The sequence below is a fragment of the Psammomys obesus genome, unplaced genomic scaffold (genome assembly GCF_907164565.1).
Source record: "Psammomys obesus unplaced genomic scaffold, mPsaObe1.curated_primary_1811, whole genome shotgun sequence".
Classification (NCBI taxonomy): domain Eukaryota; kingdom Metazoa; phylum Chordata; class Mammalia; order Rodentia; family Muridae; genus Psammomys; species Psammomys obesus.
Window position 1 is genome coordinate 12,531,751 of NW_026586383.1, and position 72,089 is coordinate 12,603,839.

Here is a 72,089-nt window from a genome sequence, read left to right on the forward strand (position 1 = left end):
ATGTTTTGTAGCAGCTTTATTTGTAATAGCCAGAAGCTGGTTTTAATTTTTAAAATTGCTTTCTAAAGAAATCTCTACTATAGGTGCTTTCTGATGACAACCTTAAATTATAGGGTGGTGGTAGCTAGTGATCTGTTAATAAAGTCCAAAACTTTCTCTGATAGTGACAAAAATGTTAAGTCGGACAAAGAGATTAGCAATTAATTATTATTAAAGGGACTAAAGATAGTCCAAGGTGATTTGGTTCTGGATCTAACACATTCTAACTCTGCAATTATGGAATTCAAACAGCCTTATAGATAGAATCTTTAACATGGGTGTAGCTTTTTTTCTGGGAACATCAGTTTACAGCAGTAAGAGCTCACACTTTACCACTGGATGACTGGACTCAGAATTCATCAATTTAAACTCTGTGTGTGTGTATGTGTGTGTGTGTGTGTGTGTGTGTGTGTGTGTGTGTGTGTGTGTGATACTACATGCTTAAATTCTAGTATAATGTAATATGTTCTAAATGAATGTGTGGAACACCAAATGAAAGGGCTGAGGAATTCAGAAAACATGTCCATGTGGGCCAATGGAACTAGAAAGTTTTCACAGCAAAGCAAAGGTCTATAACACACATAGAATTTCATGTTATAATGGGAGAGAATGTTTCCAGAAAAGAGTAAATGGACTTTCCACAGCCAGGAGCTAAGAGGATGTGTCCTTATATAAAGTAGGCATGCAAAAGACATTCGGGAACAGATATACAGGGGTCCTGATACAGGGATTCAAATGTCAGTGAATTATACAAATGTATCTATCTGCCTTCCTATCTATATATTCATTAATCCATCCATCCATTAGGAAGATGCAGATTCAGAAGCTCCATCTCTCAGCGAATGCAGAATCACTAGAAGATCTGTTCCATTTAGAAGATGAAATTCTGCTTGTATACTCTTGGTATTTTATTAGATCTTGGTCCCCAAGTTATGGTTTGAATCTGAAATGCCACCCCCAGTAGGCCCATTTGTTTGAACATTTGATCTTAAACTGGTGGTGCTGTTTTGGGGAAACTGTGGAACCCTTTAGGACTAGGTAGCACCCATGGGTTGCTGGGGGGTGGATCCGGAAGTCCATATCTTCCTCTAGCTCCAGTCAAACTCTGTCCTGATTGGAGATGTGAATTCTGCTATGCCTTCTCCACTATGAGATAAAAGAAATCCTTCCTCTTTTAAGGAGTTTCTGTCAGGTATTTTATCACAGAGATAAAACACCTAACAACTCAATAGAACCTTTATGGTAAGACTAAAGCTCTTCTCTATTCTTTTTCTTCTTTTCTATTCATTTTCTTTCCCCTCCCCTTCTAAAGATCTAATAAGTGCTTGGTGAAGTCATTGACCTGTCCAGTTAGTCAGTGTATCAGAGATTATACCATATAGTTGGCACTATTACCATCAACATTAGGTGAATGGGTCTAGTGTCCAGCATCGTACTAGGTCTTTGGGGATGTCAGCACATAAATAAAGTATGTTTCCAGCCCCGGGAAGCTATGTCACAGTGAAATTCAACCTATACTTTACATTGGTTGAGCTCTTCACTTAACATAGAAACTTTTCAGGTTTATCTGAATTGATTTCATGGCAGCTTTAGGAAATAAATATCTGTTACAATCATAGAGGAGAAAAATAGGGTCCAGCAAGGCTGGCTTAGTGATTACCTTAAGGTCATGCAGCTATGGAACCACAGCTGTAACACAAATGCATGTCTTCATGAATTGCCAAAACCTTTACTGATGTGCTTGCCTTCATCATTTTCAGTTGCTCCCAGCAATTTTTCTGTTCTCATCCTTTTTAAGGGGAATTTCCCATGTTCTTCCACTAGCCTGCCCATGAGTTAAAGCAATGATTACTGGGAAGCTGTCATGCCACCTAATATCAAAAATGAACAGAGCCAAGGGCAAAGAGCCTGCAAAATAGCTGTTAAATGTCAACTGAGAACTAAATATGTGCAGTAAATAACAAAAAAGAAGAACTGTAACAGTTGCTATCTTTCCGAAAACTTGCAAAACCTGAGAAGCTAGACTGTTTAAAGCAGGAAGCTGTGTTGTTTACTACCTGACTGGTGTATGTAATAGAATGTTATCTCCATTTCATTGGCAGTGAGACCTGAGCTACTTCTGGACTCATAAAGGGCTTAGAAAAAAATCACCAGGTATTGTTTCTTCTTTTTGTTCTCCTTTGGACAAGGACATATTGAAATTCAAACAGTTGTTTTTTAGAAGATATTTCCAAATAGGCTGTCAGAGCTCTAGGAAAGGAAAAATGGATATATTAGTTCAGGTAGTGCTTCCAAGAGGGTGGTGGTGTGTAGTGATTTAAAGGTAATGTGAGGTAGAGTGATAAAATATTTTTCAATGTATTTCTATTTAATTCTTGCTTTCTTCATTCCCGTCCTTCCATTTTCATTTGTACTATGACACACTTACTAATTGTACTATTCTGAATATAAACTTTATAACCACTCAAGCTACATTATCTGCTACCAGCCTGTACATCTTATAAATCATAAACCATGAAGAATAGCATCATTCCAAAAGTGTTATACTTAGTAGTTAGTGTTTATTGATACTGACTTCTAAGATCATCATAAAATATAATATATTGTGTGTATGTATGTATATTGGCACATAAATATATTCATGTGTTTGTGTATATACTATATAATGATGTGTTTAAATGCATAACTAAAGTTTTGTTGGAAATTAACTGTAAGTGAGGCTACTAGACAAGTTGATTGATGATTGCCTTGGTGTCTTCTTGTCTGTGTGGATTAGGTTGGCTGGCTGCTTCTGGTAGATCTTTTGTTAGAGGGTAAAGACAGAAAATTTCATTCATCCTTTTGAAAAAGGATAGTTTGGCTTGAGTTAGAAGTTAACTGGGTTTGGTGAGTGCTTTGAGAGAGGGTGGTAGACTTCAAGGAGGACCCTAGGGAAGATGCTTAAATCTCATTCAGATGGGCAAACAGGATAGACCCCAAAAGCTGTTGAAGAAAGGAAACAGGACAGGAGCCTACCACAGATGGCCTCTGAAATACCCCTCTCAGCAAGGGACTAAAGCAGATGCAGAAACCCATAGCCAAACTTTGGGCAAATTACAGGGAGTCTTATGGAAAAAGAGGGGGCTAGAAGAACTCAGAGGGGATAGGGCCTCTACAAAAAAATCTGGGCCCATGGGGAACTGCAGAAACTGATGCATCAACCAGGGACCATGCAAGGAGAGGACCTAGACCCCTTGTTCAGATGAAGCTGATAGGGAGTTCCTTCTCCAAGTGAGTTCCCTAATAAGGGGAGCAGGAGCAGTCTCTGACATAAACTCAGTTGCCTTTTCTTTGATCAGTTCCCCCTTAGCAGGCCACAGAGCAAGAGGATCCAAGTAGTCCTGATGAGACTTGACAAGCTAGGGTCAGACAGGAGGGGAGGAGGACTCCCACTTTTCAGTGTAGTAGGGGAAAGGGAGGGAGAGTGGGACCAGGAAGAGATGAGGGAGGAAGCTACAATTGGGATACAAAGTGAATAAATTGTAAATAATATAGTAATAATAATTTAAAAATAAAAATTAAACATAGATTGGGGCTAAAGGAGTGGTTCTCAGCCTGTGGGTTACAACTCCTTTGATGGTGACTTATCATATATCATGCATATTAGATATTTCCATTACAATTCATAACAGTGGTACAATACAGTTATGAAGTAGCAGTGAAATAATTTTATGGTTGGGGTCATCACAACATGAGGAACCATATTAAATGGTTGCAGCATTAGGAAGGATGAGAATCATTGGGCTAGAAGATCCTCTTACCTCTTTCAGAAGATGGTAATGCTTACACTACAGCCTGTCACTGAGTAATTTCTCATTTCTCCTGGAATAAGAAATGTGAAGAAGGAGGAGACAGAAAGACCTGGAGGAGACGGGATCCCCTCTGTTGATCCAAAAGGAGATCAACAGAGAAAAAAAAAGAAAGAAAGAAAAAAAGAAAAAAAGCAACAACAACAACAAAATCCCTGAGCCTTGGGGGCCCTGAAGAGAATGATACCCGAACCAAGGACTATGCTTGGAGAGGACTTAAAACCCTCAGATGTAGCCCATAGACTCAGACTCCAAGTGGGTTCCCTAGTAAGGGGAGCAGGGGTTGTCTCTGGCGTGAACTCAATGGCTGGCTCTCTGATCACCTCTCCCTGGAGGGTGCAGCCTTGCCAGGCCACAAAGGAAGACAATGCAATCAGTCCTGATATGACCTGATAGGCTAGGGTCAAACAGAAGAGGAGGAAGACCTCCCCTATCAATGGACTAGGGGATGGGCATAGGGGGAGAAGAGGGAGGGTGGGATTGGTAGGAGATGAGGGAGGGGGCCACAGCCAGGACACAAATTGAATAAATTGCAATAAATGATAATAATAAAATAAAATAAAAAAGAAAAACAACAAAAAAGAAATGTGAGTGCTCTATGACTCAACAAGAAAAGAGCAAATATGCTCAGCAGAATAAATTAAATAAAGAGCACAGCAAATGCACAGAAAAGGAAATTTTGTGACTAATAATTATGATGTAAAAATATCCCTCAGTAATCAATGCAATAATAATAACAACAAGACAACTTTATGTCTACCTGATTGGCCTAGTAAATTTTTTCATTTTAGTTTTTTTTTCCATATTGATGGATGCTTTCCAAAACTGGCACCATCATCACCTACAGTGGTAATGATTTATTGTTGTTATACATTTTCTGGAAGGAATTTGACAAAATGCATCAAAAGTTTTGAAAATGTTATTAAAGTTTGAAAATGTTATTAGAGTGCTTTGGGGTATATAGTTTAGGAAAATAAGTTTTAAAACACAGATGTGTGTTGCTGTATTACTTATAAAAGGATAAATTGGGAACAACTTCACTCAGCAATAAGATGATGATTAAATAATCATGAAGATTTACCCCATTACAAATTATACTTCAAATCATTTTATACATGAGTCAGGGGGTCTAATCTAAATAACAGAATGTAGTAATATGTGTGTTGTCAATTATAATGTGCATAGCACATAGGAGAGGCACATAGTGTTCCTTCATATGCTTACTAGAAATACTTGGGCTTAGCAAGCAGGACATACTAAGAGTGTTTAGTCATGCTGATTATATTACTTTGGCAGCACAAATATTTTTCCCTATGAAAATATATTCTTTTTCTATAATTTTTATTTTTTTAATATTAATCACAGGTTATTTACTTTGTATCCCAGCTGTAGCCCCCTCCCTCATTCCCTTCCAATCCCACCCTCCCTCCCTCATCTCTTCCCTACCCCTTTTCAAGTCCACTGATAGGGGAGGTCCTCCTCCCCTTCCATCTGACCCTAGCTTATCAGGTATCTTCAGGACTGGCTGCAATGTCCTCCTCTGTGGCCTAGCAAAGCTGTTCCTCCCTCTGGGAAGTGGGGGGGGGGTGTCAAAGAGACAGCCATTAAAAATCATGAAATTTGCAGGCAAATGGTGGGATCTAAGAAAGATCATCCTGAGTGAGGTATCCCAGAAGCAGAAAGACACACACACAGTATATACTCACTTATAAGTGGGTACTAGACCTATAAGATAGGATAAACATACTAAAATCTGTATATCTAAAGAAGATAAACAAGAAAGAGGAGCCGGGGTAAGATGATCAATCCTCACTTAGAAAGACAAATGGGATGGACATTGGAAGTAGGAGAAAACAAGTAACAGAACAGGAGCCTACTGCAGAGGGCCTCTGAAAGACTCTACCTAGCAATGTATCAAAGCAGATGCTGAGACTCATAACCAAACCTTCAGCAGAGTGCAGGGAATCATATGAAAGAAGGGGGAGTTAGTATGAACTAGAGAGAACAGGAGCTCCACAAGGACCAAATATATCAGGGCACAGGGGTCTCTCCTGAGACTGTTTCTCCAACCAAGGACCATGTATGAATATAACCTAGAACCCCTGCTTGGATGTAGCCCATGGTAGCTCAGTATCCAAGTGGGTATCCTGACTATTTCTGACATGAAAATATATTCTTAATGACCATCCTGTTCAACTAAAAAAAAAAAATCATTCTGTATTCAAAGGTATTTACTACACTTGAAACACCTGCTATTAAAAGAGAATGACCCACTTCAATTTTCAGGAAAGGAGGTTTGTAAACAGCCCTTGGCAGGTGCATGAAGCCACGTCACTCAAGATGACCTGACCACACTTTGAGATTTAGAACATTTGACCCAACAGGGTCCAGGCCACCATTTAGAACATTTGACCCAACAGGGTCCAGGCCACCATTTAGAACATTTGACCCAACAGGGTCCAGGCCACCAAAGCAACATGTAGTTGTCCGACTCAAATGACCGTTTGAGCTTCTAAACAAGCCTACAAAGTTATGTAGGTGAAAACTTGTCCTTTAGAGCAGAGATGGTTTGAATTTTTAAATAATCAAAGACTTTGAGAAAATCAATATGGGACAAAAAATTAATTTGATGAGACATAAAATCTTTGTTCTTTAAAAGAAGAAGAAACTCAGAGTTGCTGTTCTAACTACATAGGAAGTGATTGAGATGGATAGACTGTAGACCTGGATAATTTTGGTGTATATTTTTTGCAAGGTTTTTATAATAAAGTTTATAAAACAAATCAGATATAAAAACCTTTTAAAAATACTTTTTGTAATCACATATAGATGGTTAAATAGATATATAGACATAGTTTTAAAGGGCAGGAAGGAAGAAAAAAAGACCAAAATCTAGTTTTGCATTTGTATGACTTTGATATTAAGGCATAGTTTCCTAAAATCAATCCAACTTTAGGAAACTTAGCCATGAGTCTCTGTCTTCTCTTGTCTCTGTGCCACTTTCTCATTCCCTCTCCAGCTCTACTTAGGTCTGTATAGTTTTTGTCCTCTTTACTCCTCATTTTGAAATAATCTTCAAATAAACTCTGAGACAGAACAAGGTGATTTGTTTCATATATCCTCAGTCTGCACCATTTACCTTACCCCCAGTGTACCTTATTTTCCTGACACATGTGCAAACCTGTTTCCATTATTATTTCTTGGTATTTTAGCTAAAATATTAATTATAATTATTCATTTTGGCTAAGAATGTAGCTCAGAGGTAGAGTGCTTGCTTATCATATTCTAGGCCCTGAATTACATTCCTAACACTGAACAAAAATTCTTAACCTTTACTTTAATTTCCACAGAAATGAGGGAGCTCACCATTGTATATACTTCTTCCTGTTTTAATTTTTAATACGACACAGAGCGTGTTTGTAGACTGACCCAAACATCTGTGTGGGAACAAAATTTATCTCTAACTGTTCACAGTTTTCAAATATTCACAGGACTCAATTATTTGTGCAGAGTTCCTTAATTTCCCATTCTTTAGAATAAAAATAGCAAAATCTTTAAGTCCATAATATTTTATTTACATAGAAGATTAAGATTTTTTTTTAAGAAATAAGAGGAGAGGCAGAGTTATTATTTTCTTGAAGGAAGACCATTTTGTTTGGATTGAATTTTTTTCAAGAGTCTTTAACATTATGTAGTCATGCCTGGTATATTGACATTTTAGTCAGTAATAACAGCATCTGCAACTTTGGTCCCACAGGATGGTGAGGGACATGGAAATTCCTATTACTTAGTGATGCCACAACCTTTATAATTCCATCTGTGTCACAGTATTTGTTTAATACTAAATCTTGAGTTCGGTCTCCAGAACTACATAAGTAAAGAAACAAATTAATAATTTACTTTTTTTCTTTTTTGTTGCTTTTTTTTAATTTACTTTTTGAAAGTACAGCACATACAAGCATCTACTAAATATACAATATTTGATATAAATGACTAGGTAATTGGTTTGTATAGTTTCTATACTACATTTTAATTGTTATTTTAGAGTATTTATTTAAATATTATGCCTAGGTTGTGTACTGAAATTGTGAGATACATTTTATATCTTGTTTCAGCTGAAAATCAGACCTTTAAAAGAACACATTTAAAATTAGAAAGTTCTTAGAGATACTAAGAAAATAATCAGATCAACAGTCAAAAGAACTGACAGATGATAAATCCATCAAACACTATAAATCTTTGGGTTTCTTAAAAACATCTTGTATGGGGACAGTGATATGGCTCAGCATTTAATAGTGCTTCCTGCTCTTTTATAAGAACTGGATTTGGTTCCCAGCACCCATGTGGCAGGTCACAAATACCTGTAAATATAGTTTCAGGGGACCTGATGTCTCCTTTTGGACTCCTCAGGTTTTGCACACATATGGTATCCATAAACTCATGAAGGCACACACACATATAAAATAATAACATGTAAATGCATGTAAAAAGAAAAAAAACATATCTTGTTTAGTTTCATGTGTATGTGTATATATAATGTTACATATACATTATGCTTATATTTTGGGTTGGTATGGCAGATGCAGATGAGTGTTGTGCACATAAATTAAAACTGGTAAATGAGCTCAAATACTTTTAATTCACATGACTTAAATAAATAAATACATTTGATAGATAAATTTTTATATAAGTTAAAGTAAAGATATATTAAAATTATTAGCATGTATGTTGCCTAGGCTGTGTAAGCCAGTCTGAACTGAACTTAACCTGTTAGATGTTTAACATATAATATGTATTATTTTTGCATATATCAATTATATAACTTTCAGAGTTCTATGGCAAAGAAATAAGCTAATGTACTCACTATGTTTTATACTCTGTTTAAATGCAAAGTCTAAAATGGTTGTTAAAAGAAAATATTCTAATAAATTTAAATTTTAAATGTTTTAAGAATATAATTCATATAATTTAAAATAAAGAGTTATAAAACATTTGAGTTATTTTAAGTAAGTTAAAATACAAGATCATTAATTCCTGAATATGAATTATAAATTTTACCAAAAGAACATATATTTGGGTCTGTTAATAAATATGAGTAATTGTAGTACTAAATTGTTGATATAGGGCACACAATTAAAATTAAAAATATTTTCTTTCTGCATTATTATTACAAATTGAAATTACTAAAAGTTTAAAATTTACCTTTAAATAAGTACTTACACATCAAAAAATTTAAAAAAGATTTAAATAGAAAAGCAAATTTTAAAGGTTATGAAATATGTTTTTAGTAGTTCGAGTTTATTATTGAAAATATTTTATCATAACAAGGAAAAATTGACAAATATATTGACATTCAATAACATATGTAAATCTGACCCGTCCCAAAGGTCAGTCGAATGAGACCCTAAGAGAGGGGGTGAGAATGAGGTGGAACAAGAGATGGGAAGAATGGAGACCAGACAGTATTCTGATCAAGTCTCGGTTTAATGATCTTTTAGGTTACAGCTTATAAGGGGTAAGAATGGGCAATTCGGGGGAGGAACAGGTTTCAGTGAAAATTGCAAAGCAGGACATTCTCAAGGAAATTCTCAAAGCAGGAGGACAGTTCTCAGGTAAGCAGGAGGCGAGTTCTCATACTTCTCATATTATACCTTGCCAAATCTAAATGGTTGAACAAACCTCTACAAAGCTCAAAGCAGCACCTGTGCTCCAGGAATGGAAAATCACTGTACCATGCAAGACACAATGTACATCATAAATTCCAAGCAGGCAAGAGTCAAACAGCCATTCTATGGCTCCACACATAAATCCAGTCTTTGGTTTTCCCTTTATAGACCTCAGGCACAGTAGAATTGATCTAGCCTGTAAAAGCCTCAGGATGTTTGGAATGATAACTGAATATTGTTTTTTTATTGAAAAACAATTTTGTCTACTTGGGAGATTTCTTTATATATATTATTAATTATTATTTATTACAGTTTATTCACTTTGTGTCCCTGCTGTGGCCCCCTTCTTTGTTTTCTCCCAATCTCATCCTCCCTCCCTCCTCTTCCCCTATGCCCCTCCCCTAGTCCACTAATAGGGAGGATCTCCTCCACTTCTCTCTGACCTTAGCCTATCAGGTCTCATCAGGGCTGGCTGCATTGTTTTCTTCTGTGGCCTGGCAAAGTTGCACCCTCCAGGGGGAAGTGATCAGAGAGCCAGCCACTGAGTTCATGCCAGAGACATCACCTGCTCCCCTTACTAGGGTACCCACATGGAGACTAAGTCTATGGGCTACATCTGAGCAAGGGTTTTAGGTCCTCTCCATGCATGGTCCTTGGTTGGGGTATCAGTCTCTGCAGGGCCCCCAGGGCTCAGTGTTTTTTGGCTCTGTTGGTCTCCTTTTTGAACTCCTGTCCCCTCCAGATCTTTCTATCTCCCCCTTCTTTCATAAAATTCTTTGTACTCTGCCCAAAGTTTGGCTATGAGTCTCAGTCTCTGCTTCGATTCTTTGATCAGTGGAGTCTTTCAGAGGCAGTCTGTGGTAGGTTCCTGTCCTGTTCCCTGTCTTCTCTTGCTTCCAATGTCTATTTGCCATTCTGAATGAGGATTGAGCATCTTCCCTAGTGTCCTCCTTGTTGTTTAGTTTCTTTAAGACTATAGATTTTAGTATGTTTATCCTATAGTATATGTCTAATAAGCACTTATGAGCGAGTATATGCCATGTGTGTTTTTCTGCATCTAGGTTACCTCACTCAAGATGATCTTTTCTAGTTCCCACCATTTGCCTGCAAACTTCATGATTTCCTTGTTTTTAATAGCTGAGTAGTATTCCATTGTGTAAATGTACCACAATTTCTGTATCCATTTTTCAGTTGAGGGACATCTGGGTTGTTTCCAGCTTCTGGCTATTACGAATAAAGCTGCTATGTACATGGTTGAGCAAATGTCCTTGTTGTATAGGTCAGCATATTTTGGATATATGCCTAGGAGTAGTATAGCTGGATTTTGAGGTAGCACTATTCCTAGTTTTCTGAGGACTTTTGATATTTCTTAAAGCATTATTTCAAAACTCAAATTTAGGGAAAGAAAACAATTCAGAAAAGAATCAATAAATGAAGAAAATACAAAAATTAATTCACATAAGAATGTATTTTAGATAAGCACAATTATTTGCAAAGTAAAAATTTACATAAAATAAATTTGTAAGATAATACTTTGCTCTAAAACAAGATAATTAAAAAGAATATGACAAAGCTATGGGTTTAAGCAACTCAAGTAGCATCTTCAAAAGACTGTAAATTGTTAGCCTTGGAATTTCTTATTGTGTTTCTGATGTCTGGAGAAAGGACAAAACTTGACTAGTTCAGATACTATTCTTTCTCAGTTGAAAGAACCTGTCTTTGAGGCTTCCAACACAGAAATGACTGGACAGGGAAAAAAAATGAGAAAGCAAGGTGCTTTTGTGGCAGTTTTCTTCTGACTCCAAAGAAGGAAAAGGTCTTTTCTAGTGAGTGTCATTGTCTCCCAATGTGATGATCATTAAATCTGGGACCAAATAATTATGCACCTAGCAAGCAGGAGGGACATTGGAAGAGAGTCAGGGCAAACCATCCTCAAAGAAGTATGTTAGGTGACCAACCCAACTTATTCATATCTTCAAATGTGTCCCTCTTAGCCAGCATAAAGTTCGTAAGCAGAGGTTGGATTTACTGTCCTTCGCAGGATTTCTGCCTTGTCTGCTTGCCTTCCTTCCTTCCTTTCTTTTTTCTTTCTTTCTTTCTCTCTTCTTTCTGATAGAGTCAACAATCCATAGGAAAGCAGCTAGTTGGCCCTCCAGCTCCTGGTCTAAATAATGTTATATTAGAAAACCCCCTTTCTCAGGGCTGTCGAGATGGTTCAGCAGTTAAAAGAATTGGCTACATTTCCAGAAGACAGAGATTCAATTACCAGCACTCACATGACAGCTCACAATTGTTTGTAACTCCTGTTCCAGGGGATTTGACATTCTCATGTATACATATGGAGTCAAAACAGCAATATAAATAAAATAAAAATGAAACAAAGTTTTAAAAAAAAAAAGAAAAAATCCCCTTCTCATACTCTCCAGATCATCATTTCTTTTGTGAAAGAGAAGATTTTGGAATATCATTGCTAACCTTAGCACTACCAAAGCCAAAGAAAAGAAAGTCATAAAGGAAAATGCTGTTTAAATTGTACCTATTTCAAAGCTTAATAATAATAATAATAATAATAATAATAATAATAATAGCTAAATTGTCAATAGTTAAATTTAAAATGATTATATTTAAATTACTGACAAAAGAATTGTGCATAGATAAAAACTAAAACTCTACCTAACTTAAACCTACTTATTAGAGAACTTTAGATAATTTTCTGTTTCAGTAAGCTTTATTTTTCCCATTAAGTATTTTGGGCATGCTCATCAAAGAGGTGGTTATCATTACTAGTACCATAAATATTTTGCAACTTATATGAAGATAATGATTTTGAAAGTCATCATATATAAAATAGAAATTCCAAAATGCCTTAAGATATGCAGTGGTAGTAATTACATTTTATACATGGATCATATCATTATTATTATCATTCTTTTCACTCCTCAGTTTAAAACTTGGAATTTCCTCCTTCAAATACTTTCAGAAATTAATATTCCCATTCTACAATTCTGTTTATTTTTTTTAAATTTTTGCCTGTAAGTTTGAAACACTTATCTCAACTTCCTCTTCTTCTTCTCCTCCTCACATCCTTCTTCTCTTTATTATTATTATTTGCAATTTATTCACTTTGTATCCCAGTTATAGCCCCCTCCCTTCTCTCTTCCTGTCCCACCCTCCCTCTTCTTCCTCCCCTATCTCTCTTCCCTAGTCCATTGATAGAAGTCCTCCTCCCTTATTGTCTCACCCTAGCCTATCAGGTCCCATCAGCACTGCCTAGATCCTCTTTCTCTGTGGGCTGGCCAGGTCATCCCACCAGGGAAAGTGATCAAGTAGCAGGCAACTGAGTTCATGTCAGAGACTGTCTCTTTTCCATAGGGAACCCACATGGAGACCGAGCTATCTATGAGCTACATCTGAGCAGGGGGTCTAGGTCCTCTCCATGTATGGTCTTTGGTTGATGCATTAGCCTCTGCAGTCCCCACTGGGCCCTACTTTTTGGGGACTTTGTTGGTCTCATTGTGTGGTTCCTGTCACTTCCCAGTCCTTTTATATCCCCCTTCTTCCATAAGACTCCTTCAGAACACAGGGAGTTTTATGAAAGAAGGGGCATTTTTGTTTTTTCTATCATGAATCATGATGACTTTAAGAACTGCAGAGTTTTGTTTTCTGACCCCTACTCATAGCATTTCAGGTATATCTTTTGAAATATGTACTAAACAAATGCTAACTTGAGTTTCTTTTTTAATGAATTAATTTTTTTTATAAATTACAGTTTATTCACTTTGTATCCCCCCTGTAGCCTCCTCCCTCATCCCCTGCCAATTCCACCTTCCCTACCTCATCTCCTCTTATGCCCCTCTCCAAATCCACTGATAGGGAAAGTCCTTCTCCCCTTCTCTCTGACCCTAGCCTATCATATCTCATTAGGAGTTGTTGCATTGTCTTCCTTTGTGACCTGGTAAGGCTGTTCCCCCATCAGGTGGAGGTGATCAAAGAGCCAGGCCCTGAGTTCATGTCAGAAACAGTCCCTGTTCCCATAACTAGGGAACCCACTTGGAGACTGAGCTGTCATGGGCTACATTTATGCAGGGGTTCTAGGTTACCTCCATGCATGGTTCTTGGTTGGAGTATCAGTCTCAGAAAAGACCCCTTTGCCCAGAGTTTTTGGTTCTGTTGTTCTCCTTGTGGCTCTCCTGTTCTCTCCAGGTCTTTCTATCTCTCCCTTCTTTCATAAGATTCCCTGCACTTTGCCCAAAATTTGGCTATGAATCTCAGCATCTGTTTTGATACCTTGCTGGGTAGTCTTTCAAAGGCCCTCTGTGGTAGGCTGCTGTCCTGTTGCCTGTTTTCTCTCTCTTCCAATTTCTGTCCCATTTGCCTTTCTGAGTGAGGACTGATCATCTTACCCAGGATCCTCCTTCTTGCTTAGTTTCTTTAGGTGTACAGATTTTAGTATGTTTATCCTATAGTATATGTCTAATATCCACTTATAAGTGAGTATATATCATGTGCATCTTTCTGCTTCTGAGATACCTCACTCAGGATGATCTTTTCTAGTTCCCACCATTTGCCTGCAAATTTCATGATTTCCTTGTTTTTAATTGCTGAGTAGTATTCCATTGTGTAAATGTACCACAATTTTTGTATCCATTTTTCAGTTGAGGGACATCTGGGTTGTTTCCAGCTTCTGGCTATTACGAATAAAGCTGCTATGAACATGGTTGAGCAAATGTCCTTGTTGTGTACTTGAGCATCTTTTGGATATATGCCTAGGAGTAGCATAGCTGGATCTTGAGGAAGCACTATTCCTAATTGTCTGAGAAAGCCTCATATTGATTTCCAAATACGAAAAACAAAAGGGTTGAGAAAGAAATTAGGGAAACAACACCCTTTACAATAGCCAGTAATAATTTGAGTTTCTTTAATGAATATCAAATGGTAGGTTTCACACAGTTAATTGTTTTGTTATTGTTGTTATTTCTATCACAGACACAAGTGGAATGGCTTTCCTCATAAATGAAACCAAGACTGTGGTTGAAAGCTTTGGGACCACACCTTATGACTATGAGTGGGCACCACCCTGTGAAAAAATCAGCATCAAAGAACTGGGGTCATGGCTCCTGCCTCCACTATACTCACTGGTGTTCATCATTGGCCTCCTGGGCAACGTGGTGGTTGTGTTGATCCTCATAAAGTATAGGAAGCTACAAATTATGACTAATATCTACCTGCTCAACTTGGCAATTTCTGACCTGCTTTTTCTCTTCACCATCCCGTTCTGGATTCACTATGTTATATGGAATGAGTGGTGTTTTGGCCATCACATGTGTAAACTGCTCTCTGGGTTTTATTACCTGGCCTTATACAGCGAGATCTTTTTCATCATTCTGCTGACAATTGACAGGTACCTGGCTATTGTCCATGCTGTGTTTGCCCTTCGAGCTCGGACAGTCACTTTTGCTACTATCACCAGCATCATCACCTGGTGCCTGGCAGGACTGGCAGCATTTCCTGAATTTATCTTTTATGAGTTTCAAGACAACTTTGGAGAATCCTTCTGCAGCCCTCGTTACCCAGAAGGTGAAGAAGACAGCTGGAAGCGTTTCCATGCTCTAAGAATGAATATCTTTGGTTTGGCTCTCCCTCTCCTCATTATGGTTATCTGCTACTCAGGAATCATTAAAACTCTCCTGAGATGCCCCAATAAAAAAAAACACAAGGCTATCCGCCTTATTTTTGTTGTCATGATAGTCTTTTTTATTTTTTGGACCCCATACAACTTGGTTCTCCTTCTCTCTGCTTTTCACAGCACATTTTTGGAGAACAGCTGTCAGCAGAGCAAACACCTGGACCTGGCCATGCAGGTGACTGAGGTGATTGCCTACACCCACTGCTGCATCAATCCAATCATCTATGCCTTTGTTGGAGAGAGGTTCCGGAAACATCTTCGGCTCTTTTTCCACAGGCATGTGGCAATCTACCTGGGGAAATATATTCCATTCCTTCCTGGTGAGAAAATGGAAAGAACCAGCTCTGTCTCCCCATCAACTGGAGATCAAGAAATCTCTGTGGTGTTTTAATTGCTCAGAGAAAACTTGCCCACATTACATGGACTGGAAGATGAAGCAAACACATTAAGTCAATCAATCACAGCAACCTGTAGGTCAGTCATTTGTATGTTCCATGCAGCATCGATGCTCTCAAAGACCTGAGAACATTTAGACTGATTGCAGCAATCTTCATGTACACAAGGTCATTACCAGAGGTCATGTACTGGCCAGTTGGCAATTCATCAAACATGAAAATGACAGCTTTTCTTGAGTCTCTGAAGTGTTAAAAATGTTCCAAGTCACTTAAATGTTAAATACTCAGGAAAAGTAAGAAATTTTTAAAAAATATATTAAACTTTTACTTGAGCCATCTTTTGACATCAGTGGAATTTTTCACAAAATGCATTTGCTTAATTTCCTAACATAAGTAGTTTTTTCTCTTAAGGAATGGCTTAATTTTTACTCTTTTTTAAAATTTTTTATTAATTACACTTTATTCATTTTGTATCCCCCCATAAGCCTCTCCCTCCTCCCCTCCCGATCCCACCCTCCCTCCCCTTTCTGCATGCATGCCCCTCCCCAAGTCCACTGATAGGGGAGGTTCTCCTCTCCTTTCTTATCTTAGTCTATCAGTTCTCATCAAAAGTGGCTGCATTGTAATTTTTACTCTTAATTATTATTTTTTTTATATGGACAATTACTCTTATAGGAGACTGGATGTCTTATCTTGTTTAACTATTCTTAAAAGTCAAATGAATTCCTGTTCATGTCAAGTTGCCATATTTCCCATTAGTGACTGGAAGAAACACTTTGTCCTCCTAAATGCCAGTTTCACATTGAAAAGTAAGCTGGGGCATCTGTACTGAGGATTCCAGTGTGGTGCTCTAGTTGATTTCCTTTTAGACTTGGCATCATAAGTACCTGGAGGGTGTTTTGACACATGCATAAATGACTCCTATTGTAGAAGAATAAAAATTTGGAGATAGTCATTAAGATTAACAGATAACTTAAATAAGACTGGAAACCCCTTTCCACCTGGTCTCACATAGAGAATGTATAAGAAAAGTCCATGGTATTGCACAGGAGAAAGTTGGCACTACACAAATAACTCATGAATGATAAGAATTAATATGTTACATGGCTTTGGGTGCCTTTTATAGATAATTAACCCTCTTCTACTCTCAGGAATATCTTTTTATCTTTCTTAATAAGCTGCCTCTATTTCAATCATTATTTGTATGTTCCTGGTAATATTTATCATTCTGGCATAAAAGACTCTAAAAATCTTGGGTGGTGCTCTTTGGATCCAAATGTGCACTTACAACCCCATCCCAGAGCTTTTGATTCATGTTTGAAGTGAGGCTGAGCATCAACAACAGGTTTCCAGGTGATGACCATGATACTTGTTCCAAGACTACACTTTTATGACTGTTGTAACAATAATGCCTTCAGAGACTAGACAATTGAAGCTGTGGATTTCACAAATGTTATGGGAGGGATAGATGGGCCTGTTAGATTTTTATAGGAAGGTTATCTACTATTATGGTCAGCCTATAAGATATGCTAGTCCATTTGAAATCAATTACTGTAGTAGGAACTTATAAGCAATCAGGTTAATTCAGTTGAGCTTTTCTTGAGTGTCTGTATTTAGTGCCCTGAACTAGAAGCTGTGAGAAATACAAAAATTAATAAGGAAAAATGGAGTAGATATGGCTTAAGTCCTTTTCTCTCATTCCTTTTCTTCCCTCTGTTTATAGATTCTTGTGGATGTATGTTCTAAGCTTTTACTTAACATGTGTTTGTAATATGACACTTTTCTTCTGGGTATAACCTGATAAACCCATGGTTATTTTAAAGCAGGGATTACCTTGGTCTAGTAGCCATGACAACTATTTAGGCAGAACAATGTAGAGCTAAATTGTCCAATAGTGATGCTATTAAAGCTACTGATACTCCACAGTAGATGGAAATCTAGGGTCACAGGACCCTCATCTTGGATTCCAACCATTACTCTCCCCTGTTCCAATTTGCACATGATCTTGGGAGCTATAAGAATGGAAGAGTTGCTTGAAAATGTGACTCCATGATTGAAGTCATCATCCATGTTGGGATGAAACTTTGTGATGGCATAGCTGTTTGGAGATAACTCTCACTCTTTTAAGTATCTCTTTAATAATGCTCTGTAAATAAGCTCAATAAACTCATTTATTTGCTAAGTTGAACTTTTGTGGAATCATTGCTTTGGTTTATCATTTGTTCCCTATATGGAGTAAGTACATGTCTGTTTAAGAAAAGTTAGTGCAACAATTTCTCTTTTTTAGAGAGGATGTAGACAATGTGACATAAACCTGCCAGCTGCTTAGCTAACACCTGCCTGTTAAGATTCAAGAATGGGATGTTAAAACACTGCTTTGGGTTAAGTGAGGAATTCAATGTGTAAGTGTGTAAGAAAAAACATAAATCTTGTCCTCATAAGACCTCAGTCAAGTAGGACAAATAAGAAAAGAACAAAGGAAGCCAGTGCCACGGGGTAGACACTTTGTGCATTGTCTAGGTCAGAAAGAGACAGATCATTTTTGGCTATAAGTTGAATAAAGAATGTCTTTATGAAAGAAGGAGCTTCTGAACTGATCTATGCATAGCAGCAAGGATTTGGAAAGATTTAAGCAAGGATTTATAGAATTCTCAATTCAATGGGAAGAGAATGAGGGTACCTCATGAATAGAAAGAAATATGGGATAGACAGATCAGGATGGGTCATGAATTTCAGTCAAAGGACCTAAAGCTTTGTTAAGATAAAAAAGGCTATTGAAGAATATGTGTAGTTCAGGGAGATGAAACACTCAACCCTATGCGTTAAGAATATATGGCAGAGAGCTGTGTGGGAGAGGGGGTGGGGCTAACAAAGGTGGGGATCAGGTGTGGAGAAAGTGGGGGCTGCCATGAGGTGGAGTGGAAGGAAGAGGACTGGAGAGAGAATGAAAATCAGTTGGGGAGCATCTCTGGGACAGGGGAGGCTCCTGGTAGTCTATAAGGGTACATGGAGCCTGAAGTCGCCACCTCCTATAGTCGCTGGAAGGTTGTACTTCCAGTGGAGGGAGGGCGACACCAACCCATCCATAAAACCTTTGACTCAAAAATTGGCTTGCCTGCAAGAAGTGTAGGGATTAAGATGGAGCAGAGATTGAGGGAATGACAAATCCCAACTTGAGACCCACCCCATGGGAGAGAGCCAACCCTTGACACTATTAATAATACTCTGCTATGCTTGCAGACAGGAGCCTAGCATAATTGCCTTCTGAGAGGTTTCATCCAGCAGCTGATGGAAACACATGCAGAGACCCACAGCCAAACAATAGGCAGAACTCGGGGATTCTTATGGAACTGGGGAGGAAAGACTAAATGAGCCAGAGGGGTCAAGGATACCATAAGAAGACCTACAGAGTAAACGAACCTGGGACCATGGAGGCTCACAGACACTGAACCAATAGCCAAAGAGCTTGCATGGGCAGGACCTAGACCCCCTACAAATATGTAGTAAATGTGCAGCTTGGTCATCATGTGGGTCCCATAACAATGGGAGTAGGGTCTGTCTCTGACTCTGTTGCTTGCCTTTGGATCCCTTTCCCCTAGCTGGGCTGTCTTGTCTGGTCTCTGTGAGAGAAGATGCACTTAGTCCTGCTGTGGCTTGAGGTGCCAGGTGGATTGGCAGGTATCCCATAGGAACTTCCCCTTCTCTGAGAAGGAGAGGGAGGAATGAGGGGAAGGGGCATAAGGGTGGGACTGGGAGGAGAGGAGGAAGGTGGCTTGGATCAGTTTTAAAGTGATTAAATAAATATTTTTTTTAAAAAAGAAGAAGATATGGCAATACATAGAAGGTAGGCCAGAAGCCCCAAAACTATCCAAGGAAAGTAAGTTAGAAAGTGAGTCAAGTATGGAGGAAAGGTAAAGTTAGCAGATGGTAACCAAGGGAAAGCATGAAGGAAAAGTCAAAGCACTAAAAGAAATCTATGTCTGAAAAAAAATGTACATCGGTCACCTTTGCATTGCTACAGTGAAATGTCTGCAGTAATTCATAAACAGAAGAGGTAAACTGAGCTCGTACACCGGGAGATTCCAGGTCATGACCCAGCAGCTCTAAAACTTGGGCCTCTGGTAACAGTGTTGGAGAAAACCACTTATACTATAATCCAGGAAGGTGACTGGATCCCACAGTTGTTTTTGGAAGGGCATTTTCAATGACTAAAAGACATCTCACTACACCCAACTTGCTAAAGGCCTGCCTTTCAATAGTGCCATTCTGGGACCAAGCTGTCAACATATGGACTCACACACACACACACACACACACACACACACACAAACACACACACTGTTACTTTTAAACATACATTCCATCTCCTCTAGGAAACATAGACTATTTCCAGTGGCTCTCTTTAAGAGAAATACAGTTGGCTAAAGAACAGGAAAAGTGGGGTGACCTTTTGTATCTTTGGGATTTTGAGTCACTGGAACACTTTTCTTATTAAAAAAATAAATAAAGTCCTAGAATTACACTAAGAGATAAAAGTTATGTTTCTATTTTGATGTTAAGACCCAAACATCTATCCCAGCAGCCCTAAGGACATTGGAAGTTTCCTGCCATAAATTCACCCTCTGACCTGAAAGAATGTATTTCACTTCTTTTAGTCCAATGTCCTCTCTCTGCTGGATAATGAAGAAATTGGGGAAGAACATCTTTAGGCTCCTTATATCCCAAGTAGGCTCAGACTTTGTTAAATAAGCAGAAAGAAGGAAGAACTGACAGCTCAAGTTCTGTAAAGTAGATTGTAGAGAGAAAGTGAGATGGAAATGGTGGAGGTGTCTCACCCTTATCAGCAGAGGGACCAGACATGCTCCCCATTGTTCAGAACGGTGAATTGAGAGTGTCATTGACCTTACATTCATTTGTTCACTTACCATGTATTTATTTATTCAGTAGATATTTACTTAATGTTTACAATGATCTCAGCCAAGTTTCAAGGAAACAAAATTGCACACCCTGGACTCTTTCTCAGAGGCTGAAATTCTTTTGTGACTTCAGATAATAATGATGGAACTTTTGTAACTCTCTCTCTCTCTCTCTATATATATATATATATATATATATATATATGTCTATCTCTCACAGATAGACAGACATGTGTATGGGCATAGAAAAGCTGGAGTCAAGTAGTGGGCTGGGGTCTCAGATGGAGAAGTTTAATTAGAGGTGTTGACAAATTGACTCCAACCTTTCTCAGATCAAGTTCTTTTCTTGTCAGCATCCCCTTTCACTACAGTTACAGTATAAGAAAACACTAGAGGGCACTAACCAATGACAGCGCCTTGGCCACAGCCAGCCCTACACAGAGTGTGCTCATAGGTCAGAAAGGTGGGCTTTTGATGATATTACAACATGAAACTCTAGAATGCCTACATTTGTCTTGTCCACCTGAGTTGCAAAACACTAGGAGGTGCTATTTGTATCCACTGTGATACAGTGACATCAGGAAAAAATGACAGAAGACAGGAAATTCTTGGGTTTTTTGTTTTGTTTTTTTTTTAATCTGGGTCAATTTCTACTTTTCCCTGAGTTAGGGCTTTGGTAAGTTTGGCTATAGCTTGACCTATGTAATGCTCTGCTTAAACCAAAATTCAGATTTTTCTTCCAAGAAGTCTTACAGGAGGGTAAAATAATGAATATGTTGAGAATATGTGTGAATAGAGGCTAGCAGAAAAAAAGACAAGCATCTGTGAAGTCCATCCTCATTCTATCTTCCGCTGCTTGAGGATGGTGGAGCCTAGACTTGACAATATATGCATGGGACATTTTACTTTCTTCCCTCCCTCCTCTCCTCCCAGTTCCTCCCTCTCACCTGACCTCCCCATATCACTCCCTCCCTTTCTCCTCAGAAAAAGGGAGAGCTCCTGTGGATATCAACCTGCCTTGGCATATCACATTCTGGTAGGACTGGGCGCATCTTCTCCTATTGAGACTAGACAAGGCCATCCAGTTAAGGGAAAGGGATCCAGAGGCAGGCAACAGACTCAAAGACAGTCCCTGCTCCTGCTGTTAGAAATCCCACATGAGGACCAACCTGTACATCTGTTACACACATGTAGGAGGCCTAGGTCTGTCCCAGTGAATGCTCTCTCTAGTTGGTGACTCAGTCTCAATAGGCCTTCTGTTCAGCTTTTATGAATCCAGGCTAGTTGATTCTGGAGGTTTTCTTGTGGTGTCCTTGACCTCTCTGGCTCTTTCAAATCCTTCCTCCCCCTCTTCCATAAGATTCCCTGAGCTCCACCTAATGTTTGGTTGTGGGTCTCTGCATCTGTTTTCATCAGCTGCTGGGTAAAGCCACTCAGATGAGAGTTATTTTAGCCTACTGTCTGCAAGTATAGCAGAATATTATTAATAGTGTTGGGGGTGGGCTCTCATGGCATAGGACTCAAGTTGGACTAGTAATTGGTTGACCATTCCCTCACTTTCTGCTCCCTCTTTATCCCTGACTCTCTTAAAGGCAGAAAAAATTGTAGGTTTTGTGGCTGGGTTGATATCCACATCCCTCCACTGGAAGTCTTGCTGGATACAGGAGGTGACCATTTCCTGTTTCATATCCCCTATTGCTAGAAGTCTTAGCTAGAGTCACCCTCATAGATTTCTGGGAGTTTCTATTATTCTAGATTTCTAGCTTGTCCCAGAAATACCCCCTACCAATTCCAGTTCTCTATTCTACTATCCTCTCCCCACTTGATACCTTCCTACCCCATTTACCACTCAGTTCCCTCCTTCTCATCCACCCCAGGTGTCTATTTTATTTCTCTTTCTCTGTGAGATTCAGGAGTCCTCCCTTGAACCCTACATGTAACTTAGCTTTTTTCTTGGGTCTGTGGGTTGTAGCATGGTTATACTGTACTTTATGGCTAAAATTCACTTAGGAGTGAGTTCATATCATGTTTATCTTTCTGAGTCTGGGTTACCTCACTCAGGATGATCATTTCTAGTTCCATCCATTTGCCTGAAATTTTTATGATGTAATATTTTTTAATAACTGAGTAGTATTCCATTGTGTAAATGTACCATATTTCCTTTATCCATTCTTCAGCTGAGGGACATCTAGGTTGTTTCCAGTTTCTAGCTATTATAAATAAAGCTGCAATGAACATAGTTGAGCAAGAGTCCTTGTTGTATGGTGGCACATATTTTAGGTATATGCTCAGGAGTGGTATAGCTGGGACTTGAGGTAGGACTATTCCCAATTTTCTGAAAAACCACCAAATTGATTTCTAAAGTGGTTGTACAAGTTTGTACTCTCACCAACAATGGAGGAGTGTTCCCCTTGCTCCACATCCTTGCCAGCATGAGCTGTCACTCAAGTTTTTGATCTTAGCCATTCTGATGGATGTAAGATATAATCTCAGAGTCATTCTGATTTGCATTTTTGCATGGAATTTTTTAATATGCAGTGTTAGTATTTAGGCAGCCTGCTTCTGTGTTGCCTAACAACCTATGATGTCATCATGTGTCGCCTGCCAGGTAGCCACACCTGGCAGGCATGGTTACCTTGCTCCTTAAAAATAAAATAAAAATTAAAAAAGAAAAAAAATTAATTTCATAGATAAAGGGATAGAGAAGTTGGAAACAATCATTCTGAGTGATGTAACAGAGACTCATAAAGACAAATGTCACATTTTTTCTTATTTTTGGTAATCAAATTTGAATCTTATATGTATGTCTCATTTGAAATGCTTGCATACATCTGAGTAACTAGGCTGTTTGATCCAAGAGTGGTGATTCCATCTTGCTCTAAGCTATGCCAATTAAAAAGAAGAAGAAGGAATATGTGAATGAGTGCTAGAGAGCACATTGTTAACAGTAAGCTTCCAGAGAAGGGACAAGTTGAATTAGTTGGTAAAAAGTGATATTTTCTTTAAATCCCAGCATGGGAAATTTGCAATGCATAAAATCAAGAGATGAGATAATGGGTCAATTTGCATCTCCAATTTTGTGTCCCTAGTTAGGAATGAGAATGAGTGGAGGAGGAAGCTTCTGTTTTTCGGTCTAAGGAGCATAAGGAACATCAGAACCAGTGAGCATATTAGCTTCTCTTGAAGGCATCTAGCAGCTGTGTTGGTATTTTGATGGGAATTGCATTGAATGCTTTTGGCAGAATGGCCATTTTCACTATGTTAATCCTACCAATCCCTGAGCATGGGCGATCTTTCCATCTTCTGATATCTTCTTCAATTTCTTTCTTCAGAGAATTGAAGTTTTTCCTCAAACAGGTCTTTCACTTGCTTGGTTAGAGTCACCCCAAGGTATTTTATGTTATTAGTGGCTCTTCTGAAGGGTGTTGTTTCCCTAATTTCTTTCTCAGCACTTTTGTCTTTGGTATACAGGAGGGCTTCTGATTTTTTTTAGTTGATTTTGTATCCTGCCACTTTGCTGAAGGTGTTTCTCAGCTGAAGGAGTTCTCTGGTTGAATTTTTGGGGTCGCTCATGTATACTATCATATCATCTGTGAATAGTGACATTTTGAACTCTTCCTTTCCGATTTGTATCCCCTTGATCTCCTTTAGTTGTCTTATTGCTTTAGCTAGGATTTCAAGTACTATGTTGAAGAGATATGGAAAGAGTGGGCAGTCTTGTCTTGTCCCTGATTTCAGTGGGATTGATTTAAGTTTCTCTTCATTGAGTTTGATGTTGGCTATAGGCTTGCTGTATATTGCCTTTACCATGTTTAGGTATGTGCCTTGTATCCCTGATCTCTCCAAGACTTTAAACATGAAAGAGTGTTGGACTTTGTCAAATGCTTTTTCGGCATCTAAGGAGATGATCATGTGGTTTTTCTCCTTCCGTTTGTTTATGCGGTGGATTACATTGATGGATTTCCATATGTTGAACCACCTTTGTATGCCTGGGATGAAGCCTACTTGGTCATGGTGGATGATATCTTTTATGTGTTCTTGGATTCTGTTTGCAAGTATTTTATTAAGTATTTTTGCATCAATGTTCATAAGAGAGATAGGTCTGAAGTTCTCTTTTTTTGTTGGGTCTTTGTGTGGTTTAGGTATCATGGTGACTGTGGCTTTATAGAATGAGTTTGGTAATGTTTCTACTGTTTCAATTTTGTGGAATAGTTTGGAGAGAATTGGAGTTAGCACTTCTTTGAAGGTCTGGTAGAATTCTGCACTGAATCCATCTAGCCCAGGGCTTTTTTTTTTTTTTAAAGATAGACTGTTGATTACTGCTTCTATTTCCTTAGGGGATATAGGACTATTCAGTCTTTCTACCTGATCTTGACTTAATTTTAGTAGATGGAATCTATCAAGAAAAATTGTCCATTTCTTTTAGATTTTTGAATTTTGTGGCGTATAGGCTTTTGTAGTACGACCTAATGATTGTTTGGATTTCCTCAGTGTCTGTAGTTATGTCTCCCTTTTCATTTCTGATTTTTCTGATTTGGATAGTTTCTCTCTAACTTTTAGTTAGTTTGGCTAAATGTTTGTGTTGATTTTCTCAAAGAACCAGCTCTTGGTTTCATTGATTCTTTGAATAGTTTTATTTGTTTCTAATTGATTGATTTCAGCCCTGAGTTTGATTATTTCCAGCTGTCTGCTCCTCTTGGGTGTATTTGCTTCTTTTTTTTCCTAGGGCTTTCAGTTGGGCCATTAAGTTGCATAAATTTGTGAGATGTCACAAATTTCTTCTTAAAGGCACTTAGTGCTATGAATTTTCCTGTGAGCACTGCTTTCATTATGTCCCATAAGTTAGGGTATATTGTACCTTCATTTTTATTGAATTCTAGGAAGTCTTTAATTTCTTTCCTTATTTCTTCCTTAACCCAGCTGTCATTGAGCAGCAAGTTGCTCAGTTTCCATGTGCTTGTAGGCTTTTTTTCTAATTTCATTGTTGTTGAGGTCCAGGTCAGATAGAATACAGGGGATTATTTCAATCTTCTTGTATCTGTTGAGGCTTGCTTTGTGAACAGCTATATCGTCTATTTTGGAAAAGGTTCCATGAGGTGCTGAAAAAAAGGTATACTCTTTTGAGTTTGGGTGGAAAGTTCTGTAGACGTCTATTAGGTCCATTTGATTTAGGACCTCTGTAAGTGCCTTTATTTCCTTATTAGGCTTCTGTCTAGATGATCTGTCCCTTGGTTAAAGTGGAGTGTTGAAGCCTCCCACTATTAAGGTATTAGAATCGATGTGTGATTTAGGTTTTAATAATGTTTCATTTATCAATGTAGGTGCTCTTGTATTTGGGGCATAAACGTTCAGAATTGTGATGTTCTCTTGGTGGATTTTTCCTTTGATGAGGATGTAGTGTCCCTCCTTATCTTTTTTGATTAACTTTGGTTGAAAGTCTATTTTATTAGATATTAGGATAGCTACCCCAGCTTGTTTTCTGGGACCGTTTGCTTGAAAGATATTTTTCTAGCCCTTTACTCTGAGGTAGTGTTTATCTTTGTTGCAGAGGTGTGTTTCTTGAATGCAACAGAATGTTGGATCCTATTTCAGCACCCATTCTGTTAGTCTGTGTCTTTTTATTGAAGAGTTGAGTCCATTGATGTTGAACTTGGAGAAAAGATCAGGAACCGCAAAGGTAAGCGTCACCAACAGAATACAAGAGATGGAAGAGAGAATCTCTGGAGCTGAAAATACACTTGCAGAAATTGATATTTCTCTCAAAGAAAAAGTAAAATCAGAAAAGTCCCAAATACAAAATATCCAAGAAATCAAGGATGCCATGAAAAGACAAAAATCTAAGAATAATAGGAATAGAGAAAAAAGAAGATTTAAGGCTCCAAGGTCCACAAAATATTTTCAAGAAAATCATAGAAGAAAATTTTCTCAACTTAAAGAAAGAGATGTCCATAAATATACAAGAGGCCTACAGAACACCAAATAGACTAGACCAGAAAAGAAACACATCACCTCACATCATAGTCAAAACACTAAATCTATAGAACAAAGAAAAGATACTAAAAGCAATAAGGGAAAAAGGTCAAGTAACATATGAAGGTAGACCTATCAGAATCACACCGGACTTCTCATCAGAAACTATGAAAGCTAGAAGGGCCTGGGCAGTGTCATGCAGACTCTAAGAGACCACAGATGCCAACCCAGACTACTATACCCTGCAAAGCTTTCAATCAACATAGATGGAGAAAACAAAACATTACATGACAAAACTAAATTTATGCAATATCTACACAGCAAACCAGCCCTACAGAGGATACTAGAAGAAAAACTCTAATCCAATGAAAACAACTTCACCCAAGAAAACATAGCATACAGATAATATCGCAACAAAAATTAAAAGAAAACAAGCAATGAAACACAGTAAGACCACCAAATCCAATATAAAAGGAACTAATGCTCATTGGAAATGGATGTATTTCAACAATTGAATAGAAAGAGAAAATGTGATTCAGATACATAATGTGGTTCTCATGCATAAAGTAGAATGGTGTAGTATTATTTGCAAAAAAATAGATGTTAAGTAAAACATGTTTAAGGTAGACAAAAATTCATGGTTTTTTTTCTCATATGCAGAATCTAGATTCAAATATAATACATATTATATAAATATATACACACATAGGACATGAAAGCACTATGGAAACCATGACAGGGAAGAAAAAGATCTAAAGGAAGGAGGAAGGGAAGGACAAGAGAAGGTAATGAAATAAAGAAAGACAAAATATTGAATGTTTTCTCTTGTACAAAATAATTATTTAACATACATACTCTCTTGAGTGGAGGTGGTACAAGGGGGAACTGAGATCAGCAAAAGGAAGATACAATGTTAAATATGTTTCTTACAGTGAAACCCATTATTTTGTATTTTAACTAAAAATTTACATTAAAAAAGACACAACCACAAATCTGAGAGCTGACTGGATGCCAGATGCCAGGTATAAATTATAGTAATTCTAAAAGATGCAGGAAATTATTTGGTCAGTCTTAGGGCTGGCATTCTCGAGTACCAAGTGATAGAGTTTTGATGGAACTTTATACCATTGTAAACTGAATCTGGCTTTGAGCCCACCAGTCCCCAAGCAGTGTGAGAATGGATGTCCTCACACTGGGCTACATTCCATAGTGGCTTTAGAATAGAGAGTACTGTTAGAAGGGAAGGATTAGGAGGGGGCTATTTAAAAGAAGATGTAGAAGACCTAAACTACTGCTTTGTCTTATGAGGAAAACAAAAAATGCTAGTGTCTTATCACAGAAGGACACAGATACCTTGATTCCCACCATACTTCCATTTAATAGTCAAATGTGGCTGTTAAGGCAAACTAGTCAAAATAAAACAAGAGAACTGTTCTTACTCTTAGAGAAAAGTGGATAGTGCAACTGAATCCAAGGCTGGCTTAACTGTATGCTTGTTTACATTGCTTTTCTTGATAAAGTATATGGTTACAGTTATGGTGGTTGGTGCTCACTTAATCTAAGTGAGCAGTGGAAAACTTTTTCTTAACATGTCAGGCATTAAATATTTCAGAGTTTCAAGTCAGGTGGTTTCTGTTATTATTACTGACCTCTGTGATTATGATGAGAAAACAACTGTAGATGAGGTATCAATGAAGGGGCAGAGCGTATCCTCACAAAGGTTCTTATGGGGCTAGAGTTTGTGGGCCTCTAATAGGGAATTCTTTTTTAATGCATTGGGTGTTTGTAGAAGGCCACCTGAAAAAGCAGCTTGCTTTCTACTGCTGGGAAAGACTTTTCTTGTTTTTCCTTTCCTTTTCTTTTTTTTTCTTCTTTCCTTCCTTTCTTCTTTCCTTCCTTCCTTCTTTCTTTCCTTTCTCCCTCTCTACCTCCCTCCTATGCTTCCTTCTTTCTTCCCTCACTCCTTTCCTTTCCATCTGTAATTTCACTGAATTCGGGGCCTTGCACATACTAAGCAGCTTTTCTGCTACCAGGCTACATCTATAGCTCTGGAGAGTACTTTGCTGTCTTGTGGCAGGACTAAGATATTTTGGATGATTTACATCATTCAGGTCTGCAGAGACCTCACTATTTCAACATCCAATAGGATGCTGTCTTGGGTCACATTGTTCTCAGGACTTTGCTGAGTGAATCTGGGAAGAAGTAAAAAAAAAAAAAAAAAAATCCTGAATGTGTTGATGAATACATGGCTGACAATGTCAAATCCAGAGGAAATACCAGCCCCCTATTTTAGGGATGATAATAAGTTCTGATGATTTAGGGCCTTAGAAGACTCTCTTAGGCCTCTCAAAGCTAAGGACTGGAGATGGAATAGTGTAATCCATGGTTGCATAACAATGTTTATAAGCATTGGTTTAAAACAACCGTATTTATTTGATTTCTTTTCTATTGTTCTTATGGGCTGTCCCTGAGCAGAGCTGTGAATGATAATCTACAAGAAGCTGACAAAGAGGCATAGGGCTAGAGAGATGGCCTAGTGGTTAAGATCACTGCTCTTGGAAAGGTCCTGAGTTCAATTCCTAGCAACCACATGGTGGCTCACAACCATCTATACTGGAATTTGGTGCCCTCTTCTGGCATGCAGGTATACATGCAGAAAGAGTATTCATCTACATAAAATAAATAAATAAATGAATAAATCTTAAAAAAAAAAAAAAAGAAGAAGCTGACAAAGGCAAAGAACACAGCTCTTAGTCTAGGAAAGAATGAGTACATCCTCAGGCAGATCATTCCGGTAAACTTTCTGTAAACATATGAACCTGAGGATGGCAGGATGTTGGGATCAAGGCTAAAGTTGGCTGGCATGAACAGTCTTCCGGAGTGCCTACACAAGCTTTATTAATTTAATTCTATATGTACTATTTTCCTCTATGAGTCTTGATGTTTGACTTGTTTTGTTTTGTTTTGTAAAGTAGGTCAGAAGGTTGTCAGTCCATAACAAACAATTGAGTGTTATGGTAACCTGGTGACCCATATAAAGTCAAATAGTCTTCCTGGAGTCTAGTAACACCCTAAGAATTCTTTCTTCTGGAAGGGAGCCTAGTATTATTCCACCTTCAGGCATGCAATGGAATTTAAAGCTAGGATCTGGCATCACGGCCCATGTCTAACCATTGTGTAATATTGTCATTTTTAGAAAAATGTCTACAAGGAGATAAAAGAAAAATTAGTGGTCATAAAATTAGATGGTTTAAAATTTTTGACTAAGAAGCTTGAAATATCAAAAATAATTTTGGCAAGGGTGTTGTCAGAAAGTGTGGCAGCCTTTTGGAGTTAATGACAAATTTGGAGTTAATGGCATCTGAGCAGTGGAATTCGGCCTCTTGGCTTTGGCTATTTTCCAAAGTCCAGTTTCTCATAAACTGACCTTGGTGTTCCTACAGCAGACTGCTCTGATCCCGAGAAACTCTGTGCAACCATAGTAACCAGACAGCAGGCTCTGTGTAACCTTGAGTGAGCTCTCCTATGTTTTGACCAAGTAAAGCTCCTACGTGCTTGTACTTTTTTGCCTACTTAAGTGTTAACCTGACGCCCATTAAATCGACACCTGGATCAGCATGTAGACTTGGTGTCCTCTGTGTCGCCCTGTCTCTCTCTCTCCCAGCCCTCTCTCAGGTAGTATTCAGGTGTCACTGCCGGCCAGTGACAGATGGAGCAGAAACCCCGGGAACCTGAGACAGAGGACCAGCTGAGGCAAGTTATATGGACCACAGGAGCGCGCGCAAAGCAACTGACTAAGGTAAAGTTGGGTGGCCGCCAGGGGCAGGGAACTAGTAAGATGGGATCTATCAGATCCCTTAAATATATTTTTAAGACACAGAGAATTAGAATAAAACTCCCTAATCCCTTTACTTTGTAAAACTAAAGAGTTGCTTGGAAAAATTAAAGCAGCCAAACAGGCAAAAAAAAAAAAAAAAAAAAAAAACAAACAAACAAACAAACAAACAAAAAAAACGTACTTCTGTTATTTCAAATGTCCATAAAGGATCTCAAACAGATTTGTGTAATTTGAGAACAGAAAATAATTTAGGAGCTAGATAGTGAAGATGAAACGGAGTCAAAGAAAAAAGCTGCCAAGTCTCATAATTCAGACTGGCCTCCTGAGCCCTCCCCCCGACCCCCATGGTTGTGGGTGGCACCGGATCACCTGCAGGAAGATGTAACTGTTCTCTGAGAGAAAATTCAGTTAAAAAGAGAATAGGTTCAATTATTAAATATTTATAATAATAATAGTAATGAATAATAATAATTTTAATATAACACAAAGGAGAGTATTCACTCAGAGTGGACTTCCTTTTGTGCAACAGTTGGCTTTTGAGAATGTTAATTCAGCCTGTAAAACAGCTATCAGGCCCTATCGAACTAAAGCAAACTTAACTGGTTATATTACACTTTGTGCTGATATTGGGCCGCTCTTGACTATCATACTTAAAATTACGGCTAAATCCAGTAAAAAGAGTTTTATTTGTCTGTTTAAATATATGGTCATCTTAAACGGTTAATATATATCTAGGTTATAGATCAAAAGTAATTAAATATATTTTTAAAGTTGTATTCAAACTGTAGTTTAATATATATATATATATATATATATATATATATATGTTTATGAGGTCTGTAAACACATATGTTTAAAAGGCAACCATATGATATAATTCTGTCATCTTTGCTATATGATATGGGTTAAAAATTATTATAAAACCTCTTAGTTAACACAAACTTTGTTTCCTTTTAGACTGAAAAGACAAGTCTCATTTTAAATTGGTGTTGGTTTTAAAAAATTGGATTGTTTGCACTGGTAAATTTTGAAGTTTGGTTTTAACTTTTAAAATTATCATGCTTTATGATTTCACTCCTAAAGAGGATGCTTTGTTTTAATATTGCAAAAACAGGTTTAAAAAATATATATTTAAATGTTTAAAAAGCAGGTATCGTGGTTGTTTCTTGTCTTTGTCTTTGTTTTTTTGTTTGTTTGTTTGTTTGTTTTTGTCTGCCGGCTGCATGTTTTGGTTTCTGGTTTCGGTTTGCTCTCGAGGTCTGGGGAAGCTCGGAGAGTTTCCAATTTGGTCGAGGGAATCTGGAGGACGCTCCAGTTCCTGGAGAGGGGGCCCATGAGGGGGTCCACTCCTTCTGGAATCTGTGGGACTTGTGTCTGGTAGGGGCCGGTCAAGTCCTGGTATTTGGGTATTCTGGTTACTCCAAGGTGGCAATGTCGGATTTCTATGTTCCTTATGTATGTATATGTGTGTATGTTTACCTCTGTATGTATGTTTATCTGTAGACCTGGACTAACGATACTAATATTTTTGGACATGAGACAGTTTAAATCAGCACCTCTGAGTTTAGTCCTGGACCATCGGAGTTAAATTCTATAAAACATTTTAAAATTTATCAGGTATTTTAAAATAATAACCATTGGGCAGTCTAACAAAGAACTTGAAACAGTTTCTCAACCCTTTGGGGGAGGTCAAAAGACCTTGGTATTTATTTTATTAATTTTACAAAGTAAAAATCAAGCCATGCTGTTTGAGCCAATTAAAAAAAAAACTCCAGTTATTACAATGTGTTATATCAGGAAAAAAAAACTATAAAATATGTTGCTCATCATTTAAAAAGGCTGGAGATTCTTCAATGCAAAATGTTTGCTCATGCTCTTTTAAAGAAAAAAAAAAAAAAAAGGACTGCAGCTCCATATTAGCCCAGGATTATACAGGGTTATATTCAGATCATTGTTAACCATTATAGGGCATATAGTTTCCTCTAACTCACCATGGAACACGCCCATATTTATAATTAAAAAATCTAATAAATTTAAATTATTACAAGATTTTTAAAAATGAGACTATAATAATTATGAAAACATTGCAACCAGGACTCCCATCACCTAGTAGGATTTCTCAAAACACTTACAAGATTATTTTAGATTTAAAAGACTGTTTTTTTTTTCCATTCCTTTGCATCCTGAGGATTGCCATAGATTTGCTTTTAGTCTCCCTTCTATTATTTTAAGAAACCTATGAAACGTTATCATTGGAGTATGCTGCTACAGAGCATGGCAAATAGTTCTACTTTATGTCAACAATTTGTAGCTAATGCTATTAGTCCAGTACGGAAAAAAATGGCCTTCTATTTATATCATTCATTATATGGGTGATATTTTATTAGCCTCTCCCATAGCTCAAGATGTTATGGCTTGCTATACAGATCTATTTAAGGCTTTGTCCCAAGTAGGTTTAAAAATTACTCCAAAAAAGGTACAAACTAGAGATCCTTATATTTATTTAGGTTTTAATTTATTTCCTCTGGCTATTAAACATCAGAAAGTACAAATTAAAAAAAATTTAAAGACTCTTAATGATTTTTAAAAATTATTGGGAGATATAAATTGGCTTAGGCCGTATCTAAAATTAACTACTGGACAACTTATGCCATTGTTTAATGTTCTTAATGGGGATTTAGTTCCTACCTCCTCCCAAAAATTGACTCCAGAGGCTCAAGATACATTATTAATAATAATAAAGGCTTTAAAAAATCAATTTGTAACACATTGGGATCCAGATAGTCCTCTCCTATTGCTTGTATTTCAAACACAGTCAACTCCTACTGGATTGTTATGGCAATCTAATCCTCTATTGTGGATCCCCTTGTCAGCTAGTCCCAATAAAGTTATTTTGCCTTATTATGAGGCTATTACCCACGTCATTGTGTTGGGATGCACCCAGGCAAGGGCTTACTTTGGAATTGAGCCTTCCAAGATTATTATACCATATTATACTAATTGGCTTTATGCCAATTCAGATAAATGGTTACTTTCTTTGGCTACAACTAGATAATCATTACCCTTCCAATAAGATTATTCAATTTTTACTTTACATAGGGTTGTTTTTCCTATCATAGTTAAAAATAAACCTTTAAAATGCTTGTTCCATTTTTTCTGATGGTAATGCTAAAGAAAAAGCTGGCTATACTGTTAGTAGACAAAAAGTTATTTTTCAAGTTCCAGGGTTATCTGCTCAACTTGCAAAATTGATGGCTATCCATGCAGTTTTACAACATTTTTCTGAGCCTTTTAATTTGTTTACTGATGGTGCTTATATTGCTCAAGATATTCCTAAGCTAAAACAGCAAGCCATATTCTTTCTACCACTTGGGCTAGTCAAATGTTTGCTCAGATTCAAGGACTTATTCAGGCTCATCATAATCCTTTTGCTATTATTCATGTTAGAGCCCATTCTGGTCATCCTGGACCTCTTGCTTTAGGTAACCAGACTATTGATAAAGCCTTAATAACCTTAGCTCAAGAAACACCTATACAAAAATCTCAATTGGCCCATAAATTACATCATCTTAATAGTCACTCCTTACATTTAACTTATGGCCTTACCAAAAAACAAGCCAAAAAAAATTATAACAATTGTGATGTTTTCTGTCCAGTACCTATCTTGGGGTTAACCCCCGAGAGCTGACCCCAGGTCAGCTATAGCAAATGGATGTGACTCATTCTATAAAATTTAAAAAATTAAAATTTATTCATGTAACAATTAATACCTGTACAAGATTTATTTTTGCTACCTTGCATTCTAGAGAAGCTGCATGCCATATTATAGATCATTGTTTGGATACATTTGCTGTTCTTGGCATGCCACACAAAATTAAGACTGATAATGGAACAGCTTATACCAACAAGCCCTTTCAATTTTTTTGTAAAAAATTAAATATTAAGCATGTAACAGGTATTCCTTATAATCCTATGGGCCAAGGCATGGTTAAACATGCCCATGCCACCATTAAGATATATTTACAAAAGACAAAAAAGGGGGAATTATGTCCTCCTTGTTCATCCAGAGCTCAATTTAAGTTTTTTAACTTTGAACAAACATGACAAATCTGCAGCTAACCATTTTTGGCACCCTAAAATGGAAGGACCCCTTGAATAATACATGTCATGGACCCGACCCCATTTTAATTTGGGGGTGAGGATATGTTTGTGTTTTTTTGCAGGTTAAAGATGCTGCTTGGTGGCTGCCAGAGAGACTGGTGCAACAAGTGGATTACTTCAAGGAACAAGATCATTCTCCAAGTGACAATATTGCTGATCCTGCTGCAGCTGATTCATCCAGTGAAGGCTAAATTACACTTTTAGGCCTTAGTACCCAATCCCCTCTTGTTCTCCCTGTACATGTTAGCACACCTTTGTTTAGCTGGTCTGGTACTATTCATCTTTGTCATTGCCAGATGTGTTCACTTAGCTCAACAGCACCAAGCTAGATTTAATGCCATTGAAACAGCAGCATGCTGTGACTCCCTCCCCCCAAGTAGGGGCTTGGCTTGCCCAGCTCAAACGTTAGCTTTAACCTCTCCTTTTCTGTGTGATGAGCCGGTTAGTCAATGACCGGTTCTGGGTGATCGAATATTTATCAACCTAAGACACGAAAATCCCCCTATAAGTGGGATTCGCCCATGACGAGTAAAATATTTATTGGGAATCACCCCCACCTAAGACAGGCACGGTCCCTTTGTTTTAATTTGAAAGGGAGGAATTGTGGCAGCCTTTTGGAGTTAATGACAAATTTGGAGTTAATGGCATCTGAGCAGTGGAATTCGGCCTCTTGGCTTTGGCTATTTTCCAAAGTCCAGTTTCTCATAAACTGACCTTGGTGTTCCTACAGCAGACTGCTCTGATCCCGAGAAACTCTGTGCAACCATAGTAACCAGGCTCTGTGTAACCTTGAGTGAGCTCTCTTATGTTTTGACCAAGTAAAGCTCCTACGTGCTTGTACTTTTTTGCCTACTTAAGTGTTAACCTGACGTCCATTAAATCAACACCTGAATCAGCATGTAGACTTGGTGTCCTTCTCTGTGTCACCCTGTCTCTCTTTCTCCCAGCCCTCTCTCAGGTGGTATTCAGGTGTCACTGCTGGCCAGTGACAAGAAAGCAGTAGGAGGAGTACTTCAGGGAAAGTCTCCAGAACAGAACATAGTCAAAGGTCTTCATAATGAATAGGCTCCTGATGCCTGGCAAGTACAATGAGCATTGAGCTAGCTCCCTCAGAACTGGTAAAAGCTGTTAAGAGAAAAAGACAGACATTAGAAGACATAGTCAGAGATATATCACTGGATTTTTCAATACTACTTTGGATGGTAAAGGATGGCAACATGGCATCCTCTGAGAGTAACAGTGTTACTCTCAGAGCCAAATTATTAGAATTATGAACAGACCATGAATGTATATACAATGTAAGGATTTCAAATTTACCTCCAAATTATATTTTCTCTGGAAGAGACAAAATATATACTTCAGCAGAATAGAGGTCATGTTTTTTGTTGCTGTTGTTATTACTTTGTTTTTCCAAACATAAGGGTGGCAAAGGGGCATCCAAGGCTTCTGAACAACCAGTCAGGGAAAACAAGAAAGTAGAAATTTTGAGTATTTTGAAAGGTTGTTGTGGGTCCATGACAGATTAAACTAGAGAAATTTAGAAATTTTGTGGTAAATATGAAAATAGAAGCTAATTAAATATGAGGGAAAGTCTACCATTAAAGAACGTGAAACAGCAAGTCAAAGAGCTTGATATTTATGCAGTTGCAATAGCATGAACTAAAATTAGTGATTAACCAGAAACTGTCAAATAACAGTATTGAGAGGATGTGGGGAAGGGTAGGAAGTATGATGAGTTTAACACTACAAGGACAGGAAGTCAATAAGTACTGGTTAAAGTGAACCTCACTATTATTTACCACATTTGGCATACACCAGAACAGCAGTAGATAAACAGAAAAGTGGCTGCCTAGCAGAGTAGGCAGGTAGAGAACAGCTGTCGTTCTTTAAAATTTCTTTCTTAAGCAGTATTATCATTTTTATAGAGAACAACTTTAAAATATTATGTTATCATATCAGGGAATAAAAGCAAAAGGGAAATAACAGTAGGAGAGAGTGGTGACAAGTAGAATTCTTTACTGCATAGAATACCCTGGAAGTTACGAGATGGGAAAACCCAAACAAAGAACAAGCTTTGTTCAGTGTATCACCAAAGTAATACTAGGTTATTAAAACAATATTAGAGGACAGCTCACTACATAGGTGAGGCAAATGCTTAGTGGCTCAATGTTAGCTAAAAAATACAAACAAACCACCTGGTCACAGCAGAGATTTGCCTTCATTATAAAGAAAAATTGCTAGGAAGTAAGGATACTCTGAAGATTTATTTTAAAATGTACTTTTGAGTTGTAAATATATCATTGACAGTGAATACTCTGAGTTTTACATTTGATATCACAGTTAAGACACAATCACTCATCTACTCTGCCAATATTTGACATTCTCTGTGGTCACTTTTTGGCAAGTGAAGGGTGCTAAGAAGTCCTTTGTTTCCAACTGAGGTTGGTTGGGAGTTAGATTTGGTGTTTGCTGTATCATAGGTACATGTTCATGGTGAAACTGTTAAAAAGTTATTACACTTTATCTCTGTGATCATCAGCTAAGGTAACAGGTTCTCTGTTCTTCAGCTCCTGGAATTAAAGATAGCATCACTTGTGATGATGCAACCTCATTGGGCACAGCCTGAAGAAGATTTTGGGGTATTTTTAGAGATTTTTGGGTCATGTTATGGCACCATGACCAATTGTTGGCCTCCCCACTGGGATCCAGTTAGCCTCATATACCTGATATTCAAAGATACCCAGCCTAGGCCTGGTTCGTGCCTCATACAGCCTGTCTCAGGACTCCTCAACACTTCTCACCCACAGAGCTGGCCTTTCTGAGGAATGGCTGTTCAGTAGGGCAAAGCTTTTCTTAGAAGGAAGAAAGAGCTGATGGAGAAATGTTTACCCTCCATGCACCCTCTAGGTCCTGAGAAGCACCTCATAGCTTGTTAGCAAGTCTGGAGAGATATCACAAGGTGCATCTCTGGCTTGTTTTCCTTTATTGTTTTATTTCCCTGCCTTTTACCTTTGCTACCTGAGGATTATAATCCTGATGGATTCTGGGCATGAACCTCCACTGGGTATATGCCTTCTTGTGAACCAAACCCATTTCTAATACATTTACATATACTTGAGTTTCCAAAATCATTTCTGAGTAAAGTTTGTTCTCAAGCCTTGAATCTAATAATTGATCAGGCAGCAATGTGGTTAACATTATTATTATTATTACATTATTGTTACTATTACTATTTATTACATTATTATTTCTCTTATTACACAATGCACAGTTACATTTTGCTTACAACAAAAGATTCTGCCATATTCTGCCAAGTTGTTCCCACCAACTGATAACACAGATGAAGATTAGAACAAAACATTGCAACTTTGAGACCCCTGCATTAGTCACAGTTTTACTTTGTGTTTCCTAATAGACGTGACAATTGCATAATATTTTATTTTGTTGTTTTTCCACTTAGTGACTATTTCTTCTTTAGATTCATTATGTCTCTACTTGAGACCCATATGTCTTACCACCAGCAGAGAAGTCGGGCATTATAAAATTGGTGTTATTCCAGCATGCTGTCACACAAATAGCACAAGGAGATACCCAGTTGTTTTTTAATATCTAGATGTCAGGTGCATGACAGAAAACAGGTACACTCAGCATTTCTAGTAAACACTGATGTCTCATGACTCAGAGTCAAATGTTTCCCATATGGATCATTAAACCTGTAATTCATAGCCTGAACATAACTCAAAGTCTGACTTCTGAAGATTATTGGCAACTCTGGCAATGTTTTTGACAGAATTTTCACTGAAATTTTAGCTTCTATGTTCTAAGTTGTCTTTTAAAAGCAAAGATTGTATCTGTAAAATATTCTATAAACTTGTTTCAAAGTTTAATTTGTGACATAAAATATATTTTAGGATTTCCTCTTCTCTGGCCCCTTACTTCTTTATACATATTATTACTATACTGAGTTTTTATATTCCTATATATTTATTTTGTTATGGTAGAAATCAAACTAAGAGCTTTAAATACACTAGGCAAGGACTCCACCATGTGTTGTCTCTTAGCATTTTCTACCTTAACTTCAAACTTATTTCTAATTATTTTACCATTCGAAAAATCCCATTTTGTACATAAAATTAACATCTTATCATTACTGTTGCAGCATTTTGTCTTACAGTTTTAAATATATATTTATAGTTTAATGGTTAATTGATTTTAAACATGTGAGGAACAAAGAGGGATTTTCACTTATGTTACACATAAATGTTTAGTTATATTTGGAATTGCTCATTTAACATTATAATAAGCCTGCACTTATGTTTTATGTGCTTATATGATGACAACCTTCACAATCACAGGGCTCCTGATATCACAAAAGTTTAAAAATCTCAAAGAGACATTGATGTAGGCACCTGGATATTTGGTTTTCCAAAAGGCAAGGTCAACACTAAAGCCCAAACCAGATGCTTTCAACTACCAATCCCATTTTGCATGGTGCCAAATTCATACATAAACTATTGCTAAGCTAGATACTTGTCACTGTTATTTTGTACTTTATGATTTATGAAGAATTAAAACAGAAAAAAAGAAAGCAGCAGCTGTGTACTTAATTCAAAGAATGTAGGTATTTCTGAGAGTCTTATTAGAAACTTGATGGCACACTGCTATTACATTTTTTATGTGTCTAAAATATCGATAGACTATTTTAGAAAATTATACAAGTGTCTAGCCAAGTTGCGCTCTGAAACAAAATCTTAAAGGTTGAGATGATCTAGTCTCCACAGTGGGAAACATAGATTGGGGATTCTGAGATAGAAATGGAAGGAGGGATGCAGAGGAGGTTGGCCAATTTGGGTTTATATCTGACAATCCACTGTCTTCCTGTCCATACATCCCTAGGATCTTCTAATTTAAGGATTGTGTCCAAATGAAAATACTTCTCTAAGTGAACCTAAAATGTGCTACTTAATTGAAAACAGAGTGTACCACCAATCCCCATCAGTTTCTTAGACAGCAAGATGATGGTTCTAGGAAAGTACATATAATAATTTTGGAAGTAAGATCCATTTATATAAGATCATTCAAAAGCAAGCGTTAGCGGAAACTGCTACAGTCCTACACACAGAGATGGCTAAAGAATGACAGATTGGGCCATTTTCCAAAGATGCCACCCAGGATAATGGTAGCCAAAAGAAAGGGAAACATTATATGAGTAATGGAGATGTCTGAAATACTGCTTGCACAAATGAGTATTCCTGTTTCTCCCAGTACTTATCTTGTCTCTTGTTATTTTTTTTTATTGTTGTGAATGAAACCTATTGGTAAAATTTCCCTTTTGTTCACTGGTTGCAGGTGACCAATTTTGGCTCACCCCCTCTACATATGATTCACTTGTAGGAAGACTTATGGAATATATGAAAGTCAATAGCCACAATGAAAGAACTCAGAAAGTTGTATAAGAAAAAAACATTTTATTATAGCATGCTTTCAATATTTTTGTATGAAAAGTAGGCAAGAGAAACATTAATATAAAAAGTAATCATTTGGAGGTTTGCAAGGGGGAAAGACTGGCAGTAAGATGACCAACAGTATATGTTATAGAGCTCTTACAATTTTGAAGAAGGTAAGTAACTACATAGGCTGCTATGAAAAATCATGCTTTTGAGTAAGAAATCAAGTTTCTTGCCACAGATAGTTGGCATCCTTTAGAATGGCACCTCTAGTAAGGCAAGTTATGAGAGATTGATTAGAATATAACTTTGCTCCAGCACACTTTTTTAAATGACATAAAGGGAAAACAAATATGTGTTTTTTTAAAAAAGCTTATCACTATCTACACTACTTGACCACCTAATTCAGTGTTATATTTGCAGAGCTATCTTTGTAGTGGAGGAAAGACAAACTGCAATGATTAGTTCTCTACCAGTGATTACTCCTCCTGCCTCACAGCAGAGCAAAGGACTCATTCACTGAGTATTCTTTCTTTGTCAAGAGTATTCTTTCTTTGTTCTAGACTGCCTCAGTCTCCTTGAGACTCTGCCTTTGTAATGTGGTCCTAAAGGACAGGTTACCTAAAATTTAGATGCAGATTTAGATGATATCTGTACTTTGGCCACTAAGTCAAACTCGCTAGATTGTGAGCTGCTTGGCTAGAATCAAGAACCAAAATTATGACACCCAACTGAGCTCTGTGCAGGTTTGTTTTTCATGAAAGTCCTTGAGGTACCACTTCATCTTCACTTCCTTATATTTCCATAGTGATTACTGGAGTAACTTGAGCAAAGAGATCAGCAATGAAGCGTCCTAGAGTGCATCCTATCCCATGACTTTCAAGTCTGTTTCTTGAAGGTGACTGAGTCTTTTTCAGGAAGCATGGTAACACAGAGCAACCACTGAGGCAGTGGTGCAGCAATTATAAGAGAGTAAATGACATGTGAATGAGATAGCATTCAGTTTCTCTACTCCAGAGAAAAGGCTGATGTAAAGACAAAAGGGGGAGTACTGGGGTGCTCTTGGGGTCCTGCTTGAGGTTTAATCATAAAGACATGGAGGCATCTATACAGTATAAAGCTGTTGACCTGTTTGCTGTGGCAGTCCCTCAGCTAACCAGCTAAATATAACCCAACTTGACTTCCCTGCCATTTTATCCCCACCATGTGGCTGTCTCTATTTCACCTCTGGGCTCATGTCTCTCTTTCTCAAGTATCTTTGTCTTTTCTTTTTGGGAAGGTGAGGAAGCGACGAACATTTACATATCCTGCTAGCCTTGTGTTGCTCTTGGCTCAGCAATTAACAATTGAGAACACAGGGACACATATTCCTAGACAGTTGCTGCAATATGTGTGTGTTATCCTAACAGGAGAGTCTCCTGAAGAAACTGGACAAATCAATCTAAAAATCCATGTAATAAGAGGGCTTGGGTGGGTGGGTGGGGTACTGGGGACAGAGAGAGGAAGACTTTCAAAAGCCTGAGAAATGAGTCAAGTAAACAACCTACCAAAAGAAAATTTTTCTCAGTGCTTAAACTGAGAAAGATTGTCAGTTTCAACTTTTTTACAGACACCAAGAGGAAAGCGTGACTTCATAGGTGAGAAGGGGAGTTCAGCTCAGAAATAGAAACTCAAGAAGCCTGGGACCAAGAGGGCAGTTTCTTTCTGCTCATCAACTTCCTCTTCCTCCTCTTCCTTTTTCTCTCTTGCCTCCCAATTCTTCATTTCTCCCATAAGCCACAACCCTGAATTCGGCCCGTAAAACTCTGAGGAAACAGGCTGGGTTTTGTGATTATTATTATTATTATTTTTTTTTGGAGTTTTCAAGAAAGCGGTCCAGTCCAAGTATGGATGAATAAGAATTGGAAGGCAATGAATAGCTGTGCCAAGGGTTTTCTGTGGAACCTTGGTGCTTGCAGTGGACCAAGAAGGGCAACATCATCTTGTATTTATTATTATTATTATTATTATTATTATTATTAGGATTAACATTTTTAATTTTTTTTAATTTTTTATTAATTACACTTTATTCATTTTGTATCCCCCCATAAGCCCCTCCCTCCTCCCCTCCCGACCCCACCCTCCCTCCCCTTTCTGCATGCATGCCACTCCCCAAGTCCACTGATAGGGGAGGTTCTCCTCTCCTTTATTATTAAGATCCAGTTTTCAACCTCATCCAGACCTACTGAACCAAAGTTTGCATTTTCAGTCAGCTTCCCAGAGGATGGTAGGTGGTTTAAATATGAGAAATTCTCATGTGGGTAGTGAAACAGAGTGGAGAAGCTGGAGCTCAGAATGTTACAGAAAGTATCACGGACAAGTTAGATTTAGATTAAAACTCTGGGCTTTTCATTCTACCACATGACTTTTTTGTGGGGTAGAATGTTATGTATTCAGTTGCAAGTCATCCGCTTCTTCCAGGGTCCAGAGATCTTACTTTTCTTTCAGGAATACCATAAAAGAGAAATTTCAAGTCATATAATCAGGAAAGAAAGGAAGACTTCACAAACTAAAAATGGGCTTGATCTCTTAGCAAGGAACTATTCTTTGCATCCATAAGAAGATATTTCTTTATATGCATCATAGAATGTCTAACTTGAGCCAGATTCCATCCTAGCTACCTCTCTCCAACCACAGCCACTTTATTAACCATGATATGCTGCTGGTCACTATCAATCTATATTGAGGACTATTTCATTTCAGAATTGTTCATTAAATGTACTGCTGTTTATATTCCATGAGATTTGTCTACGGCTGCTATTAATTTGCTTCCAAGAGCTTTGTGACATTCCAGTTAAATGTAGTAGAGAAAAATGTGACTGAGAAGAGAAAGGTCTTTTACATGCTTAGAAGCCCTGGAGGATGTTCTCCTTTAGTCAGTCAATTCTCCAGCACTGATGTGAGACTCTTTATTGAGGCACCTGATAGAAGGGACTTTCTAAACTTTGTTATTTTCAAGATGGTCTTGTGTAAAATATGTTGATATAGAATACATTACTTCTGTGTCTTCTTAAAAACAATTTTATCTTTGAATCCAGTACCAAGAATAGCTATGTGCTTACTTTAAGTCTCATTTGCTGCTTCCGCAGCAAAGACCTCTAGCAGAAAAGGGGTCTTTCTAGAATATAATTGTGGCTAGGAAGAGAAGGTGATTTGTGTTAACTTGTGGGACCTCAGACACTTAGACTAAACATAAGGTGCAGAAAACAGGTAGCAGGACCTGAGCAGGATGGCAGCAAGGTCAAAAGAATGGAAATACTCACTTAAGCATACATGGCAGTCAGTTACTATACTTTACTCTTTAATCCCCTTTCAGAGCTGAAGAGCTCAGTTATCATTCTCCTTTGGAACTCATGTTAAACAGAGATGAGTCACTTTTCTTGAAGTTAGGTGACCTTTATTCTCTATAGGTCCTTTCAAGAAACTTTGTCAAGATATGCGCCACTTCATACCTCCTTTTTCGTAATTTGATTTGGGCATCTGCATAATGACAGCTGTGTTTGAGGCACTGCCTTACATTCTGGATGCAACTTGAAACTACCACAAGCAAACACCTACCTTTAGGGATCTGGAAGCTTTTGCAATGGAGCCATAAGGACAAGTGACCACAAAATGTAAATTAGAATAAGACAATTATGAAGTTTCACAACTTCTCAAAGGAGGAAACTGTTGTAAACAGTTTGGACAGAAAATAGGAGATATTAGGAAATCTGTGGACTTCATAGCAAAAGCAAGTCTGGATGTGGCTTCTGAAAGTTTCAGCAAAGTATATGGCAGAGAGGTATCCAGGGATGACCAAGTGAACAGGAACATAGGGCTGGTTGTGGGCTATGTATGGGACATGCTGATGGACCCTGAAGTATATGACAAATTTAAAGTGGCTAGAATTGGAAGTGAGATGGAGCACAAAATAAAGAAAGTGAGCTTCCAAGTCAGAACATTTTGGGATTTCAATTCCTGGCTCTGCCACCTTTACAACAGGAAAAATTGAGCATGTTTCTCAGAGCTCTTACAGCAGCAATTTTCTCATCTGTAAAGTAGAATTACAACATCTTTTCCCCCCTCAGGGTGTCATTATGTAGACTGAATTATTAAAATATATAAACTGGTATATCTGGAAGAACATGAGGGACAATTTAGTCTTCAGCACTTATTATATAAATAGAAATATGGAAGAGGCTACTTTTAAAGCCAGAGGCTTTCTAAGTGAGGTCCCACGACTAGTAGTAGCCTAGTAAATGGGAACTTCTTAAGAATGTTAATTCTTGGCTTCCTCCTAAAATATAATAAATAAAAACTCTTTAGTACCTACCAAGGTACATGAGAGGCCTAGAAATGTGAAAGACAATGATTTAAGACAATATGTTAAGAAAAAATGTGTTTGAACACTTTATAGTGTTTGAAAACAGAGATGTAAAAGAACCTCAGAAGTGGTCAGCTGACAGATGCAAAGGACCCTTCGGAATCAGGAGGCCCCTTTTCCTCCTGACATCTCTACTTCTCTCTTAGTTTAAACCTGTCTCATAATTTCGTGTAGTTTTCTTCTCCTACTTTCAACATCTGAAAGATTCCAGACCAAGAGGCTAAAACCTCTTTGTCTCAGCTCTGCTACTCTGGGAACTGCTCATCAGCCTAGCTGTAGTCCAATGCTCACATTCGGGCTGAGCTAATTTGTGAAGGCTAAGACATTTGTCCCTACCTAGGTGCCCTTTCCTGAATCATGGGTATGGAAGTGAGACTTTTCTCATGTGTAACACCAGTTAGAAACTTGGGAAAGACATCAAGTGCAGAGCCTGGCATAGGGAGTTTTCTAGCTTTGAGACAGTGCTTCTCAAAATTAGAACTAACATACTGCCAGCAAAGTAGGGTTGTCCTCCCTCCCATACCTTTGGATACAGAAACTATCTGAATGTCATTAACAAGGACAATTGTGAGGAACCAAGTACTAAAAAACATGTCAAAAACTTCACTCTACTTGAGATAGACCATCTTTGTATCCTCAGTTATTTTTAATGCTACTTCCTTAGAGTCATAATGAAATCGGTGAAAGAGAAGCCAAAATCGCAAGCATCTGGTTGGTGGCTCCTTTGCTTTTATATAACACACAGTGTACAGAGTAAGAAGCAACTTGATGAAAATCACAGATCTTCTGATAGGAAGACAGGCCACCTCCCCCCTTTCTCTTTATTCTTGGGGAAACTGAGGTTCTGGAGGCAATGTCTCCTTAACATAGAAACACTAAGCACAGAGTTCATGTTCCAGTTAATCATGATGAAAAGTAGAACATTTTAGGTCAAAGAAAAAAGTAACGAAGAAAGCAGATTAAAATGAAATCAGATGAGACCTGTGTGAAAATGTAAGAGCCAGTGAGATGAGCCACCTGCGTTAATCACCTCTCGTGACTTTTTGTGGAATCACAAACCAAAATTACCTACTTGGACTTTCATGATCAAGCCTCAAATTCAGCCATTATACAGAGTGCTTCACTTACCACAAACGAGGTAGATCTGAAACCACAGCCGCATCAATACTAGAGTATTGGAGGCTTTAACAAGAAAAGGAAAGAGTTAGAGAGTAGAACTGTTGCAAAAGAGTATGTTAGCTCTGTAGTTCTTTTAGGTCTTTAGTTTCAGAAGATTTATGAAGTGTTTAGGAGGCAGAAACCAACTAAAACCTTAAACATGGCACTGTGAAAAATGATCGACTTTCAAGTCTCAACTCTGTAAATTGCAAACAAAGAGAGTTTGTGTGTGCTTTGAAAAAGGGAAGTGGCAAGTCCAGACCATGGGTTGGGTCAGCCTGGATAGTGTGGGATGTAAAGAGGTCAGCAACGGACAAGCATCCAAAAGAGGAACTAACACTGTGTCTAAACCAAAATGTAGATCTGTTTGACTGTTTTCCCACTCTGGATTTTACTAAGATGTGGAGCAGAGGGGTGGGTTGTCGTCAAGGACAGTTGAACAGATTAAGCCTTAAATGAGGCAGTACCACCCCTGCCAAGGGGACACTGTTGCCTGTAATCCATCTAGGTAGTTTGTTACTAAGCTGTACTTAGACTACACAGGTTTTCTGAATGTTTCCAACCTAACAGGGCCCTAACAGGGCTCTGAATAACAGTTACACTACCAGGTTCATACTACATTCACACTAACTATTGGAAACCAGTACTGTTTACAGAATGACTTTTTTTCAAGTAATTCTTTTATATTCTTCATAAAATCTCAAATTGTAGAGATCCCACCAGTCAGTGTCAATGCCTTTATATTCAGTCAGGACACAGTGGAAATCTGCCTTCACAGAAGGACACAGAGGCAGGTATCCCCCCTCAAATAGGTAGCAGCTATGTTACTTCTGGAGCCAGTCTGATAAATAAATCCTTCAATATTATTACTGCAATCTTAATTTTTTGCCCTCACTATGTGGTCCCATTCTGTCCTCAAACTTATAGCTGTTCTGCCTTAACTTTCCAAGAGCTGGGATTAGAGATGTGAACTACTGTACTCAGATCTTACTGTCTGTTTTTGAAACTACTTGTTTTCAGAGCTTCAGAGAGTTCAGTGGCCTTCCTTAATTCCCTGGCCTCTCTGTGCTTAGTATAAATTACTGGTTAGGCCCCTTTGCTCTAGCATACTTTTCTAACATCCACTCTTCAAATGTTCAAAATTATGAAAACACAACAAGACATGTAAGTATACTCCTGTAACTCTAGTACTCAGAAGGATGAGTCTGGAGGATTGTGAGTTTCTTTAAGGCCAGTTATGCCACAATGTGAGACTTCATCTCAAAAAAACAAAAGTAAACAAACTGAGCCAGTAAAAACAATGGCAGTAGCTCCCTCTTAACAACATGGAACCAGGAAGACTGGCTGCTTACTGGAGAAGAGGTTAGCTTTAAGCAAGTTCTCACTGATGGAGACTATTTGGCTGCTGTTTGGAATCAAGAACCCACCTCTGTGAATGGTGCATATCAATGTGACTGGTGCCTCCTGAGCTTAGTATCAGAATGCATCTGGAGCTGTGTCCTCCATCTGGCTTCATACTCTGTGGCCTCTCTTCTTGCCTTCACCAGGCCACCATAGTGGGTGACCTTTAGGCTAAACTTGTCTCCCTGTTTCTGCTCTCCTCTTAACACAGAGCTTAGAGGGAGACCTGAGAGGTGCTGCTGAAAATACCAGTCCCTCCTCTAGCCAGGAATACCTTCCAAGGAGGAAGCACTGCCCAGATCTCTGCTGTGACCCACTACAGTCCTTGGTCCTCCTGCACCAATTTGATTGTTTTTTGTTGTTGTTGTTGTTGTTGTTGTTGCTTTGGGGTGGGGGAGGAGGGGCCACAGTTGTTGAAATTTCTTAGGTTGTTATAAATACAGAATGTTGGATCAGGGCAGCTTTGTGTTTTAGATAGTGCCTTGTTTCTACAAAGGTTTTTTTCCAAACTAGTGTTCAACCCACATGGCAGAACAATGTGAATTTTTCACATCTCTAAAGCTTGTCATAGACAGACTTACAACATTTACTTACCAGAGGGTGGAAATGTTAACACTATACCATCTCACCATTTCACCATATTCCCCCTCCCTCTCTCCTTGCCCAAACCTCCCTCGTGCAGGTGTGCTTTCCTTCCTTTCTGAGTGACTGTGAGTGTCTACACAAGTGTGTATATGTATGTGTGTGTGTGCATGTGTGCATGTTTGTGCGTGTGTGCATGTGTGTGTGTGTGTGTGTGTGTGTGTGTGTGTGTGTGTTTGAGGTGGTATCCAGGACCATGTGCATGCTAAGCACATATTGTTACCACTGAATTACACCTATCATCTACCCAGCACATTTTCTTAAATTTTTAGGGAAGTTTAGTGTATTTTTGTGGTTATTGACCATGTGTATTTCTTTTGTTGGAACTCTGCTGGGTGGGGTAAGATAAAAATAAGTAAATTCCTTTATAAGTTTATTTCACTTCTACATTTTTATCAGTTAGAAGGTAATTATGGAAAGCCATCTATTGACCATATTTTCACATGCATTGTCACAGAGTCGCTGCAGGTGTTCTCTTGGGATTTACATCTTCTGTTCTATTTAATCATGTTGTTGCTTATAAGGCAATCTTGTTTAATTGTGAATTTTCTCACTTTTTCTTTGTTATCCTTGATAGAAACGACACTCTTAAAGCTGAGTAGTCTCAGGCCAAGATTATTACAGAATGAACTGTGGTGAAAAACAAAATCTTTTAGATTTTAGGACTGGATTATGGATCTATGCTTTTAATTTTATTCTGTTTTGAATATTTTGTAGTTTTTGTTCTACTTTCATTTTAACTCATGAAGCATTTAGAAATTTAGTTTTTGGTTTACAAAACAAGATCTTTTGCTTTTGTAATTTAATAAACTGTAGTTAAAGGCTATGATCTATATGATACCATTTTTTCCCCAATTTGCCTGTAATTCTCTGATGAACTTGTAAACAGTCAACTATTACAATAGCTCGATTGTATATTCTCTGTGTTAGAACTTCTCAACTGAGAATACATAAATGGATTGTGGTATGTTGTAATGTCACTCTCCTCTGTCTTAAGGATAGCTACATGGGGTCTTGCAATGACTAGCCCCACATGAGTACCTCACTGTATGCTCAGGAAGACTAGAGCCCGAGCAGTAAACACAGGTACTTATTCAGCCCTTGCTGCTTCATGGTGATGTGTAAAGCCCATAAGCTTTTAAGTAAATACCTATCACCAGGAAGCTGTAGAGCTCCAGCTGCTCATAAAGGACAAGGCTCTAGGAACTCTTTGAGTGCTGTGCTCTTGTTCAATTGTTATTACAATAAAGCATGAATCTCAATGTTCATAGCCTCAATCACATACTTTTTTATGCTTTTTCCCCTTCTCCCTCCCTCTTTTCCTCTTTCCTTCTCTCCCTTCCTTCTATTGTTCTTTTTTCTCGAAGCCCAGGCTGGCATGGAATCACAATGATGTGATTATAAGCGTGAGTCAATATGCCCAGCTTAAATTTTCTTTTCTTTTTAAAAATTTTAATTAATTTTTTAAATTAATTGCAATTTATTCACTTTGTATCTCAGCTGTAGCCCCCTCCCCTGTCCCCTCCCAATCCCACATTCCCTCCCTCTTCTCCTCCCATACCCCTTCCCCAGTCAACAGATAGGGGAGGTCCTCCTCCCCTTCCATCTGACCTTAGCCTATCAGGTCTCATCAGGATTGGATGCATTGTCTTCCTCTGTGGCCTGGTAAGGCTGCTCCCTTCTTAGGGGGAGGTGATCAAAGAGCCAGTCACTGAGCTCTTGTCAGAGACAGTCTCTGTTCCCATTATTAGGGAACCCACTTGGACACTGAGCTTCCATGGGCTACATCTGTGCAGGGGTTTTATGTTATCTCCATGAATGGTTCTTGGTTGGAGTATCAGTCTCAGAAAAAGACCCTTGGGCCCAGATTTTTTGGTTCTGTTGCTCTCCCTGTAGAACTCCTGTCCCCTCCAGGTCTTCCTATCTCCCCCTTCTTTTGTAAGATTCCCTGCACTCTGCCCAAAGTTTGGCTATGTGCCTCAGCATCTGCTTTGATCCCTGCATAGCAGAGTCTTTCAGAGGCCCTCTGTGGTAGGCTCCTGTCCTGTTCCCTGTTTCTCCCTCTTCCGATGTCCATCCCCTTTGCCTTTCTGAATGAGGATTGAGCATCTTACCCAGGGTCCTTCTTGATCAGCTTCTTTAGGTGTACAGATTTTAGTATGATTATCTTATTGTCTAATATCCACTTATAAGTGAGTCTATACCATGTGTGTCTTTCTGCTTCTGGGATACCTTACTCAGGATAATCTTTTCTAGTTCCCACCATTTGCCTGCAAATTTCATGATTTTTTTTTAATTGCTGAGTAATATTCCATTGTGTAAATGTACCACAATTCCTGTATCCATTCCTCACCTGAAGGTCTTAGATGATGAAAAAGCATTTGATAAAATCCAACATTCATTTATGTTTAAAGTCCTGGAGAGATCAGGGACACAAGGCACATATCTTGTAAAGACAATATACAGCAAGCTTATAGCCAATATCAAACTAAACGGAGAGAAACTTAAATCAATCCCACTGAAATTAGGGACAAGGCAAGGCTGCCCACTCTCTTTATATATCTTCAACATAGTTCTGGAAATCCTTGCTAGAGCAATAAGACAACTAAAGGAGATCAAAGGGATTCAAATAGGAAAGGAAGAAGTCAAAGTATCACTATTTACAAATGATATGATAGTATACACGAGTGACCCAAAAATTCTACCAAAGAACTCATACAACTGATAAACACCTTCAGCAAAGTGATTGAATACAAAATTTACTAAAAAATAATCAGTAGCTCTCCTGTTTACAAAAGACAAATGGGGTGAGAAAGAAATTAGGGAAACAACACCCTTCACAATAGCCACAAAGGACTTAAAGTACCTTGGTGTGACTCTAACCAAGCAAGTTAAAGACTTATATGAAAAAAACTTCTAGTGTCTGAAGAAAGAAATAGAGATCTCCCATGCTCATGGCTTGGCAGGATTAACATAGTAAAAATGTCCATCTTACCAAAAGCAATCTACAGATTCAATGCAATTCCCATTAAATTGCAAACACAATTCTTTACAGACCTTGAAAGAAAAATTCTTGACTTCATATGGAATAACAAGAAACCCAGAATCGCTAAAACAGTCCTCTATAATTAAATTTTTTATTAATTAAGTCAATTTACATCTTGGTCATAGATCCCTCCTTCCTCTTCTCCCAGTCCCACCCTCCATCCCATATCCCCCTTTCCTATTCCTCAGAATAGGGAAGCCCCCTACCCAGACACCTCAACTTATCTACTCACATGAGGACTAAGTTAGTCTTCATCCCCTGTGTCCTGGTATGGCAAGTTCATCATGGGGAAGGGATCAGAAATCTGGCAACATAGTCTATGTCAGAGATATTCCCCATTCCTCTAACTAGTGGGCCCACATGAAGCCTAAGTTGGTCACTGGCTACTTATAAGTAGAGGACCTAGGTCCAGATCATGTATATTGTCCTTGGTTGGTGCTTCAGATTCCATAGGCCTCTGGTTCCTGATTGATTGGCTTTGCTGCTCTTCTTGTAGAGCTTTTGTCACCTCTAGATCCATTTATCCTTCCCCCTTCTTTTCCAGTAGACTCTCTGTGCTTCCACCAATGTTTGGCTGTGAGCCTCAGTATCTGTTTCAAACCATTGTTGAATGGAGCCTCTAAGAGGACAACTCTGGTAGGTTCCTATAAGCAAGCATATCAGAGTATTGTTAATAGTTATAGGGGTTGGCTTTCTTCCATAGGTTGAGTTTTAGGGTTGAATCTAGCATTGATTGGCCATTCCCACAATCTCTGCTCTATCTCTTCTATCTTTTTCCCTGCAGGTCTTGTAGATAGGATAAGTTTTGGATTGAGGTTTTTGTGGGTGGATTGGTGATCTCCTCTGTCCACTAAAAGTCTTGTCTAGATACCCCTTCACATATAACATAAAGTATCTAGGGGTAACACTAACGAAGCAAGTCAAAGACCTCTCTGACAAGAACTTTTAGTCTCTAAAGAAAGAAACTGAAGAAGATACCAGATGATGGAAAGATCTCCCATGCTTAGGGATCAGTAGGATTAACATAGTAAAAATGGGTATTTTTGCAAGGGCAATCTACAGATTCAATGCAATTCCCATCAAAATACCAACACAATTTTTCACAGACTGCAAAAGAATAATTCTAAATTTCATACAGAAAAAAAAGCCCAGAATAGCTAAAACAATTCTATACAATAATAGAACTTCTGAAGGTATCTCCATACTTGATTCAAGCCATACTGAGGAGCAATAGTAATAAAAACTGGTGCATGGTACTGGTATAGAAATAGGCTGGTTGAACAATGGAATCAAATTGAAGACCCAGAAATAAAACCACACACCTGTGCATCTTCAACAAATGATGCTTGTCTAACTGGATATCTACATGTAGAAAAATGCAAATAGATCCATATTTATCATCCTGCACAAAACTCAAGTCTAAAGGGATCAAAGACCTCAACATAAAACCAGATATACTAAATCTGCTAGGGAAGAAAATGAGTAAAAGCTTTGAACTCATTGAACAGAACACCTACAGCTCAGGCTCTAAGATCTACAATTAATAAATGGAACCTCTTGAAACTGAAAAGCTTCTGTAAAGCAAAGAACACTATCAATAGAACAAAATGGCAGTCTAAGGATTGGGAAAAGAGCTTCACCAATCCTATACCTGACAAAGAGTTAATATCCAGAATATATAAAGAACTTAAGAAATTAAACACCAGCAAACCAAATAATCCAATTTTAAAAATGGAGTACAGAGCTAAACAGAATTCTCAACAGAGGAATCTCAAATGGTGGAGTTTACAGCCCATTTGAAATCCTGTTTTAGGTTTCTAGTTATAGCTCTTTGTATCACTTCTATACTTAGTTTAATTTATTCTATACTTAATTTATTCTATTCTATTCTATATTAATTTAAACTATACTTAGTTTAATAGTTCTATTCGTAGTTTAATTTATTCACCTTTATTTTGCAGTATAATTAAGCACACAAATTAAAACAAACAAAAAGTACTACCCTGAAGAGTAAAAATGTCATATCTTCACCACCAATCATGTTATTGCTATCATTTATTTTGTCTATACATGTCACAAATTAAACAATTCAATGTAATTTTTATTTAAACCCTCAGTTAACTTTAAATATCATAAAGAGGAGAATTTTTAAATCTTTCTACGTAGTTATTATTCCTATTGGTTTCATCTCTTTCTATAGATATGGTTTTGCATCTTTTATAATTTTCTTCAATTTAAAGAACTTCCTTTAGTATTTCTTATACACTAGGTATTATGGCAATAAATTATCTTCACCAACCCTATATTTGATAGAGGGCTACTATCCAGTATATATAAAGAACTCAAGAAGTTAAACAGCAACAAATCAAGTCATCCAATTTAAAAAAGGGGGGGGTAGAGAACTAAACAGAGAATTCTCTATAGAGGAATATCAAATGGCAGAGAAACGCTCAAAGAAATGCTCAACATCTTTAGTCATCATGGAAATACAAATCAAAATGACCCTGAGATTTCACCTTGCACCAATTAGAATAGCTAAGATCAAAAACTCAAGTGACAACACATGCTAGAGAGGATGTGGTGGGAACGTAAACTTGTACAACCTCCTTCATTGATGGTTGGAATGTAAACTACAACCACTTTGGGAATCAATCTGGTGCTTTCTCAGACAATTAGGAATATTGTTTCCTCAAGATCCAGCTATACTACTCCTCTGTCAGATATAGGGTTGGTGAAGATCCTTTCCCAGTCTGTAGGCTGTCGTTTTGTTCTGACTACAGTCTCCTTTGCTTTACAGAAGGTTTTCAGTTTCATGAGATCCCATTTATTGATTGTTGATCTTAGAGCGTATGCTGATGGTGTTCTGTTCAGGAAGTTGTCTCCTGTGCCAATGAGTTCAAGGTTCTTCCCCACTTTTTCTTCTAACAGGTTTAGTGTGTCTGGTTTTATGTTGAGGTCTTTGATCCACTTGGACTTCAGCTTTGTGCAGGGTGATAAATATGGGTCTATTTCCACTTTTCTACATATAGACATCCAGTTAGACTAGCACCATTAGTTGAAGATGCTGTCATTTTTCCATTGTATGTTTTTTACTTCTTTGTCAAAAAATCAGGTATCCGTAGGTGTGTGGGTTTATTTCTGAGTCTTCTATTCGGTTCCATTGATCCACCATTCTGTTTCTATGCCAGCACCATGAAGATTTTATTACTATTGCTCTGTAGTACAGCTTGAGATCAGGGATGGAGATACCTCCAGATGATCTGTTGTTGTACAGGATCGTTTTGGCAATTGTGGGTTTTGTGTTTTTCCATATGAAGTTGAGAATTGTTCTTTCAAAGTCTGTAAAGAATTGTGTTGGAATTTTGATGGGAATTGCATTGAATCTTTAGATTGCTTTTGGTAAGATGGCCATTTTCACTATGTTATCCCTACCAATCCATGAGCATGGGCGATCTTTCCATCTTCTGATATCTTCTTCTATTTCTTTCTTCAGAGACTTGAAGTTTTTTTCAAACAGGTCTTTCACTTGCTTGGTTAGAGTTACACCAAGGTACTTTATGTCTTTTGTGGCTATCGTGAAGGGTATTGTTTCCCTGATTTCTTTCTCAGCCCTTTTGTCTTTTGTATATAAGAGGGCTACTGATTTTTTGAGTTAATTTTTTCTCCAGCCATTTTGCTAAAGGTATTTATCAGCTGAAGGAGTTCTCTGGTTGAATTTTTGGGTCACTCATGTATACTATCATAGCATCTGTAAATAGTAATACTTTGAGTTCTTTCTTTCCTATTTATATCCCCTTGGTCTTCTTTAGTTGTCTTATTGCTCTAGTTAGGACTTCAAGTACTATGTTGAAGAGATATGGAGAAAGTGAGCAGCCTTGCCTTGTCCCTGATTTCAGTGGGATTGACTTAAGTTTCTCTTCGTTTAGTTTGATGTTGGCTATAGGCTTGTTGTATATTGTCTTTACTATGTTTAGGTATGTCCCTTGTGTCCCTGATCTCTCCAAGACTTTGAACATGAATGAGTGTTGGATTTTGTCAAATGCTTTTTCAGCATCTAAGGAGATGATCATGTGGTTTTCTCCTTTAGTTTGTTTATATGTTGGATTACATTGAAGGTTTTCCATATATTGAACCACTCCTGCATGCCTGGAATGCAGCCTACTTGGTCATGGTGGATGATATCTTTTATGTGTTCTGAGATTTGGTTTACAAGTATTTTATTAAGTATTTTTGCATTAGTGTTCATAAGAGAGATAGGTCTGAAGGTTTCTTTCTTTGTTGAGTCTTTGGTTTAGATATCAAGGTGAGTGTGGCTTCATAGAATGTGTGTGGTAATGTTCCTTCTGTTTCTATTTTTGTGGAATAGTTTGAAGAGAATTGGAATTAGCTCTTCTTTGAGGGTTTGGTAGAATTCTACACTGAAACCATCTGGCTATGGGGTTTTGTTTGTTTGTTTGTTTGTTTGTTTGTTTGTTTGTTTTTTGGAAGGGAGAGTCTTGATGACTACCTCTATTTTCTTGGAGGATCCAGGACTGTTCAATTTATTTACCTGATCTTGATTTAATTTTAGTAAATGGAATCTATCAAGAAAATTGTCCATTTCATTTAGATTTTCAAATTTTGTAGCATATAGGCTTTTGAAGTAAGACCTAATGATTGGTTGGATTTCCTCAGTGTCTGTTGTTATGTCCCCCTTTTCGCTTCTGATTTTTCTGGTTTGGATAGGTTCTCTCTGCCTTTTAGTTAGTTTGGCTAAGGGTTTGTCTATCTTATTGATTTTCTCAAAGAACCAGCTCATTGATTCTTTGCATTGTTTTCTTTGTTTCTAATTCATTGATTTCAATTCTGAGTTTGATTATTTCCAATCTTCTACTCCTCTGGGGTGTGTCTGCTTCTTTTTTCTCTAGGACTTTAAGGTGTGCCATTAAGTTGCTTGTATGAGATGTCTCCAACATTTCTCTGGAGGCATTCAGTGTTATGAACTTTCCTCTTAGCACTGCTTTCATTGTGCCCCACTAGTTTGGGTAAGTTGTGCCTTTATTTTCATTGAATTTTAGAAAGTCTCTAATTTCTTTTTTCATTTCTTCCCTGATCAAGCTGTCACTGAGTAGCAAGTTGTTTAGTTCCCGTGTGTATGCAGGCTTTTTGTTATTTCTGTTGTTGTTGAAGTCTAGTTTTAGGCCATGGTGGTCTGATAGGATACAAGGGATTCTCTATAACTCTTAAACTGTCAGGCTTATAGCCTTGTTACTCTCTATATACACATTAACCCTTAATCTTCTAGGCTGGTAGCCTTGCTATTTGGGGCTCTATATATAGTTTAATTCTATATGTACATCTTAATTCTATATACACAGTTTAACTCTATACACAGTTTAACTCCCAGGGGCTACTAGTCATGAGACCCTCTAAAGGAAAAGACAACAGAGGATCTTAATCAGGTGGCTCCTTTAACTCTGAGTGTAAGTGGCCACAGCCCTGACAGTTTCTTGCTGTAAATACAACATGCTGTAAAAAGAAAAACCTTCGCTCCTTTTAACTTAGTGGCTCAACAGTGAACAGCAGCTTGCAGGAAGGTGGAGCCTGATTAAGAAGGCCAATGAAACACTCCGGACTGCTTATCAGTTACTGAGCTTAGTAACTCAGAAAGGTGCAAAAAGGTACACCTTTGGCAGACAAAGCAGGCAGATATTACACCCCTCTCTCACACACACATGCACATATACACTCACAAGGGGCTCCCAAAGACACCATTCTTCCACATATATGTAAACATACATGTATGAATATACATATATACAATATGTAAATTAGAGAGACAGACATATTTTTGGATGAAACAGGTAGCCCCAACAAATGTTTAATTCTGTCATGGGTTTTTACACTCTCTATTACAAAGGTTCTCTATGTATAGAAAAATTACATTATTCAAAAATAGATACATAAAAGGGGACTTACAGTAGGATTATTGGTACTAATATTTATCTAGATATTTTGTTTGTTCTAAGTTTAAAGCAGTGGTTTTTATCTATATGCTCATTATGAGTTCCAAGCAGAAGTTTTATCTTATATCAAATGTACATTATGTGTTCCAAGTAAGTTTTTTATATTAATTTTTATTTTTTAATATTAATCACAGATTATTTACTTTGTGTCCCAGCCATAACCCCCTCCCTCATCCCCTCCCAACCCCACCTTTCCTCCCTCATCTCCTCCCTGCCCCTTTCCAAGTCCACTGCTAGGGGAGGTCCTCCTCCCCTTCCATCTGACCCTAGCTTATCAGGTCTCTTCAAGACTGGCTGCAATGTCCTCCTCTGTGGCCTAGCAAGGCTGCTCCTCCCTCGGGGGGTGGGGGGAAGGTAAAAGAGCCAGTCATTGAGTTCATGTCAGAAATAGTTCCTGTTTTCCTTACTAGGGTAACTCACTTGGATACCGAGCTACCATGGGCTACACTCAAGCAAGGGTTCTAGGTTATATCCATACATGGTCCTTGGTTGGGAGAAACAGTCTCATAGAGGACCTCCGTGCCCTGATATATTCTGTCCTTGTGGAGCTCCTGTCCTCTTCCGGTCATATTAACTCCCCCTTTTAGCATATGATACCCTGCACTCTACCGAAGGTTTGGTTATGAGTCTCAGCATCTGCCTTGATATGCTGCTAGGTAGAGTCTTTCAGAGGCCCTCTGTCAAAGTAAGTTCTTTATGTCAGGGTTTTTCTAAGAAACAGGTGTCTATCTTGTCTTGTATAGCTAACCATTTATTCTTTATTTCTATATTCATATGGTCTTTCTTATCATGGTGTACACCTGGGCCTTTATCCTTGTACTAAACCTAGAATGAATGTAAATCAAGTGCTTGACATATGGAGATCCATAGAGCTTCTAGCAGTTTTAGTTACATTGCAGAGGGTTTCAAATTTACTTGAATCAAGTCAGAATTTTGTAACTTTTCAATGTATTATATTTCTAATTATCTGAACAGTTAACAATTGTGAAACAATCTGAACCTCTTAAATTTAATAAATATTATAGAAACTGCTCTTTGGTATCTAGCAACATACTTGACAAATGTGGAGATTACAGTTCACTGGCTTTCACATTATTTTAAAAGTAACAATTGATATGACAAACTACCAATATTTATATAATATTTTGAAGCTTAAAATGAATAAAATTAAAATCTATGTGAAGCCAGACTTCCAATAATAAAAGAAAAGTTACAGCAAAATAAAATGCAAATTTATGCATCAATAAATAACTATTAGGGAGAAATATAACTTGCAAATCAAGAATGCAGAAAATAATGGATGAAATATCAAGCTGATAATGACCTTTTGGAGCATTTCATGTTCTCCCAAGTTTGTAAAACTCTTTTCTTTCTTTCTTTCTTTCTTTCTTTCTTTCTTTCTTTCTTTCTTGAAAAAAGGGAACAGGACAGGAGCCTACAGCAGAGAGCTCTGAAAGACTCTATGCAGCAGGATATCCAAGCAGATGCTGAGACTCATGGCCAAACTTTGGGCAGAGTGCAAAAAATCTTATGAAAGAAGGGAAAGATAGAAAGACCTGGAGGGAACAGGAGCACCACAAGGAGAGCAACAGAATAAAAAAAAATCTGGGCACAGGGGTCTTTTTGAGACTGATATTCTAACCAAGGTCCATACACGAAGATAAGCTAGAACCACTGCTCAGATGTAGCCCATGGAAGTTCAGTGTCCAAGTGGGTTCCCTAGTAATGGAAACAGGGACTGTCTCTGACATGAACTCAGTGGCTGGCTCTTTAATCACCTCCTCCCTGAGGGGGGAGCAGCCTTACCAGGCCACAGATGAAGACAATGCAACCAATCCTGATGAGACTTGATAGGCTAGGGTCAGATGGAAGGGGAGGAGGACCTCCCCTATCAGTGGACTGGGGGAGGTGCATAGGAGAAAAAGGGGAGGGAGTGTGGTATTGGGAGGGGACAGGGAAAGGGGCTACAGCTGGCATTCAAAGTGAACAAACTATAATTAATAAAAATTGAATTAATTAATAATAAAAAGAAACTAAAAAAAAAGAAGAAGAACAACAACAACAAGAAGAACAAGAAGAACAAGAACAAGAACAAGAAGAGGCTTTTAATTTGAGAAGACAATCCTGCATGCTTACCATTCCTCACATCCCTGGAGATTTGTATCAGCCCATACATATACATAGACCAACAGTCAGATATATAGACCTGTTCATATTCATTCATACATTCAATGGACAGTACAAACATGAGCTTCTTACATAAGATAGACAATTGACATACACTCATGTAACATGAATAAAAACAGACAGATGTGCATATTTACGTGTAAACACATATCTACATACATATTTACAACTCATGGATGAAGCAAATTCCAGCCAGCTTTCATTCAATGAGCTTCCACCACTGGGTTTCCTCCAATGGTGTGGGTGTTCTAACACTGTTTATTGTATAGTCTTTATACCTCTGAGACAAAGTTCCCAGAAAAGGAATTACCTCATAGTAAAAAAAGTCACCTGCTTTTTTCTTCTTCTCTACTGTCTTCAGTTTGGATGATGTCAATTTGAATTTAAGTTTGCTTCAATTTTCTCTTAAACGTGTCTAGTGCATTATCAGTTTTAAATACATAGACTGTTTCTTTATAGGCCCTCAAAAGCCATAAGTGCAAAGGATGCTGTTGGATTTATACCTTATGATTGTTATTACCTAAAATGTATTTCCAAGTCTTGTGTGTTAAAGGCTTGCTCTCTCCTATAGTGTTACTTGGAAGTGACTAACCCTTTGAGAAGTAGTCTATTGGGGTAAGTAGGGTCTTTAGGGGTATGCCCGTGCAGAAGACATTGCTACTCTGAACTCTGCCCATTTTCATTTTCAAGGAGCCATAAAGTAAGCAGCTTTGTTCCATCACTTATTCCTTGCCATGATATACTGCTTTACAATAGCTTAATGTGATGAGGCACAAAAAGAATCACAGACTAAAACTGAGACTGTTAGCCAAAACAAATCTTTCTTCTTTTTAAGCAGATAATCCTAGGTATTTGTCACAGCAGCAAAAAGCCAACTAATTTTTTCTTTTCAATTCTAAGTTGTATTTTTTTATATCTTTTTAAAAATTAAAAGCATTTATGTATGTATTGTATGTGTATGTGCATGCATGAGAATATAGAGAAAGAAAGATAGCAGGTGGCATGGTATGTCTGTAGAGATCAGAGGACAACTTTTGGAGTCAGTTCTCTCCTTTCACCTGTAGGCTCTGAGGGTTAAACTCAGGACATAAATATCAGCCTTGGTGACAGTGCCTTACTCACTGAGTTTTCTTACTGGCCCTTGATTTTGTTCTAAATTAAAAATGATTTAATTTTTTCTTTCTAGTATATATCAAAATAACTAATTTTTTTAAAAAATGCACCTGAAACCTTGTTTAACTCATTATTATTTTTAGAAATTTTCTTTGTAGGCAGTAGTGTAAATCTGCAAATAATGACAATTTATTTCTTATTTTCTGACTCAATTTTTTATTTCTGTTTCTTGTCTGGTTGTAGTAGCTAGAAGAACCCTTTGATGAATTAAGATTGAGAAAGTGTACTCTTATTTGCTCCTTATCTGTGTGGGAAGTATTATGACATTCACTACTACATGTATGTAAGCTTTAAGTTTTCTAGTAGTGGATATTTATCAGTTGAGAACATTTCCCTGCATTTCTTGTGCTCTGAGATTCCTTTTTTCCATTGATATATCTTCGATTTATTTAAATGCCTTTTAATGCATCAATTGATATGATCATATGATCTTTCTTCTTAATATGGTAGTATGGACAATTCCTAAATTCCTAAACAGAAGCTGTGTCTGCAAAGGTTAACTAATTAAAACTAATTAGCCTAATTACAATTATGTTGGACAATCTTTAGCCTACTGAATTCCTTACCCAACCCCCATCTTCTACATCAGATTTAACATTTTGCTACTATCCAAACCTAACATTCCGACAAAATCTTTTCAAATGTATTAACTTAGCAAAATCTTGGTTTTCCACTAAGAGTGCTTTCAGATATCATCAAGGCATATAGCAGGGATACAGATGGAGCAGAGATTGAGGGAATGGCCAATGAATGACTGGCTCAACCTGAGACCCACCCCATGGGAGAGAGCCTACCCTTGACACTATTAATGATACTCTGCTATGCTTGCAGGCAGGAACTTAGCATAACTGTCCTCTGAGATCAAAATAGATGCTGAGACTCACAGCTAAACAATAGGTGGAGTGCAGGGAGCCTTCTTGGTCTTAGAAAGAAAGACAATCTTTTTCTTTAAAATTAAGGGAAAGCAACTCTAGAAGGTGTTCAGCAGATTATGTTATGTGTCCTCTCCAAAACTGGGCTTGTTGGTTGAGTTAGGATTGTATTCCAGGCCCTTCTAACACTCCTACTCCACAACAATTCTCAAAAGACCTGAAATATTGTGTTGTATTAAGCTGGCAGACATTTGTCATTCTAAGGATTTTCTAGAATAGTATGCTTTTCTTTTCTTTTACTTTTGTTCAAATTGAAATCTATTTTGTGGACAATGTAAAGCATTATCTAGGGGGAAATTAACACTGTCAAATTCTGTATTTTAAAAGAAATGGGTCTCAAGTCATCAGTCTCAGCTTCCACCTAAAATTACATAAACAAGTCAAACCAAATCCAATACAAACAGAAAAAAGGAAATGATAATAATATGAATTCAGTAAGCTGAAAAACAAACCCCAAAACAAAAGTTGATAAAAACAAAAAGCTGATTTTCTGTGATAGTCAATGAAACTGATAATATGTTTTGTCAGAATGATCAAGAAACTACATAAAAACAGAAAGTTCAAAAATTAAGAATGAAAGCAGTAATATCATGTTAGAGCCTTAAATATAAAAGGTTTACTAGAGGGATGCCATGAGCAACTTCAGAACAAATTAGACAACTCAGTGGTAAGTTAAGTTCTTGAAAGATACAAAACCTAAAATTCACAAAAATGAAATTAATGCATTAAGTAGCTCCATATCTATAAAAGAAACTAAAATGTTGTTAAAAACCATTCTGTGAACATGATACATTAACAAATTCTTTTAAAGAATACACTAGGTTTTTGCAAAGTCTTCAAAAAAAATCAAGGGTAGAGAGCACTTCTAACTCATTATATGTGACTGGCAGTTACCTGGTAGGAAAAAAAATTCACATGTGCATATTACTGAAAACCAAGATTTTTCTCTTTGTGATTTTCTGAATGTGACTGAAGTATAACACAAACTTGTCCATAATTAGAAACTTTATTCTCTTACAAAGAGTGTAATGTAGCACTGTTGCCTGTCCTTTCTCGTGGTAAGCCTATGTTTTTTCATTAAAAAAAAAAAACATACTTTTTGAGAATACATATTTTTAACATCTCTTCCATTGCAGTGCTTCTCTCATATCACAACATGAACTAGTCCACAACCGAAAAAGATGCAAATTGGGTACTCTCATGATTTTAGCACAAGAAAAAAAATGGATGCTGAATTGGAGGTTCTATACAACATAGTAAAGAGCTAAGGATTTTTAATTTTTTTTTAATTTGAAAATCAAAGAATGAGACAGTATGTTTGGTGCTCACAAACAAAATTATGTCATTCTTTAAAAAAATTATATGACAAATTTCCAATACTTAGTAAGAATACATTACTAAATGTATGTTACAAACCAGTTCCTTATTCCTGGTACTGCAGTAGTAACTTCCTTTTTTTTTTGTTTTGGTTTGATTACACTTAGTGAAACAAACTAAAGGCTGATGTCTAAACACATTCTACTTCAAGTGGGTGACCTTAACTAGGCTCATCACAAGACTGTTTATACCTGAAGATACCAGAGTCCTATAGTAAATTGTTCTCATAACCCTGATTCTGACCATGTAGTTTACAGCCTTGACATCAAAGGAGTGGGAGGTCCAGAGGAAGTGAGTCATTTCTGCTCAAAGCAAGTTGTGGCTTCTAGTAAGGAAAGGCAAAATGAACATCTCCCTTCTGTGGTAAGTATGATGTATGGATTTGAGAACACAGAACTCACAAACATTGGAATAAAATAGACTAAAGTTGGAGAGATTGGTTTTATGGATGGGGAAAGATATGCCTCTTTTCCAAATTCCCTCCCATCCCAATCACAACATCAGTCTTGGCTCTTATACCCTTGAAGAGGAACTTGCATGGGCCACAGATAGAGCAAGCAAGTAATTAAAGTTGTTTTAATAGCTGAGAAAACAAAAACAAAGAACACTCCCTAGAACAGAATGCAGACTGAGTTGAGTAGCAATGGGCAAAGGCTTCTTCTACTATCTCATGTGTAAGTCTTGGTCTGTCATTTCTCTTCCCCTTGTCCATTTCTAGGGCTGTTGGTGGTGGTTTCCTTCCTAGAATAGGTGGAGGTTTTCTTTGAAGCCACCTTACTCACAATTAGATACATTGGATGCAGTAGTATGTATAAAGAAGTAACGACTCATAAAGTCAAAAAGTTTACTTCAGGAAGCACAACAATAGTGCCTTGGAGGTATTCCTCAAAAGGTCTTTTGTGGGTGGTGGTTAGAGCTTATGACACCAACTTTGTTGTTTTTATTGGAGCCTTAATATTTATCCTTTTGTCAATGTGGCTATATCATACACACATATAAGCCATCTTATTTATCTTCCTTAGTGTTCCCAATATTGCTGTTTTACTCCTCCCCTCCTGGTTCCACCCTCCTTCCCCCTTCTTCACAAATGCCCCTCCCCAAGTCCACTGATAGAGGAGGTCTTCTTTTCCTTCCTTCTGATCTTAGTCTATCAGATCTCATCAGGAGTGGCTGCATTGTTATCTTCTGTGGCCTGGTAAGGCTGTTCCCACCTCAGGGGGAGGCAATCAAAGAGCAGGCCAATCAGATTATGTCAGAGGCAGTCCCTCTTCCCCTTACTATGTAATCCACTTGGACACTAAACTGCCATGGGCTACATCTGTGCAGGGATTTTAGGTTATCTCCATGCATGGTATTTGGTTAGAGTATGAGTCTCTGGGAAGACCCCTGTGTTCAAATTTTCTGGTTCTGTTGCTTTCCTTGTGGAGTTCCTGTCCTCTCCAGATCTTACTATTTCCCACTTCTTACATAAGATTCTATGCCCAACAGTTCGTTTTTTCTTTTAGAGAAATAGAAAACAAAAAGACCTTTTCAAGGTTTTTACTAATTTTTATATAAAAGGTTTTTTAAACTTATTTCCCATGAAACATAATCAAAATACTAAAGGTATACAACAAAGAAAAAATCATTAAGAGCTGCAGGGGAAAAGGATAAAGTACCATATAAGTGCAGACCTGTTAGAATAACAAATGAATTTTCAATGGGGATTTTAAAGGCCAGACGGACCTGAACAAATGTTCTGCAAACTCTAAGAGACCATGGATTATACCTAGCACAACTATCACAATATACAGAGAAAGAAAAAATATTTCATGATAAACCAAATATAAGTAGTATATATCTACAAATCTAGCTCTGCCAAAGGTACTAGAAGAAAAACTTCAGCCTAAGAGTTTAGCTAAATCCAAGAAAACACAAGGAATTAAAAAATTCCACAATAATACATCAAAAGAATAGGGAAAAACTCACACTATAACAACAAAAGAACAGGACTCAATAAACACTGAAAATTAATAACTCTAAATATTAATGATCTCAATTCCTCAACAAAGAGACACAATTTAATAGAGAAACAGGATCCATCTCTCTGCTTCATCCAAGGACAGATACCCATATCAGGGTGAAAGGATGGATAAAGGCATTCCAAGCAAATGGCCTCAAGAGGCAAACAGGTGTTGACAATTTAATACCTGACAAAATAGATATCAAATCCAAACTAATCAGAAGAGATAGGAAAAAACACTACATACTCATCAAAGGAGGGAAAACACACTAAGAGGGTATTGCAATTCTTTCTTTTGGTTTCTTTCTTTCCTTCCTTCATTGTTTCGTTCTTTGTTTCCTTCCTTCCTTCTTTCTTACTTTCTTTCTTTCTTTATACTTTATTTGGGTTTTTTTGAGACAGAGTTTCTCTGTGTAACAGCTCTTGAGTGCTGTGATCAAAGGCATGCACCACCACTGCCCAGCAAATGCAGACATTTTGTTTTTTTTTTTCAAGACAGGGTTTCTCTGTATAGCCCTAGCCACACAGAAAAATACATACATACATACATGAGAAACACAGGATTCAAATTGCTGGGGGAGCAGAATCTCTCTGCTCCTTCCCAGTCCAGGGTGGAGGAGCAGAATCCCTCCATCTCCTCCCTGTTCACAGAAAGGGGCAGGCTGAGCATCCTACAGGATGCCTCACGGCCTTGGCACACTTCTGTCTGCCTTAATGAGACCGTTCCAGGTAAGTGGCCTTGAACCACTCAGGGGACTCGAACCCCTTCTACAGATGCTCACAAACCAGACCATAAGCAAAGCTTCAGGAGAGACAGAAACCCAACACTTCCACTGTTGGTATAACAGAACAAACATGTAACACAAACATGTAACAGAAAGGAGACACAGGACAAGGACAACTGCGGTACCTACTTCTGAGCTCAGATGAGTCCTCTGATAGCCAGTGTCCAGAGTTCTCCTCAGTACCCCCAAATCCCGGAGGAGGCCCCATAATGTTAGGCCCAGCATGAGCCTAATTTAAAAAGGTATGAAGAGAACCCAGGAAACTAATCATCGATGCAAAATCGCAAGAGGTTTGTTTATTTTGACCATTGTGCAATGGGGTCACCCCTGCTGGTCAGCAAGGAGTGGCACCAAGAGACAAAGGCCTTATGTTTTTTTAAAGGACAAGGTGTGGGAAATTCCAGGGGTTGCCTTCTTGGCAATTCATGATTGGATAAGGTATTTAACTTTTAAAATAATTGGTTGGTTCTGGGCACCCTTAGGGTCAGTCAGCCCTGTCGTAAATATCTGATCTTCAAGTCAATTTGGAATCTCCTGTCATATGAGATATAGCCACAATTAAAGGTGGGAGAATGATTAACTCATCCCGTGTCTGTTCTGAGGAGTGGGGGTTACAGGCTTTGGATCAATGGTCAGGAGCTATTCAGGAGAAGGATTGGGGCCATTTGGCCCAGTTTCCAAACAAAGCTCATCTCACAGGTGCCAGCCAGTGATTTTTTCTCCATTTATTAGAGATCTCTGCTTGTTCTCTTCCTTATCTCTGCCCTCACAGATGGCTAATGTCAGGAACTTTTACATTCCTTGACTCTCTGGAGAAGCACTAAGAGTCCTTCATTGACATGGGCCTAAAGCTTGAAAATATAAGTTATAAGGCAATTAAAGAAACATAGGTTACAAAGTTAGTCTGATTCTTTCAATATCAACATCAGATAAGCAATTTAAACAGACCAATAACCTCTAGTGAAATATAAGCAGTAATTAAAAGTCTCCCAACCAAAAACAGCCCAGAGCCAGAATAGATTCAGTACAGAAATCTACCAGACCTTCAAAGAAGAATTAAAGCCATTACTCCTTAAATTATTCTGAAAAATAAAAACTGAAAGAACTTTTTATGAGGCCACAATTATTCTGATGCTTAAACCCAAAGACTCAACCCCCCAAAAAAAGGAAAGAAAGAAAAAAAAATGCAGACCAATTTCTCTTATGAACATACATGCAAGAACTCTTAATAAAATACTTGCAAACTGATTTGATTTGCAAGAACATATCAAAACAATTATCTACCATGATAAAGTAAGCTTCATCCCAGAGATGCAGAGATGGTTCAACATACATAAATTGATAAATGTAATCTACCATATAAATGGACAGAAAAACAAAATCTACATGATCTTCTCATGCAGAAAGGTCTCTTACAAAATTCAGCATCCCTTCATGATAAAAATCCTGGAGACACTAAGAATACAAAGGACAGACCTCAACACAATAAAGGCAATATACATAAAGCCCACAGCCAACATCAATCTAAATGGAGAGAAAGTCAAAGAATTTCCACGAAAATAAGGAACAAGACAAGGATGTTCATTCTCTCTATATCTATTTAATACAGTACTTGAATTCTTATCTAGAATAATAAGATAACTGAGAGAGATCAAGGTAATACAAATATGAAAGAAAGAAGTCAAAGTATTTTTATTTGTAGATGACATGATTCTATACATAAAAGAACTTTAAAACTCCACCAGGAAACTTCTACAGTTTTAGAACTGTTTTAAACAGTTTTAAACACTTTTAGAAAAGTGGTGGTATACAAAAATTACACACCAAAATCAGAAGCCTTCTTATACAAATGACACACAGAAAGAATAACTTTCACAATAGACTCAAAAAATAGTTTGTGGTAACTCTAAGCAGGTAAGTGAAAGACTGGATAACAAAAACTTCAAGACACTGGAGAATGAAACAGAAGAAAAACAAAAACAGGAGTTGGAAAGGTCTCCCATGCTCATGGATCAGTAGGATTTCTAAAATGAAAATAGTTAACCAACCAAAAGCAATTGTGATGGCTCTCTTTGGTTCCCAACTTGACTACATCTAGAATTAAATAAAACCCCAAGATGAAGGGCCACACCTGTGAGAGATTTTTATATAATTTAAAATGGAAAGATCCACGTCAAATCCAGATCCTTGAGGTAAAAAGACATGCTTTTAATCCAGATCTTCTAGGGTGAGAAGATCCACCTGTAATCTGGGAAAGGCCTTCTGCCTATATAAGAACATGGAAGAAGAAAGTTTTTGTTCTTTGCCCCCTTGCTTTTGGCTCTCTATCAAGTCCATTCCTGTACTGGCATTAGAGCCTACTTCTTTGAGATTCTAGAATATACTGAAGACCAGCTGAGATATCCAGCCTTATGGATTAAACAATTACTGGATTCTTGGACCTTCAATATATAGGCATCATTTTTTGATAAGTCATTCTAATAACTCTCCTTTCTATACTTATACAGAGAAGTTTATTCTAGAAATTCTGGTACTCTAGAAAATCATGAGGAATACAGCAATCTATAGATTCAATGCAATCCCCATCAAAATTCCTCACAGAAATTGAAAGGTCATTTTTCAGATTCATATGGAAACACACACATGAGAAAAAAACTAGGATAGCTAAAACAAGCTTTAATAATAAAAGAACTGCTGGGGATAGCACCACCCCCAATTCCAAGTTGTACCACAAACCTACAGTAGTAATCCACTGTGGTATAGGCATAAAAAAACAGACAAGTTGATGAATGGACTCAATTGAAGACCTATATATAAGTCCACACAACTATAGACATCTGATTTTTTACCAAGAAACCAGAAATAAACACTGACAAAAACAGCATCTTCAACAAATACTGCTAGCCAAATTGGATGGCTGCATGTAGAAGAAAACAAATATATCCATATTTATCACCCTGCACAAAACTCAACTACGAATGGATCAAAGACTTCAACATAAATCCAGAATATAGAAGAAGTGGGAATAGCCTTGAAGTCATTGACACAGGAAAGACTTTTTGATTAGGACATCAATAAAACACTGAGACCAACAACTAATTAACGAGACACCATGAAACTGAAAAATTTTGTATAGCAATATATATAAGTATATATATATATATATATATATATATATATATGAAAAGATATATATATGAAGAGATATATATGAAAGAATAGAGCTACCAAATAACCAGACAGATAAGTGGCCCAACTAGGCATCTTTTGTCACCAAAGCCTCCAGTGCAGGAATGGGTTACATCTAATTAAGTTGTTGGCCCTATATAGAAACTCCTAGACAACTCAGGATATTGACAAGGCTATTGGTTGCTCAATACAAATTGATGATAAGATTTTATTGTACAATATAACACTTACATATCTCACTGAATACAGTGAATTCGAGCTGTTTTCTAAGTAGAGGTTTTACCCTTAGTGACTAGAGTTTATGGTACTGGAAGGTACTCTCCATACTACCAGAGGAAAAATGTAACCACCAATCCATCTACAAACCCTGAGATCTAGATGTCATAGGTTTAGGAATAGCCGCACACTGACCACTTGAGCACCAGACTCAGACTGATGGAAGTTTATTGAACACTGAACAAAAACTGACCAGCCAGGGCTACCTCTAGCCTCAGGAGCCAGACAGTGACACCAGTCTGCTTCTAAGGCAGGTTTTACATATATATGTAGGAAGCGGGGATGGCGGGGCAGCATTAGAGCATTTTGACTAGCTAAACGTAATCGTTTTTTTCCAAGTGTATTGGATTGGATTGGATAGGTAGGTAAACAAAGCACTTTAAGCTGATTGGCTGGGGTTTAGGGTAGGAGAGCTCTTGGGGGCTTTCCAGCTTTCTGGGACTAAGAAACATAGCAGGATATTGCAGTCTTAACTCTAACAAAACATATATTTATCTTTAACTCAAGCAGAACATGCATTTATCATTTATTGTTTTATTCTAAGCATCAAGTATTGAACTATTGAATTGTATCCTAGTCTCAGGCACATAGGGCCTGAGAAGTTGAACTTAATTTCACCTTATAATAAAAAATGGAGACTTGGAGGCAAAATGGCTTCTGATATGCTAAAGGTGACAGTGGTGTTAAAAGAAGAGCTATAGTTATGTTAAGAATTAAAGTAGATCTCAACAGAGAGGCTATAGAGTTTAAGTAGGTTAAACAGATTACAACATACAGTGGTGACCCTCCTGCATGAGACACTGGTACAATGGGAGCACAAACATGGAGTAATCAATCATTATCTGATTGGACTTAAAACCCATTCTACACAATGGAACCCCTGTCTACCACTGCTCAGGTGACCAAGAACCTGAGACTAGAGAGGTCGTGTTCCTAGGGGAGAAAGCAAAAAAAAAAAACAAAACAAACAAACAAAAAACTACTGTTATGCTAAAGGAACATAGAATAAAATAACTCCTAATAACATTCTTCTATATATATATTTTGCCCAGCCATCATCAGAGAAGTTTCCTCCTGCAGTAGATGCAAATTAATACAGAGACTTAAAATTGAACAATGTTTAGAGAGTGAGAGACCTTAGAAAACTCTGTCCTATATGAGTTCATTAAACCCCTCCCCTCAGGGATCAGGCAACTATGCAGAAGAGGAGACAGAAAGATTCTAAGAGCCAGAGGTGTGGAGACACCAGGAAACAGGGTCTTCAAGACACAATTGGACTCATGCACATACGGACTCACAGAGACTGTAGCAGCATGCACAGGATATATACAAGCCAAAATCAGAGGACTACCAGCACTGAGAGGGGAAAATGGATTCCAGTTTTCCTCTCTAACCAAGAAACTATCTCTAACAACCACCTGCAAAGGAAAATTTAGTTTTCTCTAATGGAGTCTCACAGGATGTATAAATCACACTTAAGGTCGGGCCCCTTATTCAGAGTAGATGACCAACAGAAAACAAACTCAATGGTAGTATAGTAGATTTCTTGTCTCACATTGACTTGTTTGTGTGTTTTTTTACCTTACTGGTCTTTTGCTTATATATTATGGTTTCCAATTTTATGTTATATTTTTATGGTGTGCGTGTGTATGTGTATTTCACATCTTTTTCTTTCTTTTTAATAAAATTATATTTTTTGCCTGTTTGTTTTCTAAAGAGAGAAAGAAGGCATGATGTTAGATGGATGGGGAAATGAAGAGGACTTAGGAGGGCGAACCGTGATCAGAATATATTGTATAAAATTTATTTTCATAAAAAATATTTTCATTAAAATTATTGTTTTTATTGAGTTGTGGAATTCTTAAACATATTTTATATTTTAATTTCCTATAACTATATGTGATAGTGTAGTATGTCTTATTTATTTGTTACTTGTTCTCTTGGTGTCATATTCAAGAAACCATTGCCATTTAGTGCCAATCATAAGGACTGGGGAGCCAAGGTAAGGCCACACCAAAATCTCATGAATAGTGTTGATAATATTAAGCCTTCTAATCCACAAACATAAGATATTTCCATTTGGGCCATTTCTTTTAATTTCTTTGAGCAAATTTGGTAACTTATAATATATGACTTTTTATCTTCCTTGATTAAATTTATTTTTTTATTTTAATTTTATTAATTACAGTTTATTCACTTTGTATCCCAGCTGTAGCACCTCCCCCATCTCCTCCCAATTCCATCCTCCCTCCCTCTTCTTCTCCTATGTCTCTCCCCCAGTCCAATGATAGGGGAGGTCCTCCTCCCCTTCCATCTGACCCTAGTTTATCAGGTCTCATCAAGACTGGCTGCATTTTCTTCCTCTGTGGACTGGTAAGGCTGTTCCCCCCTCAGGTGGAGGTGATCAAATAGCCAGCCTATGAGTTCGAGTCAGAGACAGTCCGTGTTCCTATTATTGGAGAACCCTCTTGGACACTGAACTGCCTTGGGCTACTTCTGTGCAAGGGTTCTAGGTTATCTCCATGCATGGTCCTTGTTTGGAATATCAATCTCAGAAAAGGTCCCTGGGCCCAGATTTTTTGGTTCTGTTGCTCTCCTTTCCCCTCCAGGTCTTTCTATCTCCCCCTTCTTTCATAAAATTCCCTGCACTCTGCCCAAAGTTTGGCTATGAGTCTCAGCATCTGCTTTGATATCCTGCTGGGTAGAGTCTTTCAGAGGCCCTCCGTGATAGGCTTCTGTCCTGTTCCCTGTTTTCTCCCTCTTCCGATGTCCATTCTGTTTGCTTTTCTGAATGAGGATTGAGAATCTTACCCAGGGTCCTTCTTGATCAGCTTCTTTAGGTGTACAAATTTTAGTATGATTATCCTATATTGTATATATAATAAATAAATTTATGTCTAATTAATTTATTCTTTGTGATATGATTATAAGTTGAATTATTTTTAAATTTCTTTTTAGCCTTTTTATTTTTTTACATATATTGCAAGCCATTTTGTATGATTTTGTGTTTTGTAATTTCAACAAATAAATTTATCAAATCTAAGATTTTTTTTTTTTTGGTGTGACTCTACATAAAAGATCATATACTTCATATAATTCATAAGAAAAGATCATCTTACTTCTCTTCTAATTTCAGTGTCTTTTATCATTTTCCTCTTATGGGTATGTGCCTGTGGGGGGGTATGAATGCAAATGCACAGGTATACTTGTATATATGGAGGCCAGAGGTCAACTTCAGTGTTGCCTCATAGACAGTCCACCTTCGTTTTTGAAACAGGGTAACTCATTGGTCTGGAACTCACCAATTTGTCAAGGTTGGCTGGCCGATGAGCACCAGGGATCTGCTCATATTTACCTAACTAGAGCTGGGATTAGAAGAAAACACTACCATGCCTAGCCTTTTCCATCTTCTTTTGGTTCTGGGAACTACACTTAGGCCTTTGTACATGTGTTACAAACACTTTATTAACTGAACCATTTCTTCAGACCCTTTATAGAAATTTTTCTTGTCTAATTTCTCTAATGAGGACTTCCAGTGCTATATTAAG

At 37.7% G+C, this 72,089-nt stretch overlaps 1 protein-coding gene and 1 long non-coding RNA gene across 2 annotated transcripts; both read left to right on the forward strand.

The window, feature by feature from the left end:
* Positions 1–14,550: 14,550 nt before the first annotated feature.
* Positions 14,551–15,630, forward strand: Ccr3 (C-C motif chemokine receptor 3). The gene has a single exon (XM_055601797.1). The coding sequence runs from the start codon at positions 14,551–14,553 to the stop codon at positions 15,628–15,630; it is 1,080 nt and encodes a 359-aa protein (XP_055457772.1).
* A 14,214-nt stretch (positions 15,631–29,844) lies between these two features.
* LOC129672351 (uncharacterized) lies at positions 29,845–35,421 on the forward strand. The gene is made up of 2 exons (XR_008719490.1): positions 29,845–30,319; positions 34,582–35,421. It is a non-coding gene; the product is annotated as an uncharacterized LOC129672351 (long non-coding RNA).
* The last annotated feature ends 36,668 nt before the right edge of the window (positions 35,422–72,089 follow it).

Bases quoted from the DNA above. Each gene is read 5' to 3' on its own strand.
- Ccr3 (XM_055601797.1), top strand. From the start codon at position 14,551: ATGGCTTTCCTCATAAATGAAACCAAGACTGTGGTTGAAAGCTTTGGG.